This window comes from Buteo buteo, chromosome 8 (genome assembly GCF_964188355.1).
Source record: "Buteo buteo chromosome 8, bButBut1.hap1.1, whole genome shotgun sequence".
NCBI lineage: Eukaryota > Metazoa > Chordata > Aves > Accipitriformes > Accipitridae > Buteo > Buteo buteo.
The window spans coordinates 9,114,974-9,170,970 of record NC_134178.1 but is presented as its reverse complement, the minus strand read 5'-3'; the positions used below and the strand labels follow the sequence as shown (position 1 = coordinate 9,170,970).

General features: G+C 41.3%; 1 protein-coding gene across 2 annotated transcripts; it reads left to right on the top strand.

Annotated features, from left to right (window-relative positions):
• Positions 1 to 1,723: 1,723 nt before the first annotated feature.
• On the top strand, positions 1,724 to 39,466 carry MED14 (mediator complex subunit 14). Of its 2 annotated transcripts, XM_075033570.1 has the most exons (31): positions 1,724 to 2,110; positions 3,996 to 4,022; positions 9,515 to 9,620; positions 10,324 to 10,497; positions 11,254 to 11,383; positions 13,127 to 13,255; positions 13,619 to 13,726; positions 14,571 to 14,703; positions 15,247 to 15,397; positions 17,987 to 18,098; positions 18,741 to 18,866; positions 19,819 to 19,897; positions 21,480 to 21,639; positions 22,021 to 22,215; positions 22,810 to 22,944; positions 23,375 to 23,451; positions 25,349 to 25,509; positions 25,786 to 25,932; positions 26,024 to 26,115; positions 27,273 to 27,425; positions 27,647 to 27,916; positions 28,440 to 28,595; positions 29,160 to 29,271; positions 29,909 to 30,040; positions 31,124 to 31,306; positions 31,990 to 32,225; positions 32,901 to 33,080; positions 33,279 to 33,386; positions 33,824 to 33,949; positions 34,563 to 34,752; positions 38,316 to 39,464. In XM_075033570.1, the coding sequence occupies exons 1-31, from the start codon at positions 1,929 to 1,931 to the stop codon at positions 38,387 to 38,389; spliced, it is 4,344 nt and encodes a 1,447-aa protein (XP_074889671.1). In that variant the 5' UTR covers positions 1,724 to 1,928; the 3' UTR covers positions 38,390 to 39,464. The 2 variants fall into 2 exon arrangements, with proteins under 2 accessions (XP_074889671.1, XP_074889672.1); XM_075033571.1 differs by lacking the exon at positions 31,124 to 31,306 and having other exon boundaries at positions 38,316 to 39,466.
• The last annotated feature ends 16,531 nt before the right edge of the window (positions 39,467 to 55,997 follow it).

Sequence of the window (55,997 nt, the reverse complement as noted above, 5' to 3'; positions counted from 1 at the left end):
CATTTTTGTGATTTTAGGAGTAAAACATTCCTAACCCATCATCAGCATCCACCCCTGGGTCTAAGGCTCACAGGTTCATCTCACTGCCGCTGAAGCAGCCTGCAAAACTGTGGGCTAGCACGGCTGACAACTGCACCAATCCTGCCCCTTCCTACCTAGATGGGTGAGACGCTGTACTCCACCATAGGTAATGTCTCTTCTCTCCTTAGAGCTGAAGCATCAGCTGGCAGCCTGCACAGCAACGCGGGAGCTGGCATGCCAGCATGGAGTTAACAGTCCACCTTGCTCAATACACTGTTTTATGCTCCTCCAGAGAGGCTACCAGAGAGTTTGCCTGCCAGCGAAGCTGCGCTGCTCATCAGTTGGCAACCCGCTCATAACCTGGAGCAAGAAACATGCTCCACGTAGAAACAGAACCAATTATTCTTGTTACTGGTGTAGATGCCTTTTTTATTATTGCTAAACTGTTGATTACCCACTTCTCAGGTTGAAAAAATGTTTCCTTTTATTTTTTACTTTCCCCTTAGAAAGAGAGAAGTAAGAGAAGAGATTTTTCAAAAGTCTACATTTAATGCAAAACAAGCAGGACCTTTTCTTCTTTTATTAAACTTTGACAAGTTTGGATATTTATTGTCTACAATGTGCCTATTTTAGTGATTTCTTTGTAATCATATGGCAAGAATTTGTGATTTAACACTTGAGTGGATCATGGTACAAAACACCCAGGATTTATACTGTTCCTTTCCTTACACCATCCACTTTGGTAACCAGTACACACACACACAAAAATCCATCTTCAGTTGTTTACAGACCTTCCCTCTCCCCCTCTCCCTTCAGAAGTGTCAGTTAAGCTGAAGACAGAAATATGCAAAAGTTGCCACAGTTTTATCACCAGACCCCACCGAACACTCTGCTGCTCACTGCTCCTCTTCCGAGCTTTAACAGTGACTTTAAAGGAGGACGTATAGCTATAGCTACCTCTAGTCTCCACTACCCGGCATTGCCTTGCACCCGTCGCAAATGCTTCACATATCCCAAGTCATTAGAAAGGGATTAGCCAACCCAGCGCCTAACACCGACCGCTGTTTCCCTGACAGCCTAAAGAACCCCATCAAAGGCTCTTTGAGACGCTAAGTCTGTAATCTGGTTCTCCTTCACTCCGTATTTCATTAAGGCGGCCAGATACAACGCGAGAGCCGTCCCCGTTCGGGGGGAACCCCCATGATCTTTTACAGACGTTTCAATCGGCCGCCGCCGGGAAGCCCTTCAGGGAAGGCAGCCGGCCCCAGCCCTTGTCCCGAGAGCTCGTTCCCGGGCACGGCGCCATTTCCTCCCCCCCACGACGAGGCGGCGAGGCTCGGCCCCTCCAGCCTCCCCCTCATCAGACCGGCGCACGACGCGCTATAAGCCGGACTCCCAGGCACCGGCCACCTTTCTCCGCCCCGCCTGGAGCCCTCAGGAGAGGTGAAGTGTGCCGGGCCGGGCGACTCGCCAGCCCGCCGCGCTTCCCGCCCGCCGGCCCTGAGGCGACGCCCCGCCCCGCCCCAACGGCTCAGCGGCCCGCGCGCCCCCCGCCGCCGCCACCTGCCGGCCCCGCCCACTCCAGCGCGGTCCCGTCTCCCCCCCCCCCCCTCCGCCCCCGCCCCGCCCCGAGTTAGGCTTTCCCGGAAAGGTTCTCTTTCCGGTCCGCCACAGCTGTTCACTTCCGGTTCCGTGCCCCCAACATGGCGGCGGCCCCTGCGCCAAGCGGGATCTGAGCGCTGCGGAGCTCCCTTCGGTGCCGCCTGCCCGCCCCAGCGCCGGCGCCCGCTCCCGCCCTCCCCGCTCCTGTGCGGGGCGAGTCGGGACGGGTGCGGGTGCCGTCGGGAGCGCCGGTCGCCCCGGGCTACCGAGCGGTTCCTGCCCGGGGTTGAGGCGCTGCCGCCGCCATGGCGCCGGTGCAGCTGGAGAGCAACCAGCTGGTGCCGGCTGGCGGGGGCCCGGCGTCAGCCCCGGCCCCGCCGGCTCCCGGGGCCGTGACAGCCGCCGCCAGCCCCGGCTACCGGCTTAGCACCCTCATCGACTTCCTCCTGCACCGGACCTACGCCGAGCTCACCGTGCTGGCCGACCTGTGAGTGCCCCAAATTCCCCCCCGGCCCGGCTGCCAGGGCCAGCAGTGCCGCCTCCCAACATCCCGGGAGGATGAGGAGGGCTCACCAGGGATGTTGTCCCGCACCCCGGCCGGGACTGGAGTGGGGGGAGGCGGTTGTTCCTTCCCCTTGTCTCCCTCCCCAGGGAAGCGCCCCGTGCCCGCAGGTCTGTCTCTGCATCGGGCTGTGTTCAGGGGCCTAGCGAAAGTGGCCAGGTGATCAGTCATAAAGAGAGAAAATGATTGTGAAGGAACGCAGAGCAACTGAATGCAGGTCGTCTGGTTAAATGCTTAAGTTTGCCCACAAGTTACTGTCAAAACACTCAACTGTAGTGTTTGTACTGACGTCAATGTACATGAAGCTGAAACATGTGAAACTGAGATATTTTCAGGTGCTGCACCTCCTTGAGTTACCTGTGTACTCTTTAAAATACCATTTGATTATTTGGGGGAAATAAGTTATTTACATTTACTTTATGATTTGCTGTGCTGATGATGTTGTGTTTGAAGTGGCAAAACAAAGGAATGTTTTTGGGCCAAGAAAAACTTTCCTGAAAGCATTTGGACTCTGAATAAACCTGTTTTCCTTTTACTTTGTTTAACCTTAGAGGTTCTTGTGGGGAACCTGTATGTTTTAAAAAGTGACGTACAGAATAAACAGAAAAAAATAGGTATAGTTCTTGCAAAATACCATATCTGGTAAGTATGCAAACGGGGTTTTGCTTCACTTGGGGTTAAGAGTGTTCAAACTCTGGAAGGGACGAGGAGTTTTAGAATGTTAGTTTGCTTTGGAAGAACTTTCAAAATGTGAGTCAAGAAGTCTTTCCTGTATGTTTGTGGTATGTGTAGGCAGTAGTTGATACTGTATGTGTTCTTGTAGGAGCATGTGCCTGTGATGTCTTTTATTCTTGTTTTAAGGTGTAGAACAGGTCCTTTTGACTTAAGTACATAACTAGGGTACAAGATAAAATGGGTGCTGTGAACAACACATGGGGAATGCTTTGGGCACTTGGTGAATCAAAGTAGTTTATAAGCTATGTAATGTCCCCTCCAAAAGCGAAGCGAGCTAGATTTTTCCACTGTATTTCCCCACAAAGCGTGGGTTTGGCTAGTAGAAAGCCCAGCTGGAAAGTATTCTCCTCCTTCCCTACAACAAAATGATTTCTCATTCTTTTACCAGCACCAGCCTAGTCCTAGAATAAAAAAATAACTGTTGAAATGCAATGCCTGTGATACCCATAGAACACTATAGAAATACAGTCTCCTCTCTGCAGTAGTATCTGTCACATAGGTTGTTGATAAAGTTCTGGGGTACGGCATTTCTCCACTTTTAGTTTAATTAAAAAGGGAAGAGAAACTCATTTCAGGCAAGTCAGGAAACAGCCAATTTTAACACCTGCTGCAGATGTTCTAGGATTGCTACTATGAATTAACTAACTCTAGTCATGGATGCTGAGTGAGAGTCATCAATTAGAAAGCACAGGCAGTGATACTATGTGGCTCCCTAGATTAGCAGAAATCTTGGGATTTCAGCACCCTTTATCAAGCTTTTAAAATTAATTTGACCAGTTCCAGCTTACCTGGTACAGAGTAGTGGCAGGTGCCCTGTGGTGCTATTACACACCTTGACTAGGCTGTTTTCTAGAGCTGTCAAGCTACTTCCTTTATCAAACATGAAATTTCATTGTATTCAGGAAACATTTACAATCGTAGAAATTTTAAAATGCTCTTTATAGGTATGTAGAAGTTCTTCTTGTACTTAGTTGAAGGTTACTAAAAAACCTTCTAGTAGTCTGAAACATAACAGAACAGTATATAATAAGCATTTCTTTTTCCCCCCCCCCCCCCCTTTTCATTTTTAATATAGGTTACCAAGAAAGACTGATATGGAAAGGTGAGTTACAATAAGACAATCTGTAATGCATGATAAATATAGAACTTTGTTTAGGATGTTAAGATTAATATAGAACTGTTTAAATAAAATCTTTTTCTCCTAATTTTAGCTTTTATACAAGAAAATAAGACTTGTCTATCTTGCTGTCACTACATAGTTTCAAGATTTTTCTCAGCATCAATGGCAATATTAGTTTTTGTTGGCTTTCAGTTTTGTTGTTGTTTGGGCTTTTTTGTTGCACTGTTCTGTAACGTACTGTTGCTGTTACAGTAGGTGAACTCTGTTAAGGGCATTTTTTTCTTCATGAATCTTGAAACAATGACGTGAGTAAAGCTGATGTGAAAGGGAACTGGAGAACCTAAATAGAGTCTATAGTTAGTGTGATAAAGAAACTTTTTGTTCAGAAGAAGTAGTTCAACAATGAAAACAAGGTAAAAACCTCTCTTTTGCTTTTTTCCATGTTACCTGATCTTTCTTATCATGAGCACTGTTTTCTGCTTCTGTTCTATGCGGTTTTGAAGTGTGAAGATTATTAGACAGCACATGTAAGACACCAGAACAGGCCTTTCTCCTCCCCACCCCACTCCAGCCCCACCCCCCAAGATGAAAGAATTTTATTTACTTTTTTGTTTCTTTGAATAAATTTTATGGAAGTTGCAGGAAATTGTTTCCTTTATTTGTGTTGATATGCTCATTGACCTAATTTTCTTTGGAGACATATAGCAGCTATGATATTCCTAAGAATATTAATAAAGAACTCTGTGTACAAGGGTGATCATCAATTCAGTTATCTCAAATCTTCCAAAATTCTCATAACATGTTGTGGAATTAATCCCATTTTCAGGGAATCATAACCTGGGATGATTCCTTGTACCCCTTTTCCTTATGCATAATCTTTTACAAAGAGAAACAATCTGGGTTTTATTGGTTTTTTGGCTGTGGGTTGTTTTTTGTTTTATTATCACTCTACTTGCTGAGGAAATTACATTCAATATGGGTCCAGGGCTCCCTCGTACGGGGCGGGGGGGGGCTTCTCCCATCTAGATGTTTAGCTTTTCTTGGTAAAGCTGGAATCTACTTTGTGGGGCACACAGGTCTGGGGTGAGAACTTCAGTCCCAATGGATTACAGATAAAAGAAAATAAGACAGCCTTCAATGGTTACAAAGAATGTCCTGTAGTTGAAATTGTCTTGAAATTAAATGTTCACATCCTTGTTAGCTTTGACTTACAACTCTTCTTGAAGTGGCTTTCCAGCTCTTGGAGGGAATCTGTAAGGATCGTAGTTTAATTATCCAGATTATTCTATTTTTCCTAACTTTGAGAGCTGCAACAGCAGCAGTAGTTGGGCTTCAAGCTCTGTTTCTTGAAGCTAACCTGGTGACATGGCATACATGCTTTGGTGCAGTTGTGATGGTATTATCCTCTAATAAAGTTCACATAAAATCTAAGTTCAATTACTACAGTACCTAGCTAAAAGATGCTGTGATAAGAAAAACTGATAGGAAGTTATGCATTGTAGTATAGTGTGGCTTTTCTTTGTAAAGGGTCATTTATTAGTTATCAATGACAGGAATAAATAACTTCTGCAGCAAGAAAGAAGTGGTTTAGTACTGTGGTGTAAAATTAATAGTGCTGAGTTCTGAAGGAAATACAGTTTCTGAAGGAAATTCAGGGGCTTGCTTCTTGATAATGGAGACCTTTTTTTGCTCAGTATTATTTATCTTTTCCTTTTTATCCTCCAATAAAGTGTAATATGTGGGAAACTTTTATCTGAATACAGTAACAGCTGTATAAGATTTAACTGGAACTTGGATTATAATGACTTTGCGAGGCCCTGTCTTTTGTTGTGGGCAACAGTTCCTGCTGAGAAGTATTTAAAAGAGAAGTATTGTCAAAATACTTCCAAGAACTATATAAACATACTGTTTTCCTAAAAACGGGCAGTTTTCTTACTGGTTTTGCAGTAGTTCCTGAACAAGACTGTTACTTCTCAAACTTGCAGCAAAGACTCTATCACCTACACAAGATTAAAAAAATCAAAACATTCAGAACTGTTGTAAAAACATGTTATTCATGACTTCAACAGTGCAATTACACACCTAATTTTTGTGGAATGTTGAGTTCCATTCTTTTCTAATGACAAAATTACCATTATTTCACTCCTTTCATCAACACGGATAATAATTTTCATTGGAACAGTACTTTGGAGATACCTAGTCCAGTGCTCTGCTTGAAGTAAAAGACAGTTTCTTTCAGGTTACTCAGGATCATATCCAGTTAAGTTTTAAATATCTTCAAGGATGGAAATCCTGCAACCTTTTTTAGGCAACCTGCTTCAGTCTTTGACCACCTCACTGTGTGTTTCTTTAGAGTTTTCCTAATGTCTAACTAGTTTTTCACTGTTTTAATTTGTGGCTGTTGTCCCTCAGCCTTTTGCACTTTTGAGAAGTCTGGTTCCTCTTCTCTGTAACACCCCTTTAAATACTTAAATATGGCAGTAGGATCTCGCCATAGCCTTCTCGTCTTAAGCAGAAGCAAACACAGCTTCCTCAGCCCTTCCTTGTATGTCATGTGTTCTAGCCCCTAACCCACTTCTGTACGGCAGTATCTTTCTTGGCTAGGGAGTATAAAACTGGACATAGTGCTTCAGATGTAGTCTCACAAATGCTGACTGATCCCATTCCTTGACCTAGGCTGCACAGCTGCTAATATGGCCTGTCATTGTTGCAACGGCACATTGCTGATGCCTGTTCACCTGTCCACCAGCACCCCCAGGTCCACTTCTGCAGAGCTGCTGCCCAGCTGCTGCTTAGTACCCAGCCTGTGCTGTTACATGAGACTGGTTCCAGATGCAGGACTTTGCATGTGGTTTTGCTGAACTTCATGAGGTTCCTGTTGACCAGTTCCTCCAGCCAGCTGAGGTTATTCTGTTTGATCCCACCAGCTTGGCATCACCTGTAAACTTCCAAAGAGTGCATTCCTTCACATCATGTGGGTTGTTGATGGAGGTTGATTTTTTTTTTTTTTTGTGCAGCCCAGCATAAGGTCCTGTATCTGTAATGAAGGAATGCAGCAAAATTGAAAGACTTTGGGTTCTTGGTAGAGAAGTAGATGGATGTGAATTCCCAACACAGTTGTCATTCAGAGGTGATTCTGGAAGCAAGATTCTGTCAAGTAGATGTCTTCTGTAACTTCATACATGTGGTATTAATGAAATGGTTACTTGGAATACTGTGTCTAGTTTTATCAATAATTTTCATTATTAAATTGCTCGGGTTTTTTTGGGGGGGGGGTGTCTACCTTTGATTTCCGGTCACAGAACATCAGTTTGAATTTTTCTTGCTATCATGCTGTTCTCGCTACAGGAGTTTGACATAACTACTAGATTTAGCAACTTCTATATGGAGTTTGTCTGAGAGATTACTGGCTTTCTAAAGTCTCACCGTAGACATCTTTCAAATCCCATAAAGTTTTTCTGAATCTTTCAAAATTCTCAACATCTTGTTCTCATAGTGTGGTTACTATTAGAGCAGTATGTACATATAGCAGCTTGTCCACCACTTGAAATCTTAATATCAGGCTGAATGCCATTCTAAAACATATGCTCTAGAACACAGAGAAGTTATTGGCTTAATGCCCAAGCTCTTGGTTGAGGTTTGTAGTATGTAATGCAAGAAACTGGACCAGATGGTATTAGTTGTGCTTCTGGCCTAAATGTTCATCTGCTACAAGCAGATTATGCTTTACTTATTGCACAAAGAGTTAACCTCATTACACCAACACTTTCAGCAGAAACAGGCTCTTATCTATATTACGAGTATGTGTTTTAGAGATTAGGATCAGAAGGAGGTGCAACTTCTGTTTGCTAGAGGCCAATATCTGTTGCGCTGATGAGTGTTCTTTTTGTCCAAATGCTTTTGTTACTTGTGGTTTACCCCAGCCAGCAGCTAAGCACCACGCAGCCACTCACTCACTTCCCCCCCACCCAGTGGGATGGGGGAGAGAATCAGAAGGAAAAAGGTAGAACTCATGGGTTGAGATAGGAACAGTGTAATAGAACAGAAAGGAAGAAACTAATAATGACAATAATAACAATAATAAAATGACAATAATAATAAAAGGGTTGGAATATACAAAACAAGCGATGCACAGTGCAATTGCTCGCCACTTGCTGACCGATGCCCAGTTAGTTCCCGAGCAGCGATCCACCACCCCCTGGCCAACTGCCCCCGGTTTTATTGTTCAGCATGATGTCACACGGTATGGAATATCCCTTTGGCCAGTTTGGGTCAGCTGCCCTGGCTGTGTCCCCTCCCAACTTCTTGTGCCCCTCCAGCCTTCTTGCTGGCAGGGCAGTATGAGAAACTGAAAAATCCTTGACTTAGTATAAACACTGCTTAGCAACAACTGAAAACACCAGTGTGTTATCAACATTATTCTTGTACTAAATCCAAAACACAGCACTATACCAGTTACTAGGAAGAAAATTAACTCTATCCCAGCCAAAACCAGGACATTACTTTAGAGAACCATATCAGGAAAACATCTTGGGTTTGGGTTGTTGGGTTTTTTTTCAAAGTAACTAGAAAACCATGGTGAAATTAGTGAATTGAACATGTGGAAAGGGAGGAAAACTTTCATGAACAGTAGATGAAATGGTATTTCAGAGTATATGATATTAGAGATCTACATTGTAGATCTGCATGTCTTGTCTAATGCATCTACAATGTAGATCTGTAATGAAGTGGGAAAATCTGGGTATGCCCCTATTACATTCTCTTTTAAGAAAAATAACTTTTAAGACATGGAAACATACACTGCCTCATCTTGACTGTCTCATACAAAGCATGGTGGGAGGAATATTGACTATCAGTAGTTTCTCCTTATCCCAATTTCTTTGCAAGACAGGAATGGAGAGGAAAGTAAAAGGGTGGGAGCTTTTTGTGGTCTTCCCCACCACCACCCCATTTCCTGGCAAAATGATGGTATATTGTAACATGCTGTGTAAAGGAGTCTTAAATTTGTTTAGTATCCAATTATTTTTTTTTTTAATTTTTTTTTTTTTAAGTGAATGTCAGTGTCAGTGTGATGTTACTGCTAGTTCCTGTAACCCTTAGGTATATTGCTTGTCTACTTTCAACTTATTCATAAGCCCCGGGGAAATCCTGTAAAAGGTATAAAAATAGTTCAGTTGAGTTCACTATGGAATTGTTTTTCTTAAAATCAGTGATAAATTCATGTGAGTATGCTTTTTTTGTTTCGCAGACAGTCTTGGTTGGTTAGAATCCATGTAAGGTGTTAGCATTTAGGTATTCAGAACAGTGAGCTTTTTTTTTTCCCCATATTAAAATCAAACAAGCCATATATTAGTGATGCCTCCATTAACACAATTAGAAGTTATAAGTACAGCTTGTTTTTATTGGCACAGAGTTAAATTGCAGCTTTATTATGTATCTGAGCACTGGCTTAATGTACATTTGTTTTTTTCCAGAAAAATAGAAATAGTGCAGTTTGCAAGTCGCACTCGTCAACTGTTTGTTCGTTTGTTAGCCTTAGTCAAATGGGCTAATAATGCTGGAAAGGTGGAAAAATGTGCGGTAAGTTAGCAACAGAGTTTGGTATGAAATAACCTCTTAAGTGATATGGGATTTTGTTTCACCCTAACTTCTCCTTATTATAGAAGTTTAAAAAAACAAAAGCCTATTTTATAGGCCAATGAATATTAAATTATAACCAATTTCTTCCTATTTAGGAATTGTATAATTTGGGGGTTTAATAGTTTATGTTCCCAAAAACTCATCAGTGGCAAAAAATGAAAGGCTTGACTGCACATAGTTTCAGGAGTTCTTTGGGTTTAGGTTATAGGACAGGGAAGATGGTGATCTCAGTGTGTTAGTTCTTACTATCACTTTAGTCCTGCTCTTGGTTAAATAAGAATAAAGTCCAGAATGTTGCAAAAAACAAGCCCGGAGTGATTACAAGCAAGTATGGTTGCATTCCAGTAGCAATCATCAGATAAAGAGCTGTGAGGCTTTACAGACCCTCCACAGCATCAGAAATGGCGTGCAGATTTAAAGTGTCCTTGCACACGAATGTAAGAAATGGCCAGAATATTAATTCTTCCTTTGTTTTATAGATGTGATTACTCGAATTGGAAGTGACAGATAAAAATCATCTCTGGCATGTACTAGATGAACTGAATATAAAGGGGCATTGATTTGTGCATTTTTTGGACACATACCTTTTTTTTTTTTTTCCCCCCTTTCTCCCCCCCCCCCCCCCCCCCCCGGTCCTCTGCAGATGATATCAAGTTTTTTAGATCAGCAAGCCATTCTGTTTGTGGACACTGCTGATCGTCTGGCATCGCTAGCTAGAGATGCTTTGGTTCATGCTCGTCTACCTAGTTTTGCTATCCCGTATGCTATTGATGTTCTGACAACTGGATCATACCCGCGTCTGCCTACCTGCATTAGGGTAAATAATGCTACCATATGTCGGGGCTAGGGGAGGGGGAAGGTAATCCCCTGTACAGTATCAAATGCATGTTAATTGAACTGTCTATGTGCAAATGGAACTGTCGTTTAGTACAGGCCTAGTGCCAAGTCTCTGTAGTGTCAGTTTCTCTTGCAGAGCACTTCCTATTTGGACAAGTTATGTTTTCCCAGTAAAACATTCTCTCCATTTAAACTAGTTCTGCTTTAGGATGAGTATAGTAGCAACTCTTCTTCTTTGGTTCTTTAAGTATTTGCACATTTTAAGCCACCATCCTAGAAAAATGAAGTGTGAAAAGGAGATACCGACATCTCTTGTTCTTAGAGGTTTTGCCTGCATTTGGAAATTTACTGAAATACTTAACAGCTCTCTGTTAAAATGCAGAATAACAGGATTTTGTGAAGTAATATAAACAGTAGCACCTGTGACTTAGATCTATAGCTACAGATAAGGATTGGCTTTCAAATCTTAGTATTTAAAAACAAGTTTAGCCTCATGTAAGGCCCTGAATTTATTTAATTGAACCATGTTGAGCAGTTTTATTCAGTGGTCAGTCTTGGGTAAAATGTAATCAACTAGATAACAAATCTGAGTGTAAGATACAAAACTTTGCGCGTGTGTAATGGCCTGTAGTATTTATATTTTGAGACTTGTAGTCTGGTTAGTTTTCACCACCACTACTGTCAATGTATTATACATGTTTGAGATATATAGACTTGTTTGTGTTTATTTTAACAGGATAAAATAATCCCTCCTGACCCAATAACAAAAAGTGAGAAGCAAACCACACTTCATCAGCTAAACCAGATTCTTCGACATCGACTAGTGACTACAGATCTCCCTCCACAGCTGGCAAATCTTACAGTTGGTGAGAACTGGAATTACTTTTTGAAGAATACGTTATTGCACACTGATATAAAATTGTTGCTTTAGTGCTAAAGCAAAGCTAAAAGGTAGCTTAAGTAAGACCATTAGGCACACATGCTTCATCTGTAAAGACTGGGATCTTGTCTCTGTATGACATCAAAATACATGTTTTCCCCTTTTGAAAAATGAGGGCACTGATAATATTGCTGAAATATTATTTACTTTCAAGAAGAAATTCTATGTAGGTAATGGCAAAGGGTTGTAGACACGGTCTTGCTCTTTCGGCATATGTGTTATGAAAGAGTCTTAGGCCTAATAATGTAACTACTTTATCTTAAGTTAATTTTAAAATGCAACTTAATTAAACTGTTAGGTCTTTCTGTAGAAACTCTTTGACCTTTAGCTTAAACAAGTCACTCTGATGTTGCTTTTTTAATCTGTTTTGGTATTCATCTTCAAGCACAGAATTTGTTCCAATTTATGCATGCCTTTAGTTCTGTGGCTCACTGCAGTGCCAGATCTCTCAGTCTGTTTTCACATCTCTGTTTTCATTTAGCCCAAGTAGTGGTCAATATTAAGATGACCTTTTTTACAGGAAGGATGGCTATAAACTGGTCTAGGTTATTGCAGAATCGCGGAGAATAGGGCTGGAGTGGACCTAGTCCATGCTTTTAACTAAGACAAGGTTAGCCATGTGTAAACCATACCCCACAGACCTAGATCGAAGATGTTTCTGAAAAATCTTAGGTTTTCACTGGTCCCTATGTGAACACTTGCAACGTCAGTATTAGAGCTGGTTTTGTCTAATGGAAGTGTAGATGGATATATGTCTGAGCTCTTCAGGTTTTTAAGTTAACTAAACATTTCAGTGACTATTAGTTTCTGGTTTGGGGTTTGTTATACTTGTCCTTGGTTTGTTTTAAGAGCATGTCTGAGATGCTTTTGAAAACAAAACTTTGTGAGTTAAAATGGTTGAAATTTCTATAGGAGTGTTTCTATATGTCTATAATTGTAAAGATATATGGCATATTTTGTTAAGAAGAAAGTTGGCCCTCAGGTTGTAGTAAGGACTTGTACTAAACTGTTTGCTCTGCCACCCACTCTCTTTATGACCTTGCTTACGTAGTTTTGACAGTCTTTGTTCCCAGTTCTTGGAATTAATAGCAGTGTTCACAAAGGTGTGAGGATATATGTCAATCAGATAAATAGTGTACGTAATCTTTCTTTTGTGCATATATATAAATTATGCAAAAGATTATCTTCCTCACGTGAAAATGGAGTTACAATATTTTAATGTTAAATGGTTTGCAGTGAGATGTGTTTCCAGGGCTAGATTTCAGCCTGGACTGAGATCATATTCTGAACATCTTTTGAATATTGCTTAAGGTATCCATTGTTGATATAGCAAAGAATTGGAAAAATTAAGACAGACTATTTGGTTGTGTAACTTGTCAGGCTGGTAGTCAGCTCTTTGTTACTTTGTATTATAGTAGCACAAGTGTTAACAAGTTACTGTGACTGAAGTACTGCCATTTAGGACAGTTTGGTACATCTGTCCGTGCTGCTTTATTGACACTGGTTCTGTGCAAAAGCAGCTGTGAAGTCTTCAGAGTTGCACAGAAACATATGCAACAGAGCAGAAACCATAGGGAAGTAATCCATTGTGAGTGCCAGGAGCTACTACACTGATATTTTGAGGCATCTTAGGAGACTGAGTGAAATAAAACATTTTTTTCTTCCTTAGCCAATGGCCGTGTGAAGTTCCGAGTTGAGGGTGAGTTTGAGGCCACATTGACAGTGATGGGTGATGATCCTGACATCCCCTGGCGCCTTCTCAAACTGGAAATTTTGGTTGAAGACAAGGAAACTGGTGGTAAAAAAAAAAAAAAAAAATCAAACCTTTACACTTTCTTTTTAACATGATGTTCATCTCCGATGCTATATAAATCTTGTTTATAATGGGTCTTTTGCATATCACAACTTAAGATAATGAAGCTGTATATACTTGTCCTGTTTTCACCTCACTCTATATGGTTTTAATACCTTAACAATGGTAGACTGTGCCAGTGTAGTAGACTGAAATTTCCAGAGTAAACCAAGGATTTTTTTTATTTTGTTAGAAATTCTTCTATGGAAATTGCTCAGTACAGTTGTATCTTTTTTCTTTTAAATTTATTTAATTATTTTAAATACCTAGTTTCCTGATCTAATGTGAATTATTTTTAATTCATGAAAGATGGTCGAGCCTTGGTTCACAGCATGCAGATCAACTTCATCCACCAGTTGGTCCAGTCACGGCTGTTTGCTGATGAAAAGCCACTTCAGGACATGTACAGCTGTCTGCGTATCCTTCTAAAAGTTGCTTCTGAATAAGCTGTTTAATGTAGCCTTGTTCGTCCTAGTAGCTGGAGGTCAAGAAAAATGGATTCCATATTACGCTAGGGGGAAATGTCTGGACATGGAGTAAAAACGATGGCCTTGGAAACAGTTATTCTCAGGTGCCAGCATGTAAAATTTGATCTTACACAGTTAATTAGCAAAGGTAAAGGTGAGGTACTCAAGACAGCAGGTTGTGTGTTAAGTCAGTGCAGCAGCAGCTGGCTACATGTGCTAATTTTGGAGATAGAATACAGTGCTGACTTGGAAGGTATGGTAGCTGATAATTCTTGCTACCAAGAACTGCAGTAAGGTGATGATGGTGTGTTAACTGTATTGCACCTGTGTGAATAATAAAATGAGATATAGCATGTGCAGGAAATAGTGCAGTGATTTTCTATGTGCAAAGGGCAAATTGCTTGACAATGTGAAATGGCTTTCAGTGAAACAGTTTCTGCAGAAACAAACAGAATCATGTTATTTTAGGGTAACCATGGGAGATGAGGTTAGTGGTAACTACAGGGTGAATTGAATTTCTTTGTTAGTAATCTTTTCCCTAAAATATGATCAGAGTTAAAAATCTATAAAACAAAGCTGTTGTGACACTCTTGTCTGACACCCTACGCTAGATAAGAGTTGGGGGGGGGGGGAACCTTTGAGAAACATTTGATGCTGTTTATATGTCTTTATCTCTGGATTAGGTACATTAGTGTGTTTTCAGACAGCATCTTGTCTGACTTTTGTCACAAAATGGATTTATGTAGTGCACAGAGTTTTTGGAGTTCTTATGTTTTCTTAACTCCATTCGTTAGACTCCTTCTGCTTAGCACTTCAGTTGGAAGTCTTGCATTCGCAAACACTAATGCTGATTCGTGAGCGCTGGGGTGACCTTGTGCAAGTGGAGCGATATCATGCAGGGAAATGTCTCTCGCTCTCTGTTTGGAAGTAAGTTTATTTTAAAAGGGCTGTTAACAAACAACAGGTGAAATAATAGGAGGGTTTTCATTTACTAAGCTTGAGCCAGAATTTTCAGAATTCTACTTTCTTTTTGATGTGAGACTCCTAAATTCTTGTAATTAAGTACCTAAACATGTTGCTTTACTTGCAGAGAAGTGAGGGATGTACATTAATGTACAGGAGAACAACGGATACAGTTATAAATCAGCTCGTATTTATGCAGATATCTAAATAAATCAATTAGTTCTTTGTCAGTCTTTTGCTATATTTATTGCTTGACTTGCACTAGATTAAAAAAAAATCAATCCAAATGCTCTTCTGATTGTGTTGAATTTTTAGCCATCTAAAACTTCTTTATGTATAGTTTACCAACAGTTCTGCATTAAAATGTAAATTAAAACAAATGCTTTTTTCAGTTCAGCTGACATAATCTTATTTTTAACCAGAACTCTCAGGATCAATCATTAGCTACTGAAAAGCATATTTTCTGCTATTCTAGTTATATGGCTTAATTATTCTCTTTATTTCAAGTCAACAGGTGCTTGGCAGGAAAACAGGGACCGCATCTGTTCATAAGGTCACTATTAAGATTGATGAGTCTGATGTCTCAAAACCCTTACAAATCTCTCATGAGCCTCCACTGCCAGCCTGTGATTCCAAACTGATGGAAAGAGCCATGAAGGTAAAGATTTGCTTTGCAGTAGGCATCTAGTTTTATAAATCAAAAACTTTAAAATGCTTTGCATTGTCAGTTTGTTTCATTTTGATTCTATTTAAAGAGCTGCTTCTAAGATTTCTAGTCAGCAGTTACTCTAGGTTGTGTTGTGTTTATGTTGGGACCTAAAATTGTTCTTACAAATCATTGGCCTTCATCTTAAAAATTACACCTACTTCACGGTGCATTATATACCATTTACGAGACAGAATGCTGAGGCTGGGGGAAAACAATAGCAAAGTTGCATTTATGGTTAGCATTTGGCTTGAAATGCTTTATAGAGAGACAGTGCTTATCTTTGCTGTCTTGGAGATGCTGTGTAAACTTCCTCTGAAAATCAGCTTCCCCATATCACTTGATTTGGCTACCCAGCAGTGCTATTCACTTTAGAAAATCTTACATTAGCATTTGGAAATCTTGTGCAAAAGAGCTAGTGTGGTTTGCTTCAAGTGTTAGGTGAAGCTTGGTTTTACATTATCACTAACCAGATTATGTCAGGTGGCCTATTTGAATGTGCCTTTGGATTGTTCAGATTCCTATATGTTAACGGTGGGATTGCTGAAACGGTCCAAAATTAATAACTGCAGTCAACTTCCTACTTGGATAAGGCTTCACTGGTGATAATTCTAGATCTTGGTTAACGATATCTAAGAGAAACTGCATTCTAGGTTTTATAACAAGTCTTCTCTAAGTTCCTCAGCAAGTCTGGCTATGATATAACAGGATGTGTGTTTGTCATTATTTCTTGCAGTGTTTGGGTTTTTTAAAAGAGTTAATAAACTGGAGTGAATGGTGTAGTTTTCAAACTTTCAGTACAGTTTTTCCACAGGGAGAAACTCCCCAGCTCAGATTCTTCGCCTGTCTTACAGAACTTTCTACTGATGATAGCCTTCACCTGCTGTATGTGCTTTGTATTTGAGCCTCTTGGCCCATCTTGTTTACCAAGTTTGACCGACAAATCTCTATATGGTGAACGTCAAGAGCTTCATATATTTGGGCTACAGAGGAATGTGGGAAACTTAGTGGAGCGTAGTAGCCTTCTACTCTACTTCTAGAGTAGAAATGCTACTATTAGTATAGTAAATATATACTAAATTTACTCATTTAACAGCCTAAATTAGCATATTTAGGCTAGTAAATATATAGTTAATTTAGCGAAGATACTGTATTTATGCCTAAATCCAGGAAAATGTGCTTTATCTAGAACATCTGCTGAGGTTCTACTGGAGCTGACACAATCTAAGCTCACTGAATCAGGTCTACAGACTGTAGATTAAGATACGAGGCCACTGTAAATTTGAAATTTATCAAAGTTAACGCTGACTCCTTTTATAACTACTTGCTCTGAGCTTAAAAAAAGTGTATCAGCTATGGTATACACACTGCTGTTCTAGTGTTTGAATAATGATCTCAGCTGTAATGACGTAGACAGCACACTGTTTCTGTTTGTTTAAGATACTATGTAAAACAGTGCAGGAACAAATATGTTTGTCTAAGCAGGTTATTATACATTAACCTACTGGAAATTGGATGTAGCTATAGAACCTATAGTCATTTGTTTGTGAGGAAGATTTAACTCCTAGCAGCAGCTGAGTTGAAATGCTCTTGTGGATGGATAAACACTTGATTTTTAAGGCCTTGTCTTGGAAAGCTCATCTTTAGGGGAAGGTCATTTCTGGTATATACAAAGGCATGTACTGAAATTCTGTATAATTCTGTTCTGGTATAAACCTCTTCTGCATTTATCTCCTATGCTAGAATAAAATTTGAGTTTAATTCACCCTGAACACGTTTCAAAGCAATGTGAGGTTAACTAGGAAAAGGTTTTGCAGTAATCTGTAGCTTTGCTTATGCAAAATATGTAAATAATATGACTGTAATGTAAATGGATATAAATGCAAATGCCTTAATTTAAGTTGCACAAGTAAGCTACAGTGAGTATAAGTGGTGGCATAAGCGTCAGCAATGGCAGTGCAACAGCCTGTAGATGCTCTAGATGCAATCATCTTAGATACTCCTAGCTTCAGAAGGGTTGCTCATATTCAGTGTTTGCCACTGCATCTTCACTGTGTTGTTACCCCGTTAGCAGGACTAAAACTAGTGTGTTACATTCTGTGCTACAGCTCTGGATGTGTTTGTGTAGAGGCAACCATATTCTAATAGAGTGGTGTTTTGTGGTTTTTTTTTTCCTTAGCTTAAGCTAGTTATAAATGGATGCTTGCTAAGCTGGAAAATACTCTAGCCTTGATCCAGAACAAGTAGGTCTGCACAGGGGGAGTGGTAACAGCGTACTTTGTGAAACTTCTCTTCTTTTACATTTTCTAGTCTTCTGTCAAAAACCCTCCCACTGCCTGCTGCACAGACAGCATCATATGTTAGTTTGTTGTATTTTATAGTGATCCAAATACCCAAGTTGATAGTTCATTTCGTTCACTGCAGTTCTAAGCAAATTCTTTCTGAAGTGATAGTTTTATTAAATAGCTCTGTTCCACTGTGCTAATGCATAAAGTCTACAAATCAAATTTGAACTTGCTCGGGTACATTCCTTTTTTACAGATTGACCACCTATCAATAGAAAAACTCCTAATAGACAGTGTCCATGCAAGATCTCATCAAAAACTCCAGGAGCTGAAAGCCATTCTTAAGAGCTACAATGTTAATGACAATTGTATGTGTTTTCTACGGAAGTTTGTTTAAAGTTAATTTCTATTTGTGCCTAGAAATGGTTTCCTTTTTTCTTGGTGTTTCTTGTTTTCATTAATTTACATAAAAAATATGAAAAAACAAAGGGAGATGTGTTCAGAATTAACAAGACTTAACTTTAAATTATTCTGTATTGAGAATTTTAAAATATTCATACTTCTACATGCAGTGTAATAGATGAAGCCAGTAGAGCGTTATAGTCTAGGTTGAAGGGTTAAAAGTTGTCTACTGTAAAACTAATACGTGTTCAGAATTGAAAGCAAATCCTTCACTGTCTTGAGCTAGCTTTGGATGAGACTTTGCTTAAACTGTTGTTGAAACTATTAGGATTTGAATTCAGCTTGTCATCATGAAGCGGTGAGTTAAAAGATATTCAAGGATTAATAATCTCCTTCAAATTTGGTCTGTCTTTTCTCATTGGTTTGTTACTAGCACTATTTTCACAGACAAATTCTTACATTCAGTTCCCTCTTTGTTAATAGTGTAATAATGTGCAAGTGAAGATTGCTTCTATAAAAACAAACAGGTTTTGTGATTATAATGGGCTAAGTTTTAATATAATGGGCTTGAAATTTGTTTCAAATTATTAACATCAATTTTTGTTTAGCATTCATTGAGACGGCTCTTCCAACTCTTGTAATTCCGATTTTGGAACCATGTGGTCGATCAGAGTGCCTGCATGTATTTGTTGATCTCCACTCTGGAATGTTTCAACTGATGCTGTATGGTGTTGGTAAGTAGGTGCAAAACCAGGCTGTATTTAATATCTTGCAAGAATCCTGAATTATGAGGTAATTTTGTGTGAACAATTCTGGCAAATCTGTGAAGTTCTGTAAGTAAGTAAGGGTAATGCAAGTGAACACCATGCTTGGATCATCATCTAGGTATTTGAGTTTGACGAATGGAGAAATGGATCTTTGTGCTTAAGAGTCATAGTTCAGTTAGGTATATTTTAAGAGGACAACAGACTAAATAGTTAGGCATCATTGCAATGCATATTCTTTATGACTCCCGATTCCTGGGTTGTGCTGTTAACGGATGCGGTTTCATATGGACCTGATCGAGAATTGTATTATGTGACCTTATACATGTTGAGTTACCGTTCAGGTCTTCACTTCAGGTTTCAGATTACTTAAGAAAAGAAGGAAAGTGAGTTCTTTTAGTTTGTTTGCCTAATAACATACTGCTATGGTTTTACAAGCATTATGGGTCATTTGTTGCGTATCTTTAATGTCTCTCTTCCTAATAAGCCACATGGAGAAGACAAGGGGCAACAATTACAAGTTGCAGCAGGAGAGGTTTCATCTCAATATAAGAAAGAAATTTTTTAGAATAAAAACAATCAATCACTGGAACAACTTCCCCAGAGACATGGTTGAGTCCCTATCACTGGAGGTTTTCAAGATGCAGTTGGACAGGGTGTCCATAGCACTATACCAGCTACTAGGAAGACAATTAACTCTGTCCCAGCTGAAACCAGGACAGGGTGTTAGATAATCTCATCTAGCCTCGCTTTCTCACAAAAGCTTGGACCAGATGATCTTTCAAGGTCCCTTCCAACCTGGCTGTTCTATGATTCTGTGATTAATTGTTTGTTAAATTACATGAGACACTTTCATTAAAAGGTCAAAATTTTGTTTGAAGAGCAGATGTTAAGACCATTCACTCACCTAATGTTCTTGCAGATCAACTGACACTCGATGACATAGAGAAGTCTGTTAATGATGATATGAAGCGTATCATTCCTTGGCTCCAGCAGCTCAAGTAAGTGACTTGAATGATTCACTTAGTTTGCATAGAATGAATCGCCATATTTGTATTTTGGATGATGACACTTGCATGGCTTTGTGTTTTACCACAGTAGGGGATATACTTTCTCACTGTTCTAAGCAACCTTGATTATTTGCCATGTCCTCTAAATGGGTGGAGGAAATTCTGCTTTTGCTTGGAGTTGATTCCGTAGTCTTCCTTTAGTCTGCCCCCTTACACGTAGCCTCATGCATTCCTATGTGCACACTCTGCATGAAGTCTTTTCACTTCAAGTCAGTAGCAGACCACTTGCTTCCTGAGGATCTCCTTTTGTGTTCATGTTCATTTTCTATCTCCTTTATTCCATTCTACAGCTGAACTCTGCTTGTTTCTCAGCAAGAATGATCTCCCTTCTCACAATGCAGAGGAAAAACCAGGAAGTGGCCTAGGATGATTTAAATAATATCTGTTTATCTTCTAACACTTCAGCCCTTGCTGGTTTAAACCTCTAGTCTTCTTTCCATAAAGCCCTGAGATTTAAGCACAAGATACATTTGGCTCCTGTAAGAGGTTGTAGCAAGTAATAAAAATACAGTTTGCATCTGTATGAAAACCAAGTTCCACCTGCTCTGTCATTTTGGAAATTCCCAGTACTCTGAGTTAATTGCAGGGTGAAACCTCTATTTGAGGAATTTTGCTTCTAAAAGAAGCATGATGACGCATGAAGCACTGACACCCTGGAGAAACTAATCAACCTCCCTTTGTTATAAATAATGTACTCAAGATAATGGCTTGGGTAGTGCTGCAGTTTTTGAGGAAGCTAGGCAGTCCCACAAAATGTCTTTCAGGACAGCTATATCTAACGTGTATCTATGAGAATAAATGTGGTATGTCGTGATGGAGAGATGCTGAGCACCCACACTTTCCACTGCTGTTTTCAGTGGAAGTTTGACTGAAAAACCAAGCCACACATTTCTGAGTTCCTTTCAAGCCTAGCTAGGCTTTCTGGCCTTGCCACTATAGCCAAATCCATTGGAGAAACGCAAAGTTTAATTCCAAACATTAGAATAAATTTGGTGTCTTGCATGTGGTTCTTCATGTCCAAACTTATTCAGGTGAATGAGTTTGTTTATAACATAATCCAGAGTGACATCCAGCTTTGGTGATTTTTTTTACTGTATTGCTTGCCAGCATACGGGAGCAAATATTTTATTTTCTCTACCAAAAAATAATTCAAGATTCCAAATTGTAAAATAACTGTAATCTGCATGTTTTTTAATTTGCCCCTTTTTTTATATTGTAATTTCATATTGCGGTGTATAAAAATTTATGTATTCCTTCAGCGAGTAATTTCAGAGCTTTTCTTCTTAAATTAACAGCTGTCTGTTACTCAAGCTGAAGACAATATGTAAAGATAGTAATAAGAAAATATAAACTCATGAATTTTTCTGTGTGATTTTCTGTATGTAACTTGTGCAGCAATGATAGATGTTGACTTAGAATATGGCTGACAATGTGACACTAATGCTCTAAAAAGCAGTATACTAGAATTATGTAAAACAGTCTCGGGGTGCTAATACCTTTATTTCAATGCAAGGTTCTGGCTTGGACAGCAACGTTGCAAACAGTCTATAAAACATCTGCCTACAGTGAGCAGTGAAACTCTTCAACTAGCTAATTATGCTAGCCATCCAGTGGGAAACCTTTCCAAACACAAATTGTTTATCAAACTCACTCGCCTTCCACAGTACTACATTGTAAGTAACTGAAAAATGCTTCCTTCTATCTTTTGCTCCCAGTCACGGATATACCAGACAGTTTGTTAACTCTAACATTAGGAACCAAGTGATTGATGTAATCCTCAACTCCCCCCTCTCCCTGCTCTCTCTCATTCAGTGGGTTTGTAAAGCAGTCAGGCTTATAGAGAGGACCTAAAGGTTTATTACTTAGCAACCTTCCCATTTTCTTTGTTTCGGGAAAGTTTAGTCATCTTCTCTTCTTGGATCCCTTTCCTAGCCACGGTATTAATATCTTGAAAAAGACTAGTGTCTTTTCTTTGAGGGGGAGAGGATAGGAACTGATGTAGACGTATTCCTAGCTTGAGGGTCTTCTCAATTTGTTGTTTTGTTTAAATATAGGTTGTAGAGATGTTTGATGTTCCTGGCAACCCCACAGAACTAGAGTACAAGTACCATTTTCTCTCTGTGAGCTATGCTGAAGGAGATGACAGTCCTGCTACTGCACTTTTACTACAGCAGTTCAAACCAAACATTGAAGAATTGGTACTAGACACAAAAAGTGGGAAACAAGTGAAAAGTGGTGTCAAGCGTAAGGTATGTGCTTCAAAAGGCATTGGACTAGTTACAGAGCGTGAGAGCAAAACACGTGTTTCTGAGCATCAATACCAGCTTCAGCAGCGTTGTTTCAGAAGTTTTTATGGCTGGCATCTTACTTGTATTGTGGCTTGGTTCTCTGGACTGCTTCCCTAGGGAGATGTTGGGAAACTATTTTGCAACAGTTGTCCTTTAATTCATGCCAGGCCTTCTCAGCTGTTCTAAAGAGCCAAGGCAGAGCATTGTGCCGATGTAGCTAGAATAGCTTGTATATGCAGAGCACTGGTATGTGCGTGATATGCTTTGTGCCATGTAGGTGTAATCTTTTAAAGACTTGCAGGGACTGATAAGAATTACTTCTTGGGGTCAGGCTGACATTACTTAGTGATATGTAAATACTGTTCTAAGGAAGGGGGCGATTATAAAATTACTTTAACTTAATTGCTCCAGTCCTGAAGTGAACCAGATCCTTTCAGGAGTTTGTGCTCAGGGTGTGATTCATTTAAAACTTGGATGAATTAGATTATTCTCTGACATCTTTTCAAAATGTTTACTCCAAATGTGCGAGTACATTTGTCTTTATTTTAATTCTAGTTATCTGGTGATCCATGTTCCATAGAACCTAAGAAACCAAAACGTTCGGGAGAAATGTGTGCCTTCAATAAAGTGCTAGCTCATATTGTAGCCATGTGTGATACAAATATGCCGTTTATAGGGCTTCGCATGGAGGTATGTATCAAAAAATACTTTGTTTCCTTCTTCCCCTCTACTACTCCTGATTCTCTTCTCTAGATGGACTATTCGGCAAACTTGTTGTCATGCGTTCACTTTGGAGTTCCCCAGCCAGCTGAGCTCGGATGACTGATGTTTCACACTGGGTTGCTCTAGTCTTGTTAGAGCTGGTTCTCTAATACCAAGCACTGCGAAAAGCTTGAAAAGTTGAGGGAGAAGGGAAAATGAGAGGATGAAAGACGCACTTGTGGGAGGGGGTGGGAGACAACTTTATACCAGATTTGCACAGACTGGTTTTTGGCTTTCCAATGCCTGAGGATGTGAAACATCTGTCACCCTTACGGGGCGGGGGGCGGAATCCTTGAAAAAGTTACAGTTATTTTGCTTGACTTCTTGCTTAGGATAACATTTCCCTATTCATTTCTAGTTATCTAATATGGACATTCCTCACCAAGGGGTACAAGTAGAAGGAGATGGCTTCAGCCATGCAATACGTTTATTAAAGTAAGAGGATATGCTCCTGTGTTTCATTTTATTACTGTATATACACTTGAGAGACAAAAAGGATTGTTTGGAGAGTAACACTAAAAATGTTGGGGGGCGGGGATTTTTGGTTTGGGTTTTTTGTTTTGTTTTTTTTTTTCATTACTGTGTGTCTTGCGCTCTCGTGTGAAGCAGTGCTGGAGAAAGAGGAAAGTAAAAGTAGACACAGAGCCAACTATAATTTGTTTCCTTCATTAGCCTAAATGGAGGAGCTCTGAAAACAGTCTTGACAGTCCTCAATCCTAAAATCCAGGCAGTGCTAAGGAAGATATGGTGATGATTCATGAACATGTAATTGCAATTTTAGATCAGATCAGAGGCCTACATACTCCATATGTTATTTGACAATTACCAGTATGTGATACTGCAGAGGAAAATGCAAGGAATCCTAGAAAAGACAATTGCATGTTAAAAATCTTGTAGGGGAAACATCTGAGAATTGTATGGTAATTTAAGCATGGAAGGGACTCTGTGGAGGTCATCTGGTCCAATCTTCTGCTCAAAGCAGGGCTGATCAGCTGCATTTTCCAATCTCCAAGGGTTTTTTTGCCCTCCCTGGGCACAGTGATCTCAAGTGCTGACTAGAGGGGAGTAGTCACTTGATTGCCTGGCTAATACAGCCCAGGATGCAGTGGTCTGTCCTTGCTGCAAGGGCATGCTGCTGACTCCTGTTCAGTCTGTATCCCAGCCCCCCCAAGTTCTTTTTCTGCAGAGTTGCTACCCAGCCAGTCAGTCTCCACTCTGTGCTGTTGCTTGAGGTTATTTAGGCCCAAATGCAGGATTTTGCATCTGTTTTCACTGAACTTCATGAGGTTCCTGTTAACTCATTCTTCCAGCTATCTGAGGTCTCTCTGAATGGCAGCCCTGTCCTCCAGCATGTTAAGTGCTCCCTTCAGTTTGGTGTCATCTGCAAACTTGCTATTCCTTTGCATCACATAGGTTATTGAAATTGTTAAATAGTATTGGCCTCTGTGTTAACCCTAAGGAATGCCCACCACAGGCAGCCACTAATTGGACCTGTAACCACTGACCACAGTGCCTTCTACCTGGCAGTCCAGCCAGTTTTTCACACTTCTTGGAGCCTACTTCAAGCCTCACCAGTTAAACTTTGGATTGTGTTATGAAGTAAAACAGATTATATTAGTCTAAAACATAAAAAAAACAAACCCCAAAGATGCCTTCTACAGTAAAAGCTTCTTAACTTCTTTAATGCTGCAGAAATGTATAGTGATATGAAGGCATCAGTCTCTAAACGCATCTAAAGACCCTACCTTTTTAACTTTGCATATGAGCAGAGAAGTACTGAGAACTTGTGAGCTGAAGGTGAGGGTGGTACATGAAATTTCTGGACAGACTCTCAAGGGATTTTAAAAAGTTTGGCATGTTTTTACTTAAGCTTTATTTAGTCTGTCTCCTGAGCTCAATTCTCACATTGGGATATGAATAAATTAGTGGGCACAAAGATAACTGCCAGGTTGTTCATTGCTTTTAGAGTGAGCTTGTTCTAGAAGGCAAACTGATTCGTGAATTCAGGTTGCCACAGAACTTATTTTCTTCTTTTTTGGCTTGTTTCTCTGTATAAAAGCTTTATATCAGTGTGCTCTTAGTTCACTAGGAAATGAGGGCAATTCAACAGATCCCTTAACAGTCTGTAATTTGCAGGTGTTGAATCCATTAAAAATTGCTCTTAACGCAGAGTGCTTTTGTAACACACTTACTACAGTTCAGCTGTCTTTGCTGTTGATTTGTTCATTCTTTCACATCCAGACTTGGAAGTCCTTCAGGAAATGTTAGAAGGTAGTATTTTTAGTTTTGCAACTCTGCTGTGTATAATTGAGGTCTTTTTTATCATGAATAGAATTCCTCCCTGTAAAGGTGTAAATGAGGAAACGCAGAAGGCTCTGGACCGATCTCTTCTTGACTGCACTTTCCGATTACAAGGTAGAAATAATCGCACATGGGTGGCTGAGCTGGTGTTTGCAAACTGTCCGCTTAATAGCACTTCATCCAGGGAGCAAGGTAAATTTTTATTTAGGAAGACTGGTACATTTTGCTTCTTTGTTTACATTGTCTGTTCCAATAGTTCTAATGTTTTGGTGTTATTGGACAACTGTCAGCTCTTCAGATTTCTAATAAACCACAAGGTACCTGAATCAAAATTTTGACTGCTGAGTTGATGCATTTTAATTATTTAAATACACTTCCTGGTCACTTGCTACAGTTCACTCACAGTCTATAAAGCACAGTTTAGGAACCACTAGTTTAATCAGTATTTACCATCTCCTAACACTGCAGGACCAACCCGTCATGTTTACCTGACGTATGAAAACCAGTTATCTGAACCAGTTGGAGGTCGCAAAGTTGTTGAGATGTTCCTTAATGACTGGAACAGTATCGCTCGGCTGTATGAATGTGTCCTGGAGTTTGCACGATCCTTACCAGGTACAAAAATCACCTCCTTTTCATTAAAATGATGTGTTTACAGTTTACTATGGTTTTCTCACTCTAAGTCTTTTCCCTCCTCTCTTCAAAGACATACCCAACCACTTAAACGTTTTTTCAGAAGTTCGTATCTACAATTACCGAAAACTTATCCTTTGTTATGGAACTACCAAGGGGAGCTCAGTAAGTAACTCCGAAGTGCACTTAAAATGTATGTTTGAAAACAGAATGGGTAGGCTTAGAGTTCTCAAAATTGTGGTACAAAATATTTCATTGTATTACATTATTGTGGAATTAATACTAAGGAATGTAGATAATACAAGAATAGAGGGTGCCAGATTGCAAATTTGCTAGATTACTAGATGTTCAGAATTTTTGAGAATTTGTGTACAATGCTTTAAATTTTGGGAAGGGCAGTTGTATGCTCCTGACTGATGAAAGTTGGTGTGGCAGCCTTTTTCTGACAAACTTGTGGTATTGCTACTGGTCACTGCTGTACTGAGGTAGATGGATATATGTAAGCTGAGTGCCTAATTCTGCCTTAGAAAAAAGGACTCTAACAAAATTTTAAATGTAGTACTGTGCTTTCAAGTGAGGCAGTCCTTAATTATTTTGCAGCAGTGCTGTTCCCTTGTTTGGAACTCTAGCTTACTCTGTAGTATTTGAATTTACACCTTATTAATTACTTCGATTACTGACTGTACCTGCTCATAACCTTGCCTTAAATGCAAGGTAGAGGAGGGAGTAAGTGCACCCTTACTACAGACTAAGAATATATTTTTGCACACAACTGATGCAAAGTAGCTGATGCACTTGAAATTTGCTTCCTGGAAGGTTTTTGTGCTCATTTTCTAAGCTGAATTTTTAAGAGTATTTCTACGTGCATGTTATTGGGACAGTTAATAAGTAGCAAGAGTAGCAGTGTGGATTTTGCATGTCACTTCCTTACATATTAGCATGTCCAGTTCTTGGTTTTGTGTGATATGACTGAGAAAAGCAGTCCACCTCCAGCAACTCATTAATCAGTTCTCTGCAGCCTGAATCTCTTGAGTTTAATTTTCTCTATCTCACCTTTGACAGAAAGGGGTTTTTTTCTTTTTGATTGACTTGTTAAAATAAATGTCCAGTTTTGTGGTTGCCAACAATCCAGCTAGCTAAATGGGTGTTAAAGCTAACAGCGCTTCCCCCCCCCAACCTCAGCAACTTTTGAGGAAGGTGAGTTAGGAATCTGTTGAAGTTTGATGAAAAATGGGGAAAAAAATTAAAGCAGACCACCTTTCTTGTTATAACCTTGTAGTTGTTCTAGTTTCCAAGGCCATTTTATGTTCTTGACATTGCAGATCAGCATTCAGTGGAACTCCATACTCCAGAAGTTCCACATTTCACTGGGAACTGTTGGCCCAAACTCGGGTTGCAGTAACTGTCACAACACAATTCTGCACCAGCTCCAGGAGATGTTTAATAAAACACCAAATGTGGTACTGTTGTTACAGGTAACATTTTAAAAACTCCTCTCAAGAAAAGTGCAAGATAATTAAGAGCTGAATTCTGATTAAACTGTGCTTTTCAAAATTAGATGTGTGTGTTATGATTGTTTACGGATCTCACTGGCAGAAGGTGGCTTGTTGAAGGTTGTATCCCCTCTATGCCCCATTTTCCCTGACCTTTACTTAAAGGTAAGCAACCTGATCTCTCAATATCTGTTCTCTCTCAGGTTTTGTTTGACACTCAGGCTCCATTAAATGCCATCAACAAACTTCCAACTGTGCCCATGCTTGGTCTGACTCAACGCACCAACACTGCCTATCAGTGTTTCTCAATTCTGCCACAGTCACCCACACATATCAGGCTGGCTTTTAGGAGTATGTACTGCATTGACATCTACTGCCGGAGTCGTGGTGTTGTAGCAATACGTGATGGGGCCTACAGTCTCTTTGACAACAGCAAAATAGTTGAAGGTTTTTACCCTGCACCTGGATTAAAGGTGACTGTTTCTGTGTTTACTGGCATGTTGTAAATAAATGAGCTTCTAACTTGAAGTATGGATCTGATGTGAAGAGCATGCTTGTCCAAACAGGGCAGTTGTAGCTGTGATACAACAGCCAGTAGGTTCTGATACTAATGAATTGTTCTGGAACAGCTATTTCCAAGTGTAGACCTTTCCTTATTTTTAAGGAAAAAAAAAAACTTGGTATTTCAATTAACTAGAGGTAGTTCATGTTAATGAGCCACATTTCTTGTTTGGTGATGATGAAAAACCCCTTTTTAAAAGAAAAAGGGAATTAAGCTTAAATATCCACTGAGAAGCTCTGTTTATGAATTGATATATTTTGCAAACTGTTCATACTGTATATAATGAATGCCCACTAGTAGTTAGTTCTAGAGACCTGCCTGTTTCTTATGTGCTGTAGCTGATAAAGATAGTGTTAAAGCTGAGCAAATACTGTGCTCGTTTATGTAATACAATTTAAATGGGGAAATTGCTAACAAAACTGATTTTTCCACAGACATTCCTGAACATGTTTGTTGACAGCAATCAGGATGCGCGAAGGCGATCAGTAAATGAAGACGATAACCCACCTTCTCCTATTGGAGGAGACATGATGGATTCCTTGATATCGCAGCTTCAACCCCAGCAGCCACCGCAGCAACCACAACAACAGGTACCCTCCAGGCAAAATAAGAAATGTTTATTGTCTTCCACAACCGTAGGTTTCTAAGAACTTGCGTTCTAAAAGGATTAGCAGGAAAAAATGGAGAAGGAGACTATAAAACTGCTTTGCTGTGGAATTCCCCTTGGGGCAAAACATCTTAATTTATTTTGCCATTTCTCATTCTAGTGTAAACAGCCCATAGCATATGAATAGCAGCTTTGGAAGGTCACATGAGACTTGCTGCCGTAGAAGCGAAGGACTGAGGGAGGGAAACCCACTGTTTAAGATAAAAGGTGGGAGGGAGAGTCAGGAGGCTTTGCTGTTACAGGGTGGCAGATAAAAAGGAATGAGGTGCAGAGGTATTATGTCTTGAGGAGAAACTGCAAAAAGTCACTGAAAAAAATAGTGAGCACTGAACAAGGTGGCACAGAGAATCAAACTACCATGTTGCTGGACCTATAAGATTTCATAGGTAGGGACCAAACTCTCATTAGTATTCTCCTGTGCATACTTAACTTTAGTTTTAGTACAAAATGATAAAAAATTTTTGTTGTCCTGTGTTGACAATTCCAGCCATTTGCAAAACAGGCAGGAGCATCGGGAGCATATCCTCTTACTTCACCGCCCACCTCCTATCACAACACAGTGACACCATCTCCATCTATGATGCACACACAGTCACCAGGTAAGATGGCTGAGAGTTGTGTGCTAATCATGTGCTGGAAATATACACGCAGCTCTTTGCATGCATGCTTTTTCTATTATTTGAGCTGTGTTTAGCTCCAAATTAGCCAAGAGAATGCACCTTATATTGTGGAAAAATAGCAAAGCAAAGTCCTGCTGTGCATGTCTTAAAGTAGATTTTGAAGCTAAAAAAAAGCATTCAGTGAAACTGTTACCTTCAGCTCTGTAGTATTTGGGACCGTTTCATTGTTATGGCTTATGACTTGCTCAGATCAAAACCTGTTAATTTTAAATACCTGCTTCTTCAGAAAAGCTTTTCATCACCAAAGCTCTGCTTTCTGCTCCCAGCTGTTACAGTACAACAGCTGAAAATATTTACATTTGGGGAAGGGCTGGGCAGGGGGGAAATGCCATTCTTCAAGCCAAATATGTTGGAAAGTTTCCTTTGTGTGGTGAATCAATCTGGAAAATATAATGCTCATGCGTGTACAAAATAAAGCCTTTGAGTGCAAAAACAAATTCTCATGAATCTTGTGTGCTGTCTCCCTAAAAAGGAGATAGCTGTAGCAGTTGATAGAAAAAATTGTAACAGAAAAATGGGAAATGTGTATGTTGAATGATGTGATGTCTTTGATTAGGAAATTTGCATGCTGCAAGCTCACCTAGCGGAGCTTTAAGAGCACCATCACCAGCATCCTTTGGTCCAACTCCTTCGCCTTCCTCTCTTGGAATCACAATGGGACAAACAGCTAACTTTGCCAGCCCACATGGTGAGTTCTTTGTTGGCAGGTGTATATATAGTGGCAGGGAGAGCACATTTGCTTCTTGAAATTAAGTCTTTTGGAGCAGACCTAAGTTAATTGAGAAAAATTCATGTTTTTTAACTGGCTTAAGTAGTTGTTTTCATACATGTGGGTTTAACTCGTAACAGTATTCAAAAGTAGGTGCATGGCACGTTGAGGTGTTCCTAACATTTTAAAAATTTACTATCAGTCACTCTTTCCTGCTTACTAATGCGGGGAAATTTCGCGTGGTCTTGTAGCAGAACAATGGCTGCAGCTTTTAATAAGCATTATCTCTTGTTAGATTAATTAAGGTGTTTTCACTGCTTACATTTCCTGGAAAAATAACTGGAACAGGTTAGAAATTCAAATACTTGCAATTTGAAAACATTGCCAAACTCTTGCTGGTTTGACATACCTATATGCAAGCAACATGCCTTTTGGTTGTTTCCTTTATTAAGTTTTTTTGGAAAGCTGCCAAAACAATTGTTTGTTGTAATCACAATGCATTGGAAACCATTCCATAGATCACAATAAATGAACAGTTCAGATTGTAATTTTAGCACACCAATTTAACTGTCAAGATGAACAAAGTGAGGCAGATACACAACAGACTGTTTTAAGAACCTTGTTCTGATCAGTCTTTATAGCAGAGTACAAAACCAAAGATACTTTTGCAGAGATAACTGCAAGATACTGAATTGATAAGGAACAGTCTAGCTGACACTTTCATTTGCTAAGGAGCAGTAGAAGTTCAAGTCCATAGGCAAGAGCTCTGTTTAGTGTAGAACCCGTTACATGTTGAACATGCCAGTTTGCCTTAACGTTCAATTTTATTTTACTTTTTAATGCAACCAGAAAACCTTTCAATCTGTATCTTGATTTCCACCTCCCCACCATTATGTTTTTTATATGGTTGTAAAATGCAGTCTAAAAGCTTGCAAACACTTTCATGCTTTACAGATTTTGGTAGGACTTTTTTAGATTTCTAGATTAGAAAACGTTGTACTTTTTTTTTTTTTTTTTTTTTTTTTTTTTTTTTAAATAATAACGGTCTTGTAACATCTGTAGGTACCATAGACCCAAGCTCACCATACACCATGATGTCACCCAGTCAGCGTGCAGGGAACTGGCCAGGATCTCCCCAGGTCTCTGGTCCATCACCAGCAGCACGGATGCCTGGAATGTCACCAGCCAACCCTTCCCTTCATTCACCTGTCCCAGATGCCTCTCATTCCCCACGAGCTGGAACAAGTAGGCTTCTTTATCAGTGTTACGACTGTGAAACACTCATGTTTAACGCTTCTAGTTCTGTTATTTTTGGTAGTTTTGTGGGTCAGCCTAACAGTCCTTACTGCCCTTGTGCAGTAAAATACCTAAGGAAATTAAGCCTTTATTCTGTCCTAGTTCAAATCTTCTATAACGAATTGGAAAACGAGTTAAATCATAGAGCATAAACTTCAGCAGGATTGATGCCTCTTGTTGCACTGCAGAAATTAGTCTTAAAACATTGAGCTCTGTGACCGAGAGAAAATTCTTTGGAATGAAGGCAATGATAGGCATATTTGCTTACCCAAATATTAACTTTTCACATCATAGAATTGTAATGCTGCTCTTGCATGACTGATTTAGCCATCTTTACATCTCATTGAGTTTGTTGTACAAACCTGCTATCTGCTAGCATGCTGCAGAAGGAGGAAAAGGGAGTAGGATTTTAATGTTACTGAGACTTTGCATGGGTGGAGGGTTGAAACTCTAATTCTTTGACTTTGTCTATCTGTTGCCTATCACTAGGCAGCCAAATTCTTAAATAAGAAGGATTAAGCTTTGGCCCAGAGAACTCATTGCCTGTATAGTGACAACAAATAAAGTGAACACATATCTTATGTTTCAGCTTAAATCCTTCCTTACTGCAAGTACTTTTTCCCTATCAATAGGTTCCCAAGCAATGCCAACTAGCATGCCTCCACCTCGTAAACTACCTCAGCGCTCTTGGGCTGCATCCATACCTACAATCCTCACCCACAGTGCCTTGAATATTCTGCTGTTGCCCTCTCCTACCCCTGGGCTTGTGCCAGGACTAGCTGGCAGCTATCTTTGCTCCCCTCTTGAGCGATTCCTTGGATCAGTTATTATGAGGAGGCATCTTCAGAGGATCATACAACAGGAAACGGTATGGCTTAGGTTGTTTTAATATTGACCTGTGAGTATGACTTCACAGCTGTTCTTTTTCATGCTTCTGTACTCCATGTGTTTCAAATCAGGCACAAACTGAAATGCTTCAAGTATAACAAGTATTTGCTGTTGGACTTGCGCTATACTTCTGAATCTTGCCATCTAAAGTGTCAAAATTTAGAAAAAGCATTTAGTTCTGCTTCTTTTCCATGCAAATTAGAAGTGGAAAGCTTGTTTGGTTAGGTGAAGTTTGATATCTGATATGATAGCAAGACTATGACCAGATTTTCAGATGCTATGGCTTCTGTGTGCTTAGCCTGTCCGTTGGGATTTAACTAGAACAGCCACAGGGTTACTGTGGATGCCACTACTTGGCAGGAGAGCCCAAGAAAGTAGTTACTAGCTGACAATAACTACTCAGTCATGAATGTTGCTTTAGGGTTTGGGTCAGACAATGTGCGCCTCTTCACTTTGGCACTGATTCAGTGACAGAGGAAGAAGCCAAATCTTGCATAAGCTTCATTCTCAAGGCAATTTTACCTGTATACAAATATCACATGTTTCTTTCTGGAAAGAGGGCATATTGATCACTACAGTCTTGGGAGTGAATGTGTGTATGCATTAGTGCTATTTAATGGATAACTGATTGAATGTGATACTTCTTTTTATGCAGCTACAGCTAATAAACTCCAATGAACCAGGTGTAATTATGTTTAAGACAGAGGCACTAAAGTGCAGGGTTGCTCTCAATCCCAAAACCAACCAGACCTTGCAACTGAAAGTAACACCTGAAAATACAGGACAGTGGAAATCGGAGGAGTTACAAGTTTTGGAGAAGTTCTTTGAAACAAGGGTGTGTACTCAAATCATTACTGTTTAAATTTTTGCATTGCTTTTTAATCTCTGGTGGTGTTTTGAGTGATACTGCTGACTTTCATTGGCACATGTGAGGTCTGCAAAATATAAAATTAACAGCTGTGCATGCTAGTCACCATATTAAATGATACAGCTATTATCTAAATAAGCAGTACTAAACAGTGTCTTTCTTTAGGTTGCAGGACCACCTTTTAAAGCAAACACCCTAATAGCCTTCACAAAATTACTAGGGGCTCCAACGCATATCCTCAGGGACTGTGTACACATCATGAAACTTGAGCTGGTAAGTTAACCATTCTATTTAGTTCACCCAACTTCAGTTGTTCTATTTTAAGAAAAAAAGGTGCTGTGTCTTCATCTGTAAACATATAAATTACTCTGAATTTATATATATGTTATTTAGTGTTAATAAGTTTTCATTTTACTACTAGCTCTCCTGGAAACTCCGAAAATTTCTCTTGATGATTTTGAGAAACTGCAGGCATGTTACTGCACAATAGGCGCGTTCATAGGCTGGCTGGAATCTTTCTGATTGTATTCTTGTTTACCCTATGCTCAATTCTTTCAGAGTTATTCTGATTTACGCTAAACTTGGCAAGATCTGCAAGTTTAGCTAGAGAAGTACATTCTACTTTCTAACGCTTCCCTAGTTAGTAGCCACGTATGTCACTGATGTGAGACCTTTTGCTGTTCTTTCTCTGTGCTGCTCTTTCTAAACAGTTCCCTGATCAGGCAAGTCAGCTGAAATGGAATGTGCAGTTTTGTTTAACAATTCCTCCCAGTGCACCGCCAATTGCGCCTCCAGGAACACCTGCTGTTGTGCTGAAATCCAAAATGTTGTTTTTTGTAAGTAGAGCTATCTGTTTCAAAATTTTGTGGACTGCATGTCTTTGAAATCATCACGGGTTAGTAGCAAAATATAAGCATGCTATATCTGACAACTGCAATAGCTAAAAATGTTCTGATGTTTAGAAGCCTTGATTTGCATGCATCTCTTATAAGGAGTTCAGTTAGTATTCCTATTCTCCTTCCTATAAAAGCAGAGCAACTCTTCATGTTTTGTGTTCTTAGGGAGATGTTGACAAGACATAAAGTTCAGTTCCCTCTGGGCTTCAGGTGTCTTCGAATGCTCAACTTCTGGGTGTTTTGTTCTCCTTTGAGGCACTAGCCACCTAGCATAAGTGATATACACATTAGTGGTGCTGGGAAAGTATAGCAGGAATGAGATGTTTGCAACAAATCTGTGTTAGTGTCATCTCTGAGGCAATGCTCGCTGTAGGGCTCTTTTGAGAGGAAAATAGTCTACACCTGATTGACACCTCTGCTGCAGAATTGATGTCTGAAAACTGAGGAGGTGGAAGTGCATGCTGTCTGTAGACCTGGAGTGTTTAACTGTATCGGAAGTTGCACTGAAGTACACAGTCATTCAATGTAACACACTTTTTGTTTTTTCCCATAGCTCCAGCTAACACAGAAAACAACAGTCCCACAGGAAGCTGTTAGTATTATTGTCCCAATTATTTATGATATGGCTTCGGGTACAACGCAACAGGCTGACATTCCCAGGCAGCAGAACTCTTCTGTTGCTGCTCCAATGATGGTTAGCAATATTCTAAAGAGGTTTGCTGAACTGAATTCACCACGACCAGGTACTGTACATGTCCAGTAGATATATTCTCTTCACCCAGAGATCTGTGACAAATCTCCAGTGTAAAACTAAACCTCTCTTAAGTCTGAATTCTTCTTGGTTTCTATCATACTTCTTTAGTGATTACAAACTCCTGATGTGACAGGCAATACATAACTTAATAGCAAGTACTGGCAACACAGCAGAAGGCTACACTGATAATTCAGGCTGGATTTTGCTGTTCTGCCCAAGTGATAGAATGCACCTCTTGTTGGCCCAACTCTAGCTGCGCAGTAGGAGTCATACTTTTTAACAGATGGGCCCAGAATGAGTCACAAGAAATATTCTATGGTCAAGTGTCAGTTTTCATGGTTAATTACGAAGTTATTGAGCTTAACAGTAGAGTATAAAGGGATGTTAAAATAGTTATCAGAACTTGTCCACGTGCTGTGAATGATTAAAAGGTAATTGGAGTGATTGTATATTCCTTTGTCAGTGTGTACACTGACAGAGGCGCATACAGTTCTGTCCACCAAACGTGCTGTGAAGTGTTTGAGCTAAATAGGTTGTTCTGAATGTTCATTGGCCCGTAGGTAGTGCACTGTGAGCAACATTGTGCTTTGCTTTCCTTCTTGTTTGTCATGCCTTTTTTTTTTTTTTTTTTTTTTTTTAAATATCTGAAACATTGAACAACAGTAGCAGGTTCTTTGGGCAGCATGTTGTCTGTAAGCAGTGATTTGGGGTCCTAGTACACAGATGGCTCATAAGAACAGTAACTTTCAGTTCTGCTGTAGTTACATGCTGAAGAACAAAGCCTTTTTCCAATAACTCAGTGAATAGATTGAAGTTGTGAATCCAGAGGTTGAATTCTACTTCTATTTTGTATGATTATTCATCTTGTTGTTATGCGGTAATTTTAACTATGCTTGATGGTTTATTTCGATTGCTAGAACACGAGCAATGTTTATCTTAAATTGGTGTGGGTATGCATACATTTCTGAAAATTGTGATGAGATTTAAATTAACACACATTTTCTGTTTAACATATAGTAATAGTGTAGGTAAATAGGAGAGAGAATAGCCTTGAGGGCATGTGGGATTACCTGCAAGAGTTCTGTATGTGGTACAGAACTGTTGTTTGTATAGCACTTTTATTTCAAGATATGTTAACTAAACTTCAGGTGTTTCTTTTGGAAGGTGCTTCCCCACTGAGTTTCCCTAGTGTGGGGAAGGGTAGATACTTGTTTTGCTGTTTGATATTGCACTAAGTTGTGTTTTAAGGTAAACCCTCCACAAAATACTGCAGCATGGGGAGTAATTGTTGAAGCTGCTCTTGAGTATCCCAGGTGAGATGTCTTCTGATGATCATTAGATAGATCAGGATAGACAATTTTTGTTTGTCACACAAGTTTTGAAGTAGTTTGGGAATGCAGTACAGGGAGCAAAGTATAGACAGGGAAAGAAAGGCGTATAAAAAGAGCTTGTGGCCCTAGCAGGACCTTACCCAGGCAAAGAAGAATGTAGCTAGCTGAACAGAGGACATTTCTAGCAGTCTTTCCTCTGACTTCTAAGAGAAGGAATGAGTCTGTATTTATCTATCTATCTATTTATTTATTTATTTATTTCCACCACCACCCTCCAGCCAAAGTAGGATCTTCCCTGAACACACTTGAAATGCAATTTTCCTGTGTTCTTACTGTCAAAACTTACATTATTATATCTGGTAAGAGAATAAGATACCTTCTTTTCTTTGCCATTGAAAGGTGATAGGAGAGCTAACAGATGAAAGTAGATAGTTGGGAGACTTCTTTTACAACAGCAGTACGTGGGAGATCCCAGATGCATATCCTTTCTCTTCTGATGCTATTGTGCTGTACCCAGGATTTTCCTACCTGTGTTAGCTCTTCTGCTGCACTAATTGCCATTTGCTCGGTTAAGTGAATTTTTCACTGTTTCAGTCAGAAAGGACCAGGGCTTCCCATCATGCACGTATGATATTACTGGCACTTTCATTGTAACCTGTAATCAGTGTTGCCTCGTTTTGGCTGTATCTTTTTTACCTTTCTCTCTTTGTGAGAAAGTATTTTGTATTCAGCTTAATTTTCCTCTTAATAAAATGGTAGTGCCTGAAAAGTAAGTTCTTTTGGAAGAGTTTTCTTTTCAGATCTGTGAGCAAACACATTCTGCTGTGTTTAACAGTAAAATGTTGACTCATTGTGAGTACGCTGTCTTTTCTGAGATCACTTTACCTATGCCTCCATGGGAAAAAGTATTTTATTTGGGGGAAATATAATTATATGAACTGAGATGGAATCAATGCCCTGGAATAATAGGGTTAAACTTGAGCTGGAAGTCTACAACCTGCATTATGTAGTGGACATCGGTCTGGTAAAGAAATGAAAGTCCCTACAGATGCTGGAGGTTACCCTTAGAGAGCAACTCAAGGGACTTGTGATATTTCTTAAAGCACTTCATGACTAAGCATTTTTCAGTGTCTGATTTTCAGTGATGCAGTGGATGGTATTTAGCCCAGATTTGTAGCTTTGATATGACAATGGCTTGCCCAAAATAATCTTGGGAATCCCTAGTTTGGCAGTTAGGATTAATACATCCCCACAGGCTCTGCTTTTATCTCTTTGCTCACACTGTTGCTCCTTCAGCAACAAAATTCAATGTCTTCTAATGATGTTTCTTGAAATACACAGGAAAAATTCAGCCCACAGTGACCAGGGTATGATAGTGGCTATTAATTGTATTCTTTTACCAGAAAACAGTAGACGAAAGTCACAGCTGCCTAATACTTCACCTTTTGTTGTTCTAATTAAACCCTTTTGCTTCTATTGGTTTTAACTTTTTTAAGCTATTTCAGAATGTGTGTGTGTTTTTGTCAGAAAATGCTGGTATTCAAAATTGAGACAGCTGTGGCTGGGTTTTCCTCTCTGTATTAGTTCTCAGCTGTTTGTAACAAAAGTCCATTTGCTCTGTGTTTTATTTTGCAGTTCAGATGTCAAGGGTAGAGCCAAATTAATTTGCTTGAAAGAAACAGATTTCTGACTTTTGCCCAGTCTTGGAATTAGAAAAGCTTCCAAAACTAGGCTTAGGACAGAAAACGTCTTCCAGCTGTTTCAGACTTGAGTCTTTTGAAATGTTTAGTTTCTGCTCTTAATCAATACAAATAGAACTTGAAAAAGTTTTTTGGTTGGGATTTTTTTTCTTTGTAAGACGTAGTGCTTTTAATTAATAACATCCAGAAAAATTCAGATTGCAGTGCCACGTACGATAAATTCTAGCATAGATTCAATCTGACACTCAAAAGCAATTAAAAGTTAAGAGCTTCTTGCAATTCTGTGACCAACAAAAGCGGTCCTGCTGGGAAAGCCGGAGCTACTTCAGTTAAAATCCCAACAAATCCCGACGTCCTTGGAGGTTGCTGGGATTTGCCGCTCGCGGTCACCACGTCTCGTCAACCCCTGCCCGTACAGGGGTAGTAGCCGTGCCGGCGTATCGCGGTGCCTCGGGAGGTTGTTGAGGGTGTGAAGGCGTGTCCGTGGAGTGATGCTAACCTGTCTCTTTTCCCTGTTCCAGGTGAATGCACAATATTTGCAGCCGTTCGTGATTTGATGGTTAATCTTACGCTGCCCCCTGGTGGGCGTCCCTAGACACTTTTAAAAGAAGGCTGAAAGTGAGACAAAACAGCAAAAAAAAAAAAAAAATCAAAAAAAAAAATCTAGTAAAGCCTTCGGTTAAAAGAGGACGTTTTAATTTTACCTTTTTTTTTTTTTTTAATGAGCTAACTAGAATAAACTGGCAAACTTTTCAGGGATGCACTTTCATCAAATGAGTATCACCACGACTTTTGTATAGTGCTGTTGTATAGTGTGTTTTAATGGGAGACACTTCAGACTAGGTAATAGATTGAAGTATCAGCTTGCTGGTAATAGATTTAATATTCTGTTTTATACTATAAAGATTATGAAAATGCCAAACTTGTTTGTTTTTCTGTTTTTCTTATGTTTTGGTGTAATAGTCTTTTTTTAAGGCAGGTCTGTCATTTTTGAATACTGTAAAACTGTGACAAACTTTATATTGAAGCTGTATTTTAATATGACTGCTTTGAATCCTTAAACAATTTATTTGGGCTTGTTGTAAACATGTCCCCAAAAAGCAATATTTAATAAACTGGATTAAAAAATCTTAAACTGGATGTCGTATAATCTTAAACTTTATTCCTCTCCACTGTAGCCACTGGCCAGATCTCTTGTAGTCACACTTAATTGGCTATCTCTGTATGTGATCTTGTTTTTGCACACACACACCTGTGCTGCTAACTTAAAAACCAAAACCTTATTTATTTATTCTGTGGGTTTGCTTCTATCTGAGTCATAGGAAAACAGAGTTTGTTCATTTTCCTGATTGTATAAATAACTGGTAATTACTTAAAACAATGCTTCATTTCTTACAGTCGTAAGGAACTACATCTGTTCTGTCCCAAAAACAAAGTTTAGTGGAGGAAAGCACCTTTTTTCATCTGTCATGGAGTTTGTAGTTACAGGCACCTCTATGATAACAGACTCTTATTTGTCTTATTGTAAAGGCAGGTAAGGTAGAAGCTTGAACTGTACACCATCAAACTGGAGAGGCTGATCCAAGAAAGAAACAACCTCACATTTAATTTTTTTAATTGTATGTAGATAACTGTCATGTCAGTGATGACTGAAGGCTCTTGTAATTGAATAAAATTTCCATCCTTAGGAATTACTCTGTCATTTAACCATTTGTCATCATGGATCAGTATTCTCAAATTTTTATTGAGTTCATGTTGCTTTCCTGACTTCCTGCAAGAGTAGCTTTCTGCTGTGCTGCCTCACTCCCTTTGCAGAGCTCTGTCAGCTCCCTGCTCAGCTGAAGGATATTTTAAACTAATTTTAAAAAACTTTTGGTGGATGTATTCTAGCCTGCCTTGTGGGCTTTAAGGCTGCCTATTGCCCCTACAAATGTTGCAACGCTTCTTTCCCTATGAATGAATGAGTTTCTTTCAAAGCCCTTGCCGTTAGAAATAACCTTTTGGTTAGTGTCTACTTCAGATTTCAGCCTTGAACCTGTGTTTTTGGGTGTTGCTACTGTATCAGTACTTCTCTGACCTGTGTGTATCTAACAGGTAGTTATGCAGTTTCTGCTTCTGAAATACAAAACTCATCCACTGGAGTGAAAACCCTGGCAATCTTTAAATGTTGCTGCTGCTGCTAATCAGTTGGAAAGCTTTTGTATTTCTACCTTTTCACAACTAAACTGATGTTTTAAAATTGAGAGATGATACAAGTATGTCTGAAAAAGACTGGCTATTATGCTGGCTACCAGTCTGGATTCAAGGTCTGAGCATTCCCATGCCTAAAAGCAGCTTTCTGATATGCAGAGAAGTTACTTGCTGTTCCGAGTGCTAAGGGGCAGGTGAGTGTGCTGGTGGGGCTCGAGAGCTTCAGCACTTGAAAGTAAAAGGGAGGGGGGATGTCTCCCCACAGGGCAGAGAAAACAAAATATGTAGACTGGTAACAGAGGGTGACGAACTGAACATTCCCAATCTGAGATTAGGGGAGGATTGAGTTTTATTTTATATTATACACAGCACTCCTCTTAACATATGCCACATTTTAAGCCTTTCTCCTAAATAATTAAATTCTTATGGGAAACGCTACTAGTAAAAGGAAGCATTTCTCACTGACCAGTGACACTTGTTCCTTTCAAAGAAATCACTGTGTGTGTTTACAAGTGCAGTTTTAAGTTTCATTTTTCATGTGTTCAGTCTAGTTTTCTGGTAGCCAGATGTTGTACCCTGCTGCTGCATTGGGACTATTTGTAGATTTTCATTGTTACGGGAGATTTGATTGTCCATTTATTTCACTAAAAGTGCTGCCTGCAGTGACTCCACATCCTGTGGCCCCCATAGATTGTTTCTAATAAACCTGCCTGTGGGACAAGCATGAGAGAAATTGGATTATACAGAGAAAAATAGCAGTTTCTGAACTGATCCCCAGATCTGGCATAGCAATGTTAACCAGTGTCAAATGGGAACACAACTTTTTAACTATCCAAAAAGCCATCCCAGATGACAGCAATAGACTTTGTGGCTTTCCAGATAACAAATATAGATCACGTTAAAGGTTTTCTTCATATAGAAAAGAGGGGAGAGGTTTTCTGAGCCCTGCGAATACTCAGACAAGGAGCTGAATCAAGGTGAGATTTTGGGGGGCTTTTTGCTTGAAACTAAGTTTAAATCACTTGTTATCCTTACACGTTTGGGTGTCCTGCAGGTTGCCTTTGAGACTGCACGCATTTAAACTGAGTTTACAAGGATTGCAGGAAACAAGTTCTGATAATAAGTAGCTGAGACAAAACAAAGCTCCATAAAACTAGAAGCTGTTTTTCTTTCAAGAGCTATAGTTTGTCTCTAAGCATGTGCTCAGTTTCATCTAGCAGTTGAAAGTTACTCTAGTTAGTGGGCATTTTAAAGCAAAATCTGTATGAAAAATAGTAGACTGCTAGGAGAATATTTGGGTCATTTTAATCAGATTTATGATTAAACTGTCAAAGGTGTCGCTTCAGAAGTTGTGCTATACTGGTTATTTTAGCTCAAGTGGTTGTAGTTCCCCTGACCCAAATTTTTCTGTGGTACATGGATTTCAAATGTTTTTAAGATAAGAATATATTTCAATAAAATAATGTGTAATTGAAATGTATTAACTGTACATAGTATCTAGACTGTAGTTACAAAGCTGTGACTGCTGTGAAGCCCCATAATAGCAATATAATTGAGAGTTTCTTATTTAAATTAAATCACATTGACTTCAAATATTCAAAGCTTTTCCTGAGACGTTCCAGTGGTCACTAGTGGTTTGGCATTCAGTGGGTAGATCGTAATCTTTCAGGAATGTTTTTAAGACTTAACTTTGGCTCCAGGAGCATCGCACGCCCGTGAAGCAGTGCTGTGCTGCCCCTTCCCTGCGTGGATGCTCTCCCCATGTATTCTCAGCCCCTTGCATTTTTCCGGAGCGGTAATTAACTTCTTTGGGAAATGACCCTGCATAATAGGTTTTACAGGAAACGTCCAGCTGCTGCTCCAAAAGATAAGAGATGCTGAGTGAGGAAGGGTTGTACTCCTGTTGGTGGGAGGCTGGGCAGAGCAGCACGGATGCAGAAAGCTACAGCAGATTAAGCTTGGACAGCTTGAATTCCTGCCTGGAGAAATGAAGTTTGGAAGGGGCAGAGCCCCCGGAGCAGGACCCTCCCCTCGCACTTTGCTGGAGAGCTGCTGCACCCAGCCAGGAGCCACTGGCATAAGCAAATGCTGCAATGAAAATTGTCTCTGCTATGTGAAACAGGGCTCTCGTAGGGGTGAAAAATCATGATGTTTGGGCTTGTCATTGCCTGGCTTTACTCCTCCTGTGATTCCCCACTGCCGCACATTTTTAAAAGGCCATTATCGAGGCTGCGCGTCCCAGAGCGGGCGAGTTGCAGCTGCACCTGAGGCTTTCTTTTGGGGAGCGGAGGCTAAATGGGGAATTTGTCAGAAACTACAAAAAAGTGGTGTGCTAATAGGCCGGTCTGAGGTGGGGAAGGGTTTTGCTGACATCCTTGCCGTGGGTTAGGACAGGCAGCTCCCAGGGCAGAGCGAGTTCAGGTGAGAAGGGATCCCCTCCCTCTCCTCTGCCTCCCTGACGTCTAATCCCTCTCAGGGCCACTGCAGCTAATCAAAAATAAATGAGGAGCCCTCCCCTACCCTTAAGAAACCGGCACTGTGGCCTCGAAGCGCTCGCGTGTCTGCATTGCCGTAACCTGGTGCGTATGGGCAGGGAAACCCACCAGCGAGCCCCCAGCTCTCACCCACGGCCCCCCACCTGCCTGGTGACCTGCTGGCAGGGACCCCACGGGCCGGGACCGGCTTCCCACCAGCCCACCCTGCCCACGGCCCCGCCAGCCCTGCCTGCTGCTGCGGGGGCTGCTCCCTCATCAGGCAGCATGCTCCTTCATGCGTCTTTTATTTTTTGAGGCTTCCTCCGTGACGAATACAGCCTTGAAAGCAGCTGGCAAGCTTGCAAAGCAGCAGGCAAAAACTGTAAGTGCTGCATTTAAAAGAGACAGAGAAAAGCGCTCCCGTCCTTTGAAGCTGATTTTGCAGCAGCAGAGGGAGGGAGGGGGCGGCGGGGGGGGGCTGCAGGCCAGCCTGGGCCCTACTGTGCTTTTGGCACAGATCTGTGCCGTGTCGGTCCCGCAAAGAAGGGATGGAGCCAGCCTGGTGCAGGGCTGGGAGCTGCCGGTGGTGTCTGTGGTGCCGCTCTGCATGGGAGCTCCTGCCTTGCTCCTCGAGGTAGGATAGGATAGAATAGAATAGGATAGAATAGAATAGGATAGGATAGAATAGAATAGGATAGGATAGAATAGAATAGGATAGGATAGAATAGAATAGGATAGGATAGAATAGAATAGGATAGGATAGAATAGAATAGGATAGGATAGAATAGGATAGAATAGAATAGGATAGAATAGAATAGGATAGAATAGAATAGGATAGAATAGAATAGGATAGAATAGAATAGGATAGAATAGAATAGGATAGAATAGAATATTTCAGTTGGAAGGGACCTACATCGATCAACTAGCCCAACTGCCTGACCAATTCAGGGCTGACCAAGTTAAAGCCTGTTAATAAGGGCATTGTCCAAATGCCTCTTAAATGCTGACAGGCTTGGGGCACTGACCACCTCTCTAGGAAGCCTGTTCCAGTGTTCGATCACCCTCTCGGGAAAGAAATGCTTCCTAATGTCCAGTCTGAACCTCCCCTGGCGCAGCTTTGAACCATTCCAACGTGTCCTGTCGCTGGATCCCAAGGGGAAGAGCTGAGCACCTCCTTCTCCACGTCCCCTCCTCAGGCAGCTGTAGAGAGCAATGAGGTGCTGCTCCTCAGCCTCCTCCTCTCCCAACTAGACAACCCCAAAGCCCTCGGCTGCTCCTCACAGGACATGCCTTCCAGCCCTGTCACCACCTCTGTTGCCCTCGTCTGGATGCATTCAAGGATCTTCAACATCCTTCTTAAATTATGGGGCCCAGAACTGCACGCAGGACTCGAGGTGAGGCCGCACCAACGCTGAACGCAGCGGGATCGTCCCCTCTTTTGTCCGGCTGGCCGTGCTGTCTTTGATGCCCCCCAGGATGCGGTTTGCCCCCTTGGCTGACTCAAACTGAGTCAAAACTGACAACCAGCCCCCCCAGCTCCCTTTCTGCAGGGCTGCTCGCCAGCCGCCCCTCTCCCAATTTATACCTCTTACCAGGCCTCTGCTGGCGAAGCGCTGGAATGTTGTAGGAGCGCGTCACGATTTTCGTGCACAGCTGAGAAGCCACGTTGTTCATCGTGGACCGCCACAGAAGCAATTCCACGATACGGACAACGATACTGCCGTTATCACACACCGGTGCTATTAAATGAGAGCTAACGCTTTGACTTGCCGATCTGTTAAAATATCAGCTAGCAGGACAGGCTAGATCTTGTTTAATTACATCTATCTTTCGTCCTGCTCCCATCAAAAGCTACAAGGAAAAGAAGTGGTTTTGCCATCAATGAGCTTGAATTTAAAAAAAAAGGGGTAAAATGGATATATGCCTTAACTATTTGGACAGCCTGCAAAGCTGACTGTTTCCTAGGAATTTAGCTATGTTAAAATAGCTGTTTTACTAACATTACTGCGTGAGAACTGAAGTATAACTTCAAATACTACTGAATACCCCTCCACACTGGAACAGGCTGGTTGAGCCCACCTTAGCCAAGACCCCTGCTTAGCTGTCACCTCAGTGCCCAGAGCAGAGCTGCCCAGAGCTACCAGCTGAGACCTAACCTATATTTGAACCTAGTTCTACCCCCTCCACCTACTCAGCACTCTTGGGTTCAAGTTTTCCAGTTCAGCTCTCGGTTCATGTGTCAGGACACCATATGAGAAGCTGTTTGCCGAGCGGCATTCCCAGCAGCACCTCCTGCCGTGGAAAAACACTTCTCGTGTTCTCCACCCTGTCGCGCTGCACCAGCAGAATGGCAGGAATCGGCTGGGGAAACCGAACTGCAGTCCTCGGCTTTTGCCAGGCAGCTCTTGGGAACCCGCAGCAGTCACGCTATTGAGTTTTCTGCTTAGCAGGAGTCTCCGAAGGGTGGGCTCTGTTTGAGTGTGTTTTCCGCTGTGAAATAAAAGTGAGCCAGGTAGTGAAGTCGGGCTTGCCGCGCTGACCTGCAGAACCTGCAGGCTGGCAAAATTCCCGGCTCCGTGCAGGAGCTCTCGGGCTAGCTCTCTGCAAGCTGAATTTGGTCAGGGCGGGTATGGACGCGTGCGGGGTGAGTCAGTCGGGGCCGTTTGTCCCAGTGGCCCAGGCCAGGTCCTGTCCCTCTCGTGTAGCAGTGTAGGTGCAGTCCCTCACCTTCACGGAGCTCCATGCTGAACGCACAGGCGTAACATGGGCGTTTGGGGTAGCTCTGACTGCTCGGAAATGTTAAATTCCTTTTGATTTCTGTGGGCTGGAATTTACCTTGGGAGCAACTGTTGTGCTATGTAGTGCCTTTCATTTCGTGGAGTCTCACAAATGGGGACCAGGGCAAGCTTTAGAAATAAATTCATTCTTTTTTATGCTGCAGGTGCCCAGGTCTATAGATAGTTGGTCATAGTCAAGTTGAATTCATCTTAGATCTGAAAGCACACTCGTTGGTCCTGAAATCAGGTTTGTAAGTTGCTTTCCTCTACATGCTTCTGCATTTGTTATTTGTTTTTCTGCATTTGTTTTGTTGCAGATGGGTGCTTTAAAAAAAAAAAAAGATATGCCTACACACCCCCCGCCTCTCGCTCATTGCACAGTTTGGCACAGTACAGTGCCATCCATGTTCAGCTCTTTCTGAAGAGTCAGCTGCTCAAACAGGGAAAGTTTTAAGTCTGAAGGAATCAACTTTTTATTCAAACACACGGTTGACTAGCAAACAGCACATTCTGGGCATCCTGGAAGAGGATTATTCCAGTTTGTTTCATTTTCTTCAGGTGATATGACCTTGAAACGTCAGTGGCATTCACGGTCGGGCAGTGATGCTGGACAGAGTACGCAGCTGAAGCCCGAGGTGACCCATCAGCCGCGTGGGTTTTGTTGTGCAGGTTTACCTAGTTTGTGGGCAGATGAAAGTTTTTGGACCAGTTTTGGCCCATCTTTTTTAACTTCTACCACTGCCTCAGAGACAGACATCAGCAAAAAGTCACAGAGGTTATCCCGACCAGAATATTTCCAAAGAGTCCTCTTTTCTTTCATAATATGTTCAGCCCTGCATTGTGCAGGGTATTTGTGGGCAGCTTTACCAGTGCTGGGCGCAGGGCGGTTGTGGCCCTGCAGTGGCACTGCTGCTTCTCTTCACCTTCTCCTTGGGGGACCGGAGACCTCAATGAACTGATGGGTTGTGCAGAAATGAGAGTTTCTCCTTCCTCCTGGCTGAAGGCGTTTGGGAGGGAGACCCGAGGTTCACTGCGTGTGTTGCAGAAGGTGCCAGAGGTCTGACTGCTCATACAGCTATAAAAAAAGGTAAAACAAGGGGTTCTGCTTTGCATTTCATGAGAAATATAGGGCTGGCAGTGGCCTCCTCTGTCTCCAAACCCAGATCCATTGCAGACAAACGCCCTATAAAATGCTGTTTATAAACTTGGCGGGCTCCATCTTAAAGTTACGTGCTTTTGCCTAAACTCACAAGTCCTCTCAGTATCCCCTGAGAGTGAGGCTCTTGGAGATCCTCACTGCTCTGAGCTTTGCGGTGCACTACGGAGGTTATGTCAGCCACAGAAAGCTGTGAGCATGAGGTGATATTTTTAAGCGTCCAAGGAAAAAACTGCCCTTTTTCCATCTTGTTTCTCTGCTCCAGTCCCTTTGGGCAGAGTTAGGACCACAGTCAGGCAGCAGCTGTTAAATCATGATTTTAGAAGCATCTTGATTCGTTCTCCTGCAGGAACAACAACAACAACATCCACCCAGCTACAGCTCCCTTTCAAAGACCTATCCTAACGTTAGGGAGGAGTGGAGGGAGCCGGAGGGAGGAACGCAGCACAGACTGGCCCGGAGGTGCTCAGCATCCCACGGAGGACCCACCGCGGGCTGGGCACAGGGACTGTCCCTGGCTGCTTCCCTCCTTCCCCATGGCCAGTCTCCCAGCCCAGGTGCTGGGACACCCTCCCTGCAACTGGGAGGGAGCGGGAACATCTCTCTTGGGCTGACGTTGCCCGTTCTGTTTGGCTTTTTGTGCCTCGGACAGCTTCGGTCATCGGGTTGGGTTTTCCGGGCACAGGAGGAGGCAGATCCGTGAGGTGGGTTGGAAGAAGAGGTGGGAGGGGTGCTTGATCTCCATGCAAGTAAAGGAAAGAGAGTAGGAATTAATAAAGGAAAGACATCAAGAGATCCAGAAGAGCAGGAGAGGCTGTCTGAGAGGGTACTTCAACTCTCCCCATTGAACTCAGCTTATCATTTTAGAGAGGTTAGTTTTAGGAAAGCAGCAGGCAGTTAGCTCTGTAGGATTCCTTGTTTGACCTTAAACAAAATATTTGCTGACGAAGGCCTGAGCGAGCAAAGGCAGATTTTTAGGTTGCCACGTGACAAGCTTGGAGTCCCTCCAAAAGAAACGTTCTCCATCTTCTCACAACTCTCTTGTTCTAGTCCAGCTTGGCAATTTTGCAGAGAACGCCTCGCGCATTTGCCTTTGCCTCCATTGTTGGCATTTGCGAGCTGCTCTCTTCACTCCTCGGTGCAGTTATGCAGCACCCTCAGACATTTCTTACCTGCCTCTGCCAGCAGCAGGGCTCCTCAGTTAACCAAACTAACCAAAATAAATTCCAAAAGAGGAATTTTAAAAGGAATTAATTTTTTCTCTGCTTTTTTTCCCGTCCCACAGTTTCTTGGAGTTTTTTGTTCTATAGTCAAGATTTTACATGCATCATGCTACGGCTCTGGAGGACTTAAGTTAGCAAACCTTATACAAGCAAATGGTTTAAAAAAAAATAATAAAGTCAACCTGTCATTATTGGGTTTTGGAGCAAATGTAATTATTTGAAAGCCTATTTATGTCTATATACTTTGATTTAACTCTACAAGGAAATTTTAAGACATTTAAAGTTTTAAACATTTAAAAAGTTTAAAATACAATTATTACAAGATTAATCTTTTATGCAAATTCTAATTCCAGTGGAGATAGCTGAGACGGGGATACTGAGTTTTGGGTTGGATTTTGTTCTTTGGTTGTTTTTTTCAATGTGAACATCATTGTGTTTTTGCAAATCTGAATATAGTAACATTGTGCTAATCAACAGCAACGAACAGAAAGTGAGGCTGACCAGCCTGCACCATTGTTTTACTTCAGTGCTTTTCATACCTTAGTTTTCAAGGAAAGACATCAATATCTTACTCTGATTCTCTTTGATTTTCCAAATTTTCCTCCCCGTTTGAGTTGCACAGGCATTTAAGAAAGAAAGAAAGAAAAGTAACCCCCTCCATCCCATCCCAAATCTTTGCCAGGGTGCCCCACATGCTAAAATGTGCAGGATTAGCCTGGTTCAGGGATTGGCAGAGCACAGGTTAAAGCTGAGGAACTGAAGATCATGCAAACTGTGCAGGAACAGCCCAGCCCCGGAGAATTAATTCACATCAGAGAATTAATTCACATTGTCCTCTTGAGCGAGAGGTGTCCTGAGGAGCCTGCACCTGCCGGAGCGCACCGAAGGAGACCTTTCCCAGAACGGCACAGAGCCTTTTTTGAACTCCATAAACACTGTAACTGTGGGAAAGACTTCTCTTTTTTTTTTCTTTTTTTTTTTCTTTTTTTTTTAAATAAAAATGTGACTCTGAACCTTGGTTGAAAAGAAGATTTGTTTAACCCTTCAGTTTCCAGTGGGAGGATGCTTACCATACACGTACACACACACACACTCTCTCTCTATTTTTACTTTAGGTGAACCCACCTGCTGGACCTTGTGGCCTTGTCCCAAATTTGGCTCTGTTTGACTGTTCTGATAATGTTTTGCACAGAGAAATTGGGTCATTATTTCTTTTCCCCATAACGCCTCTATTTCATTCTTGCACTTTGAAGTCTTTGGGCAGAAGCTGACGTGGGAGCCTTAGGAACAAAAAGCAAATAATAGCTGGGGTTCAGTTGTGAACTGCTGCCCACATTGGTAATTTCTGACCTTTAATTTTGGGTATGCGCTTACAAAACCTGTGCTATCCGAACCCCGTTTTCCTGCCCTAAATAAGACTCTGTTTTTAACAGTCTCTGCTATTGTCTGGCTAACAGCTTCCTCCAGCCCTCCTCCCTGCACAGCTCTTGGTTCTTTTCCTCCATAGATCAGGAGTTAAAATAAAGCTTTTAGCAAATGTGACATTTCCTCCTCCTCCACTCTTCTATTGTCACAGATGATTTGATAGAACAAATCTAATTTTACCTTTAGCAAGTGGGGTATTTTTTTGTTGGCTTTTTGCTTCTTGTTGTTGTTTTAAATGGCAATTCTTATAACGACAGTGGAAATGTTCTTTTAAATGAAGTGTTGATTTTTCTGGGGAAAAACATCCTCCAGCCTAGCTTTCTCTGTTTCCATGTATTTTTCCTAAAATTTTTAGTAGGTTTTCAAACTATATGGGTACTTTTAACCTTATGGTTACTTGGGCCATACCTGGATCCATAAGAAAATGAAAATAAATATTTTTCCCTTTAACTACTTAATGTATCGCAGTTACTTGCTATCTGGCTCTGCTGTATACTCGGTAAGGACACAGCAGTATCCCTTCAGATGGAATATTTTCAGCATTTCAAACCCAAGATTTTTGTACTGGAGGGGTTTGCCGCTTCTGTTCTCATTGTCCGCTTTGAGGAAGAGTGCCAACCCTGTGCATGGTTCCCTGCCTCCATCCCTCCCCGTCCTGACCATCAGTGCTCTGTTGCCAAAATCTGGCATTTCATAGACTTTGATCTGAGAACCTTTGTTTCATTTCACAGATTATCTTCATAAATTTGTCTCTGACGGGGAAACTTAGTTATTTTCCATGAAATATTTCCAAAATCCTTCTGGTGTTTCAGTGTCGGACATGGCAGAATTTTTTTTGTCCCTGTTCGAACGCTGATGGAGCATGGAGATGTGGTCCAGCACTGACCCCCAGCAAGTATGCGTTGCATAAACTTATCGCTGCTCCCAGGAATTGCCCGGGTAGTGGGAGTTTCTCAACAGCAGGTTTGCCAGGGCTGAGCAGGCTCTCCCTGGCAGCCTCACTGCTTTCAAGGACAACTTGATTATAAAGCTGCAAACCGATTTTCTTTTTCAACACCATAGTGTGAAAGAAAACTTTGCAATATCTCAGGAAACTATTCTCTCTTTCTCTTGCTCTGGCCATCCTGGGGCAGGTATTGGGGGACACAGCTGAAAATGGGGCAAGGGCAGCTGAGATTGCCCTCCTGGTCTGGCTGGGTGGCTCCACGCACAACGGCACATTCCATCACGGACATAAAATGCAAAGCGGGATGATGAACGATCCGTGCCGCGGGCGGCTGGGTCAGTGCTGCGGCGAAGCGGCGTAGTCGTGCTGTCGGTCTGACTTTGACGGGCTGAGAAACAACGGGATCTCTCACGCTACGTCCTGCGTCTTACCGAGCCTCCGCTTTCACAACAGCAGGTGGTAAAATGCCGGCTCTTCGGATGGAGAACTCCCAGAAGCTGACAGGTCACAGCCTGAGCGGTTTTTAGCACCGGGTGGTGTTAAACAACCCACCATCACCGTAACTTGTTTGTTTCAGGTTTCCCGTATCTTGGCCTTTTCTAGATCCTGACTCTGATTCGTAGCTTATGCTTTTAAAGTAATTTTAACGACTGATGTTTTCTGCAGTTCATGGGAGAGTCCAAGTTCAGAAATGTTTATTTCTGGCTAGACAACACACAGTTTCACATCAGACATCAGGTATCGGGAAAATGAGGCACTTTATGTGGTAATACTTCATTCAATCAGAATACTTTTGTCTATTTGTGCTACTCCAACGCTTGCAAGAGATGCAGATTATAAAGAACCTTTTGAAGGACAGGAGTAGAGATGCTACAATGGTTTGAAAAATAAAAACATAACCAAACCCAAATTTTAAGAGAGACTGGAGATGAAGAGCTTGAGGAGGAAAAAAATGAAGGTAGGAATGTAAATGTATTTATTTCCTAGCTAAGGTTACGTTCCACATTACAGGGAAATTCAAAAAGGAATTTGGCAGGTGATAGGATTTAAAGACTTAAGCTTTTTACATTTTTTTTTCCTCTCTGCCAAATAGTTAATTTAGGCTGCAGTAACCAATGACTCCTACACAGTGCTGGAAAAGATAGCAACCAGGATTTGTTTTACCACTGCCAACAATCTGAATATTTCAGCAGCTGTGGAATTTGTTATGAATCAGGTCTGTGGCGTGAGAGTGGCCAAACACAGGGCGGAAAGAAGAAATGAAGGTGATTCCTGTGTGGATGAACCCCTCAGAACCTCTGGGATAACAGAAAAAAGAGAAAAAAAGAAAAAACTGAAAAGGGAGCAGAGGAGGAACTAAAATGCAGAATAGTTGGGTGTGATGTTTAACTCTAGACTGTCCTTTCAAGACAAGGAAGCCGGTCTCATGACGATGATCACGACTCCGATTGCGCCATGGCAGAGGCTGCTTTCCCAAGCGAGGTTCCTGGGATGGAAGGGTTTGTCCGGCAGCTAGCTCCTCACTGGGAGCACACAGGAGGCTCCGGCTCTGCCCCGAGACAGCAGGGAAGACAGACTTCGAGGGAGCGCTGCCCTGAAACGACTTGCTAAAGTTTCAGGCTTTCTGCTGCCATTTGGACAAGTCGCTCCTCAGCAGAGCAGTAGGGAAGCGTGAGAAGGTGGCAGCGGGCTGGGGGCTGCCTGTGCCCTGCAGCTTGTGTCCCTGGGCTCCCTAAAAGTCAGGAAAGAGGACGGAGGGAGCTGGCAACCACAGGCTTGGCACGTGCCCCGCAGCATCAGCGGCTGCCTGCAGGAGATATAGAACATTTCTTTCCGTTTTGTGCCTGGCCCCTGTGACTCCCTCTGTATTCCCTTCGGTACCGACTCTTCCACTCCCTTGGATAAAAAGCAGTAGTTAGGGGACAAAGGCAAAATTAAAGTGACTACTGTGCTGTGGGCTGACACTGAGGCCATTATGCTTTGACTGTACTGTTCGTGCCCCAGCACTCTTTATTTTCCTGATTCGCTTGTGCTTATTTTTGGTACACTTATTTTGTTTTTCTCCAAAAGTGAATGCACATCAAAACCAGCTTTTGGTAGTCAGCATCACCTCTGGGATGTTAGGGGTATGGGCGCATTCTTCCTGGAGGTGTTTTTACTGGACATCTTTTTAGGTGGATGTATTCCTATTAGACTTCTGACTTCTTTATAAATCCTCATTTTTACAAAATCTTGAGCATACTTTTTTTAAAAATCTCCTTTAAAATATAGAAAGAATGTAAAAATATTTCCACTTTTTAATAAAAGTAATGTTTCTAATAGGGGAGGAAACCTCTTTTTCCAATATTTCATTTGCAAAGACCAATATAAGTCTGTGTGTGCATGTGCACAGAAGAGATCAAGACCAATTCATATATAGAGTGCTTATCTTAGTTTTTGCTTTTTCCAGTTACACCTCCTCACCCCATCCGCTTCTCTGCATGCCTGACAGTTGATTGCACCTCCTTTTCCTAGCACATTTTCCTCTGAGGTTACCCAGAGCTACTCTGACCATTTGGGTGCCACCAGGCTTCCCTTGGAAATAAGACCACATTCAGCCATGAACTAGAGCCTCTCTGCTCCCAAGGATGTACATAATAACCTAGGGCACACCTCCCTGAAGATTTCCAGAGGGCAGAGCGGCACATTTACCAACATGTCTTAGGTTAAACTCATTTGTTTGCAAATCTGATGACTTTCTCAGGGTTGGCTGCCCCAGTTAGAGGTGCTCCAGCAGCTGTGGTGGCAGCTCAGCTATGGGGAGCGTGGGCAGTGCAGTCTTGCTGCCTCCTCTTGGCTCTGTCAACTAGCTGAAACATTTGAGATACAGGTCAATTTAAAATAATTGGTACAGCTGTTTTTATGTACTTTTTCCTCTTTTTTTTTTTTTCTGCAACAGAGACTAACAGTGACAGAAATAGGAGTTGAGAGTCATCTGATCGCTTAAAGGTTTTTTTTCTTTCCAAGCTGATGCTGTACATTAGTCAACATTTTGATTGATGAGCTACTGTAGGTTGTAGTCAGAGCTCCCGTTTAGCTCTGCTGTGTTCCAAATGCTGTAATTGATTACACGGGCATCGCAGCAGACTTTTTTTTATTAACTCCTTGGATACTCTGGCCATGGCATTTTAAGGAAGTACTTAAAATAAGGGGGTTGAGAAGCTAAGTAGGTAGGCAGCACTGAAGTCTTTCAAGTCAGTGACCTTACAGTTTGGGCTATAAGCTACCACCAGCTAAATTACTATGAATTTATCCTAGCCATACTGCTTCTATCCCTGTTGCCTCATGAAAAGCATATGCTCACTAGATTAAGGGCATGTAAATTTGTCATCATCATGACTTCACGCGCTGGAGCATAATTAAAGTGGAATTTGACTGCCTTCATAAAAAGATTTGGTGCAACCATGAATTTTGTTTCCTTTATGAAGCATTCTACATATTTTATGATGTGTATTCATGCCAAGAACTTAGCTATGTATTTTTGGTGATGGTGGGTGACATCGATGGCATTACTAAATTTGATAACCAGAGTCCTTTAGTGTGAAGCTGTTCTTCAGCAATAGAAGAATCTCTTTAAAATCTGAAAGTGCACTAGCAAGGTAAGCTCCTATTTAAGGATAGGATTTGTATTCTAAAAGTTGTCCTCAAACACTCCTGGGTATAGATGCAGTTTAGCATGCCTTTTTGACCTATTCTAGAAAAGAATTCCTGATAATTTTGTTACAGACATCTATCAGAATCTCTACAGTTTCAGAGCACCACCTATCCGTTCCTGGTTTTCGATAGCCTTTCAGCAGACCTGTCTCCTGCCTGTCATAGACAGGCACCATCTGTAGCGGTTGATTTTCCAGCAGTTCAGGTAGGAGGGTGCACTGGAGCAGGCTCTTCGAATGCCTGGCTTCATGCCATCTGCCAGTTTCTGCTCTGTTTATTTGAGAGGAATGTGGTCACCTGGGCTTTCTGTACCCTGTACTTCATCATTGGTCAGGCAGGACACATGTTGCACAAGTCTGAGTAGAAAGAACAGCACAGTGATTTCATAGCAGTTGCGCTGTGCCAGGGCACGTGTCTCTGAGAAGTATGGGAAGTGGTGTAATACCTCCTAGTGCACCAACTACAGGAGATGTTTCCCCCACTCAAAAAAAACCCAAAAGCTGAGGGACCCAAATTTGTCACTGGACCAGGAGATTGCAGTCACTAACAGCAAGACCAAAGACTTGCCCAGGAGTGGTCCCAGTTCAGAGACCTGCTGTGGTCTGTGGTTGCAAGCAGTGCCTGGAGAGGGTTTGGCAGCAGCGGTGCCAGCATCTGTGCTAGCTCTGCACAAAGGGAGTTGTTGGGAGTCTCTGCTCTCCGATCCAGCAACACACCACACACCAGCCCTGCTCCTGCAGGGATATGGGTTCTGTCTACACTGGCTAGCTTTCACTCATTTCTCTTCCATCCTTCACACTGTGAGCTGTAGAAGCCCTTTACAGTTTAGTATTGTAATTCCTCCATAGCAACACCTTGCATTAGTGGCAGAACAGGACAGGAAATAAACTTCTGGGTTCCCCATTTATTCCAGTTTCTTTTGTTCTGCTGGATTTGAAATCCTATAGCTCCACTTCTGTCTTCCTTGATCTGCCTCCTTTTCTGTCCTGCAATACTTGTGTGGATCCCCTCTCCCCGCTCTACAAGATGAATCTTAGAATCTGGTTCAGGGCCTGCAGAAGAGAAAATAAAAAGTGCAGGACAGTCCCTGACCCTTACCTGAGCACAAAGTTTAATTCTTTCTAGAGAACATTTGTGAATTTTATCTCAAAGCACCCATTTCACCATAGCCAAAAAATTGTGTCAGTATAGGATTCAAAATGTCATTGTGGTTTTTTTTGTTTTGAGACAGATGCTTATCTCCTTGTGCTAGACTCTGGCAGTGTCCTTGTCACCTCCATTAAGGCTGACCTATATATCCCAGCAATCACTTGCAACATTGCTCAACATTTGCATTTCAATGTCGTTTCTTCATTTCCACTTCCTTTTTTGTTTGTTTTGTGGGTTTTTTTTTTTTTTTTGGGGGGGGGGCTGGGTTTTGGTTTGTTTTGTTTAAGACTTGAACATAACATTTACACATTTCAGATCTGCTTTAGGCTTCCCTTGCCCGTGTGTTGCAACAGCAGTGCACTGGCTGGAAGAACTTTGAAAGTTGCTATGCCTGCCACAGAGAATTCTGGTAAGTTGAGGCATACGCAAAGCCTAGATTATACCTCCCTCCTGCCAAATTTAAGCTTTGGGGGATTATCTAGAAAAAAGCAGCACACTGACTCTTAAAAGAACCCTTTATTTATGGCTTATTTTCTCTTTTCAGTCTAAATATCAAAAGCAATGCTCAGGCTTCAATTCTGACTCAGAATTCTCTCCTTTTTCAGAAATGTCAGCACTTCATGAGAACAGCTACCCAGACCCTAAGTACTCCCCACTCCAAATACTGGACAATATATGACTAAGGTCTGAAGCAGACCCAAGCAAATACATCTCAGCCTTTTTGCCAGAGGCCAAGCTCCCCAGGAAAAAACTCTTTGGTGAACACATCACCAGTCCCTGCAGCAGTTACATCCTAAATCCTACAGACAGCACTATATCAAGCCTTCCCCAGCCCGGCTGAAAGTTGCTTGCTGCAGAACATTGCATAATGATTCTCCTGCCCTTCTCCCTTTGAGCAGACAGGATGCCAATACAAGCTACATTTTCCTTGCATCCCTCTCCCTCCCTTGGCCTCGCAGGAGCGCCTCAAAAGAAGAGTGGTAACTTCCCTTTGGAAAACAAAACTGTGGGCTTCTGCTCTCACCGCTGCCTTCCTTCACGGAGCTTCATGTGACAGTTTCATTGCTTGCTTGGCAGCACTGTACACAAAACCTACAATTTCTGCCATATCACATAAATCCTTTCAAAATTTATATTCTTGGGATGATTAAATTTAAAGAGAATGATCAA

Coding starts and splice junctions, on each gene's coding strand:
- MED14 (XM_075033570.1), top strand. CDS start 1,929: ATGGCGCCGGTGCAGCTGGAGAGCAACCAGCTGGTGCCGGCTGGCGGG. Junction 21,640..22,020: donor GCCTTCCACAGTACTACATT/GTAAGTAACTGA, acceptor GTTTAAATATAG/GTTGTAGAGATGTTTGATGT. Junction 32,226..32,900: donor GGATCATACAACAGGAAACG/GTATGGCTTAGG, acceptor CTTTTTATGCAG/CTACAGCTAATAAACTCCAA.